At 42.5% G+C, this 72089-nt stretch overlaps 1 protein-coding gene and 1 long non-coding RNA gene across 3 annotated transcripts; one reads left to right on the top strand and one right to left on the bottom strand.

The window, feature by feature from the left end:
- Positions 1-11515: 11515 nt before the first annotated feature.
- On the bottom strand, positions 11516-40903 carry midn (midnolin). Of its 2 annotated transcripts, XM_067968346.1 has the most exons (9): positions 40676-40903; positions 38514-39072; positions 38160-38247; positions 37985-38047; positions 35576-35632; positions 24811-25197; positions 23114-23231; positions 22388-22672; positions 11516-14659 (listed from the first exon to the last, which is right to left on the bottom strand). In XM_067968346.1, the coding sequence occupies exons 2-9, from the start codon at positions 38723-38725 to the stop codon at positions 14397-14399; spliced, it is 1473 nt and encodes a 490-aa protein (XP_067824447.1). In that variant the 5' UTR covers positions 38726-39072; positions 40676-40903; the 3' UTR covers positions 11516-14396. The 2 variants fall into 2 exon arrangements, with proteins under 2 accessions (XP_067824447.1, XP_067824448.1); XM_067968347.1 differs by lacking the exon at positions 35576-35632 and having other exon boundaries at positions 40676-40893.
- On the top strand, positions 35595-71614 carry LOC137299536 (uncharacterized). The gene is made up of 3 exons (XR_010957915.1): positions 35595-35830; positions 53272-53432; positions 69062-71614. It is a non-coding gene; the product is annotated as an uncharacterized lncRNA (long non-coding RNA).
- The last annotated feature ends 475 nt before the right edge of the window (positions 71615-72089 follow it).

Here is a 72089-nt window from a genome sequence, read left to right as displayed (position 1 = left end):
ACAGCCACAATCAATCCTGTGCTCACTTGACTAAAACAAATGTAAGGAATCTTACAACACCAGGTTATAGTCCAACAATTTTATTTTAAAATCACAAGCTTTCGGAGATTATCCCCTTCGTCAGGTGAATCTGACGAAGGAGATAATCTCCGAAAGCTTGTGATTTTAAAATAAAATTGTTGGACTATAACCTGGTGTTGTAAGATTCCTTACATTTGTCCACCCCAGTCCATCACCGGCATCTCCACATCTTGACTAAAACACACACACACACACACCTTTCACAAGGGGTCACTGATTAGCAAACAGGAGTGAAAACTCAGGTTGTTTTCCTTTTCCCTCCCCAGGTTGTGAGACACAGGGCCAAATTGTATTACACATAAAGATTAATTTTTAAACCAAAATGCAGGGTATAGTAGTGTAGTGATTATAGTATGGGACTAGTAACCAACTGGTTATGAGTTCAAATTCCATCTTGGCAAGTTGTGAAATGTCAGATAACAGCTGAATATCTCATTTGCATCAGTGGGGTTCACAGATTTATGACAGAGGCAGTGTCCTATCAGGCAATTCTTAGGAAGCCTTGGTTCTTGGAAGAGCTGGTTTCAGATTTAGCTGCGGAGGTGCTATATTGGCTGCTGTGGCAAGTTGCTCTTGCACAAGACCCTCTATCTGATGCAATGACAACTTTTGCAATGGGAGAAGATTTCCACTGGCCAGTAAGTGTTAGTAACATCGTAAACATGGCTTTGCTTGAAATAAAGAACACATGAATCCTTGTGATTACGTTTATGACATCACTAACATATAGATACCAGAGGAAATCTTCCAGCATGGTTTAGACATTCTTATTTTATTTTTGTTTAAACTAAGCTAAAAATAAGAGATTTATAGAGCAAGATATGATTGGCACAGCAATTGTTTCATTTTCCTTGTGTAAATAAGCTAGAAACGTTGCAAACTATATTTGTACAGTGCCTCTGGACCACCTCTTTTCTCTAATGGCAGTGGCAAGTGCAATAGTGAGCCTATATTGTCTGGGAGTGAGGAATGGGAAGAGTTTACAAGTGCCTGGGAAGATGCAACTGTAGTGTGTTAAATTTGTAACTGCTGCAGGGTAGCAGGAGAGCTGCCATTTGAAATGAAACTCATATATGACTCCCACAATGGCTCAGAAGGTAAGTACACCACCCAGTGTAGTACTAAGTCATCCAAACTGGGAGGGCCCCAGGTTTGATCTCTGGTCTGAATTATCTGTTCTTTGCCGGGCTGCTAGTGAGGGTAGTACAATTGGGTTTGGTTTTAGGGATGGGAGAAATCAGCCAAGAGTCCCCGCTTTTGATCATTATCCACCAACCCAGCTGGAAAGTTTGAGTCTGAGGTCTCGTCTGTTTGGTTTGATCTTCATGATCAAAAAAAATGCTAGCACTAACAGTCCAGCTCACATGTGAAGATTGGCCACTTGTATCCAAGGGTTATCATTACCATTCCCTAATTCAAATTACTGCCTCCAGAAGGTGGGGTGGGGGAGAAAAAGGTGAATAAATGCACATTTCTGTACTTAACTCACATTTGGTTGGTGATAGAATCATAACAGTGACTCTGCTACCATATAATGTCTGATGCTGTGTTTCGTGTTGTGTATTACTATCTCCTTAATTATTGTTTTTCTCACCAATTTTCTTCCCTCCCCTTCCTCCTCTCTCCCAGGCATTAACCTTTTGCCCCAGTAGGGTCCTGTGAGCATCGCTCACCCTCCGGAACCTCCTTGGTCAAGAGATCATTATCCATGTCAGAGCCTTGACAATGTATGTTGTCGGGTTATTCAACTGTGAGGGTACCTGACATACATGCATGCAGCCGTCAAACAGGGATTGGTGGAGTGGCAGTGGTGAATGGTATCTTTTCCCCCTTCCCTAACCCAAGGGCTCAACAGCCAATTTTAGTGCCCCTACCACCACATTGGCTGAGGTCATCTAATTCAGCATGGACTGGAGACAGGACCAAGAACTTTTCCAGTTTGTATGTTTCATTGACTCCTTGTCTATATCTGCCAAACCATCAAGGGTGTACTCCTTTACTACTTTGTCCAACAATCTCTTCCTGTGAAAGAAAGCTGCCAAGATCATCACACTGCCTCACTTTCCAGGTGACCTAGTTAGGAGGAACAGCAGTTCTTTTGGTGCTTCAACTGTACAATTATACAAAACTTTCATTGGCAAGAGCGTGCACACTGTAAAGCTATAAATTAGGTCATAACGTTCTCTTGCTTTAAATATAACAAAGGTGTTGGAACGTAACCTTGATTTTTTTCCTGTATTGAAAAACGGAATAAAATTGTGTTACACTGTACATGTTCCACTGCAACTTTTTCCTGTTTTCCTTCCATAAGGCAGAGACCTGTGCTGAGATACAGTTCCATAGGCACTGGGCATGTTCCAATACTTCATCCAAGTAGTCCATTCTTCATGCGCTAGCCTAGACAATGTCAACAGGCTATCTTACCACAGGACAAATAAGCCTGAACCGGCCATTACTAGTCAATGCACACACACTTTCCAGAGGGAGACATTAGATAATAATCAGAAGTGGGAACTGCGTCTGATTTCCCCCCTTCCAATTATAGTGTAACAACCACCATCCTGAACAATATTAGCTGATGTATTGCAGACCAAAGATTGAACCTGGGACATTTCTGGTCTGTGTCTCTCAGTACCATACCTGGTGATGGCATTTACCCACTGAGCAATTGGGAAAGCCCTTACAATTGCTTTTCAATGATTATTGAACTTTTATCTTCATTCTTCTACCCCTTCCAATTTTGGAATCCTATATCATCCCTTCTTATCTGCTTATATTCCAGAATACCTCATATCAAAGAGATTGACGCAGTAGGAAAATGGGCTGCTTCACATTTTAGTTGCCAGTACAAATACACCTGTAAGAGCTGTGGGTCCACACAAAGGCAGATACTGGTGAGTTGCAATCCAGGAAATGCTGCTGATAGATTGACTAAAATTGTCCTCCTTGACGGCTCAATGAGTTTATCCAGTGAGTAGCTGAAGCACATAGACCAGCAAGGTCCCAGGTTCAGTGCAAAAACTCAGCTGGAACAATGGAGGGGGGATACATACAGCTTAAGTGCCCTGGTTTAGGGAGGGGGAAATCAGCCAGGGTTCCATTCCCTGGGAGGTATGACATTCCTGCTGTGGCCTTTAAACGGCCTTCTGCCTTTGCAGCTGTGTTTAGCAACAGTGACCATCTGATGTTAGGCATTCCTAATATCTGTCCAAAATGAGATGCTAATGATAGATCATGTGATTATTTGACATCAATTCATCATTAGCATTTCACTTAAGTGCGTCCAATGCATCTGGGCGAATGAATCTACCAGCCGTTTCGACAGAAATTTGGAAAGGATCCAGTATTCCTCCATTACAACAGTGACCACACTTCAAAAGTGCTTCATTGGCTGTAAAGCACTTTGGGACATCCTGAGGTAATGAAAGGCGCTATATAAATGCAAGTCTCTCTTTTCTTTCTTATTATTGGTCCCCACCATATTTTCTGATCCTGCCCAGCCCAATACCACCCAAAATGAGAGGAAGTCAATTCAGAATGTCATGTTTGAGTGTCAGTAGACTATGCAACAATGGCGGTGGACAAGGGCAGATTAGTTTCCCTGAAAGGGGAGTGGTTTGGGATTCTCAGAGAAAAAGGGGGCACCGGTAATACAGCTTTATGGACCCATTGACGGAATCTCCTGAGAAATCTCCCATTTCTCATGTGGCCAGTCCACCCCTGATGGTGGGATCACAGCCAAGCCCAATTCTCACCTGATACCCCCACACCAGCGCTAACATCCGGAAGGAGTTACTGGAGAGTGATCAGGAATGGAAAGTCTGGCAGATTTTTCCCTGAGGCCGTTTGCATCACTGCCCCTACAGAGATCAGGTAACTCTGAACCACCCGAGGATGGAGCCAAACATCTGTCTGGTTTTAAACAGTGGGTCTCCTAACTGAGCTGGTCGGACAAACCTAATGGGATAGAAATTGGTCTTGGGCGGTAGTGCTAAACATGCGGTATCGCTTTGACCGCCCGCTATACTCCCCGCTAGATATTCAGTCCCATTTACTTCAGTAGAACTGAATATCAAACAGGACGTATAACAGGCGGCCGATACAATACCGCACGTTTAGCGTTACTGCCCACAACAAATTTCTACCTTAAAGAATAAGGTAAAATGGCGGCATTCTAAAAAGCCACACAAGCTCCCTTCAGTATCTGACACAGCCAGCTCTAATGGCAAGCAGACTTTATCCACAATAATAAGCAAGAAGAACTGCCCTTCCAGTTCACAGGGATGTCTGGACTTCTTTAAATTCAAAGCGATTATTCTTATCACATCGCTGCCGTGGGTTACATCAGTCCTGTGTAATTCTTTTGACGTCTATGTGCAGCCGTGACTCATAAATCTCAAGCTTGTTAATCCATCTGCCTTAAATTTTAGCACCATGTTGTGAAAAACAAACCTGTATGATGGGATTAAAGGAAGATCAGAAGAAAAGTCAAGGACAAGAAAAGGCCATCCAGCTCACCGAACCTCATCCCAATGGTGTTCCAACTCTCCCAGCCTACCGTCCAACTGTCCTTTGAATGCCCTATAGTCTGCAACTCTACTACTCTGCCTGGCACATTATTTGCTTTTGAAGAAGTTCCTCTAGCACCTGATCTCAATTTATTTTAACTAAAATATATTCATCACCTCTGGTCCTATTACTTAGCTTTATCTGGGATTTATCTTATAGATCATGTACTTCACTGTGTTTAATAAAACATGATGTGGAGATGCCGGTGATGGACTGGGGTTGACAATTGTAAACAATTTTACAACACCAAGTTATAGTCCAGCAATTTTATTTTAAATTCACAAGCTTTCGGAGGCTTCCCCCTTCCTCAGATTTCACATCGTTCACCTGAGGAACTTGGTGTTGTAAAATTGTTTACAATTTAATAAAACAGCTATTGTTATGATACTAAAGAAAGAACTTGTATTTATATATTGCTTTTCACATTCTCAAGATGTGCCAAAGTGCTTCCCAACTGGCGAATTACTATTTTTTTAAGTGTATTAAAAGAGAGGATATGATACAGGGCTGTGTGAAATATGAGGTTTTTTTTCACCAGTGGACTGACGATAAAATATGCTACACACATCACAGCTGTACGATTCTATTCACCATGCTGTAATGTACTTAAAAAATATCCACACTCCCATTGTCCACACTCTCAATTGTCCACCTGAATTTTCACAGCAGTTAGATAGGACTATCAGGTGGAATCAAGGCTGCCAGAATTTAGTTTAAACAACAACAACTTTGTACTATTCACTTCCACAACTGCTGGGGTGATCCAACAACAACAGTAACTTACGTTTATATAGTGCCTTTAACGTAGTAAAACGTCCCAAGGTGCTTCACAGGAGCGTTATCAAAAAAAAATTGACACCGAGCCACATAAGGAGATATTAGAAAAAAAGACAATCTTCAGTTTAAAATAAAGCAAGAAAAGTTTATGAAATTCATTCAAAGCACCTGTTGGAAGGGGATTTGGGAATTCTACCAGTTTATATATCCAGCAGAAGTGGTTCCCTCCATCCACTGTATTTTAAAAAAAAATCTAAATCTTTGCTGCTCCCAAATACTTGGCTCAGCACCAGGCAGAGACCCAGGGACCACTGTAAATGGCACAGGTGCCTGTCCCCTTTATGCAAATGACTCTATCCCTGTAATTTGAGACTGGGTCAAAGCAGGAGCAGACTGGTGGCCGGAAGTCCCGCTCCCATCGGATTTTCAGTGGCGGAGGGAGTGAGGGGTTGAGGCATTTCGGGTCCAAGGTGTTCACAGGATATAGGTTCAACTTTATACTGGAACTACTCTTCAGTTACATAACTTAAACCGTAACTCTGATAAGGAGTAAAGAAGTCAAGGCAAACAAATTAAATGAAATAGGTGAGGGCTGAGAGGACTGAGGGGATGTCCCCATGTTTCTGTAAATTACCAGGAGCCCCTGCACTTGACTTTTTAAAAAAAGCCAAGAAAGTTACCAACAAATATTAGGTATTCAGCTGATTTTACCAATTAGATAACATCCCCCCCTCTCACCAAAATCTCCACCTCCAGCACCCATTAATAGGATTATGTTGGCCCAGTGTAAGAACCACTTTACTGTTAAGTAAGGTACAAGTACTATAAAATCTGTGAAGGAAAAATATAGTGAGTCAAAATGTTTCAGAGAGCATATTTCAATTCTGGTTTCATACTAAATTAATCCACAAGTATAGGTCACACATGAAATATATGGGGGAGGATGTAAAATACCAGTCACGTAAAAATGTCACCAAAGTCCTTTAGCCTATACTACCGCGTGACTTATTGATTTACTAATAGTGTGTGATCATTTGGAGAAGGTTTACATCTATCTCTATCCTCATGGGACTCTTCGGGATTTTGTGTTTAATGTGTTAGTGCAGAATGACGGACACTGTTGAGACTTGTATTTTGGCTCAGTTCAGGGTTACATTATTTAGAACAAGGTGACCAGGCTTTTGAACTGAAAAACCAGCCAAGACTGATTGTGTTTGATGACCTTTTAATGACGATGCCTTTCCAAAAACAGCTCTCTCAATCAAATGTTAGGAGGTCACTTAATAACTGATCAGGACTGGGGGACACACCAGTCAAGATATAAACTGGTCAAACTATGACATCTGGTCACCCTAACTTAGAAAGTAAGATACACAAAAAAACAACAAAGAGATCATGATCTGACGCCCTCCCTCTGCCAGTTTATATGCGGAACTGTGGCCATTGGAGTGGAAAATGAGACACGATGCAGTCTGCTGTATCCCCAACCAAGAAGTGACGGGTGACATTTTAATATGTCTGCCCATATATGGACAGGCAAATTGAAAAGACATTCACATGACAGAAATACCTCAGCCAACATATTTTCTGTGATTTGACCCATAGCAATGCCCACTCATCCCTGGCATCCAATGTCGCTATGGCAGTGGAGTGGCATTCTAACTTCTTACAGCTTGAAAACCTGTGCAGTTGATCACCTCAGTTTACCATCAATTTGAAAGAGAGGTGATTCTAATCTTAATCTGTCATATTTCATCACAGATTCTTCAAAAAAAGTTAGTCATTTCATGTTCGATTCTTCTGACCTGGAGTCTGGAATTTCCAAGCAGGTACATCTGTCTTTTAATTGACTTCAGGGGTTTACAATCAGCTACAATTACCTGGATTTACCTATTTAGACCATTTTGCCATGTAAAATCCTTGAGCAATGGCCTTAAAAGGAAAGAGGCATTAGGATCTAAGTATCACAACAGTGCTCCACACACCAGATTATTCATCAGCCATGTCACAGGAGATCGGCTAGTATTAATAAAAACTGTTTTCTGCAATGATAACACTGGTTTTCTTTTTGGGACCTGACAGTCTTTCAGACGTTGGGACAGAGGTCCTCAAGAGTATGTCAATATTAGCAAGAGGGCCTCTATAGTATGTCAATATTTGTAAGGATAACCAAGAGTGTGTCAATATTTGCAGGAGGTCCCTACACAGAAAAGTTTGAAAACCACTGCTCTAACAGGCTGATGAATAGTAATAACCAACGTGACTCATTCATTAAGTTTGGACATAACCGATCAGAAAAATGGAGTGAAATCTGTTATGTCAAATGACCTCCCATTTAGTGCCCCATTCAATTATCTTGTCAGGTTTTGTACTGGTGCCTGAAGGACCTATCAGTTTGCGGTTTATATCAAAATCAGGCAGCAATTACCAGTTTTGAGTTCTAACGAAAGGTCCAAGGTTGAAACGTCAACTCGTTTGTTCTCTTCACAGACGTTGCCTGACTTGCTTAGTGTTTACAGCATTTTCTGTTTCTGTTTCACCAATTACATCATTTAGTGTCCACGCAGTTTCCTAATGTTTATGCTCGTATAGCACTCAGTCATCTATCCGCCCGTATAAAATGGGCATTTGGGGGTGCAAGGATGTGTTGACAAGTCGGAGCCTCATCAGTATATGTGAATCAGGGTCAAATGGTGCAGTTACAACCCTGATGCCATTTTCGTCTCTGCCCGCTGGAATACCACCAGTTCCTGCTCCCACCCACCAAACATAGGTGGTAGAAGTTGGGAGACGACCATGGCCATTGTGAGCATCCATTAAAGGAATACTTAGCTACAGTCAGGGAATGCTAGAAGCATGTTTGGCACTCATTTTTACTGCAGTTGCTTGTGGGTTTTGATCCTTAAAAGGCTTCCATATTTAATCTCCTTACTGCTTTAGTTGCTGCAACAATTTTGCCTGCTGCTCAAAAATGGCGGTTCCTTTCACTCCCAATATTTGCACCCTTCCTCTTTATGGTGCTGCTGTCTGTAGGCCCTTCAAAATCAGCTATCCCGTTGGATTTCCGACCTCCATATCAGTGAGCTGCCTTTCACTTTGGCAACCCACCAAATTGTCAGAAATGAGGCCCAACCACAAAAAAAAGGTTTAGGTTGGAATTGAAAATCATCCCCTTTGTCTCAATATTCAAGCCATTTCAGATCTTCATGTTTAATGATGTAAACTGCTTCTCCATTCTTCTAAATTGACTTTAAATATGTGAAGCTCTCAAATCATTAGGGAAAATTGCATAACCTGTTAGCCGCTTTCTACAGTCGATGTTTAATGGCGTGGCAAGTAGCACATTTGTGAGGCATTTGCCTCTGCATAGATACTCTGGAATTCACCGTGACATTGATCCTTGAAGTTTGCAGTTGGTAATCAGAAACATAGCTGAGAATGTCTGGTGTGAAGGGATTTATCTGGCAAGGAGCTCCATGACAGCTGTTACATAAGCATTTGTCAGTTTTGGTTTTTAATTGCAAAATTTAGTAATTGGCACGGAAAGAAATGATCACAAGGCTATCAAAAAATTAGCCCATTACTTAGAGGCAGACGGGAGAAGTGAGTAAATACTATTGGTTCCACTTCCATTTCAGTCAATTTTTTTTCTGAATCTAGAAAATATCCCAACGCAGCTACATTCAATTAATCTCTTCTACCATTGTTATTCCTTTTTTTATTCATTCTTGGGATATGGGCATCACTAGCAAGGCCAGCATTTATTGCCCATCCCTATTTGCCCTTGAGAAGGTGGTGGACCTTCTTCTTGAACCACTGCGGTCCACGTGGTGAAGGTAATTTCACAGTGCTGTTAGGTAGGGGGTTCCAGGATTTTGACCCAGCGACGGTGAAGGAACAACGATATATGTCCAAGTCAGGATGGTGTGTGACTTGGAGGTGTTTATGTTTGTATCCCGAGGGTCTCCTCATTACAAGACTCAGGCTTAGAGACCACAAAATGGTTCAGCTGGTTAAGCCAATGAGTAGATTTGATCACTCGTGTGTTGATTTCAGCTGGGATGGTGGCAGCACAATTGGATACTCAGCAACTCTGGGCGAGGGAAGGTTCCCATTCCTATTGCCTGTCCAGCAACCCATATTGGCAGTGCATACATATGGATGTCAGGTCAGGTCAAAATCTGGCTCAGCTCTGATCAAACATCTGCTGACACTCACCTGGCTTGCACATTAAGATTGTCCACATGAACAAGTACTGGAGAGTGCCAGCATCCTTGGAACCATATTCTAACAAAGTATCAACGCCTTCGGATGGGGAAGTGGCAGAAAAAGGCAGCAAAGGAAGACTGAAGTTTGGTAGCTCCCAATGGCTCAGTGGGTAATACGCCATGTATTTTAACTCGTGGGCCTCATTTAAATGTTGCCAGTCCAGGAAGGAAGTGGGCACGGAGCGACTGCCAGTAGGGGAAGATCAGGCAGCCATGGGTTGTCCGCTGGCTTCCAGGTAAGTAGTACTTCTGCCTCCCGGCTCCGACAAAGCAAGAGTGATTATACTTCAAAAGTATTTCATTGGCTGTAAAGGACATGAAAGGTGATGCATAAACACAATTTTTTTTAACACACCTATTATAGACATTATGCATTAATAAAGTAACATAGATATAGTAATGTAGGTAGCATCAATTTAGATCTTACTAAACTGTTTAGCTTTCAATCGTTACTTTCCAAGGATTGTGACTGTAAGATCAGTCATAGCATTCATTGCTCGAGTAATCTGGGGTCTGGAGCATAGTTGTGATAGTTGGCCACTAACGTGTCCTGCACCTTTAAAGTCCAAATAGGCAAATTGAAATTATTGTCGCTACTTATAAACTGATCAATGAGAGGCCAGTTGTAACTGCTTGTAAATTTTTGGCCCCAGTACAACAACTGGAGTTCTGTTTTCTTAAGATTGTTTTGCGTCTCTAGCAAAGTACGGCATATGGTGTGAGACAGATGCCTGCTTGATGCAAAGGGAACAAAATTCCAATGGCCCACTTTGTGAGGTGGAGCGTGATGCGTAGCCATCCAAGTTGAAGGCTCCCGACCCCATTCCAAATTGCAGGAACGGGATTATTAGCATGTTTGGGGGCAGGTGGCCAGTATCAGAGGTGCCCATCGATCTGCCTGCTAGGTAAAGCAGCACCTAGCCTGCCCCAAGGCCCTTCTAGTACCAGATTGTGCCCCCAGGCCCTTCCCGGGCTAAAGAGAAGCCGACACTGAAAGATCTTCAGTTCCAATGGGAGCCATAAGTCTAGCAGCATAAGGCGATCAATTCCTTTACTTCAGGCAAGCTCTGGGGAATGAATTCCACTGAGGTGTTTCTTTACATGAGCAGAATTCCCAGGATGTGTCCCTAGACACATCCTGCTTGATGTGGAGATGTCAGGTTGAACATCTGCCCATGGTCCTGCTAGTGTTAAATAATTGGACCAAAACACAGAGCAAACTCTTGGCTCAATCTGGTTTGCCCCATTTTCTGGTGCCCAGTCCATTTCCACTACTAAGGTGTAGGTGTGTGCCAGGTTAAGCCTGTGAGGTGTAATGATTCTGCATTCTTGAGATCAATGGTTTTGTCAAAGGTTAGCCTGGCGTTCCTTTTGTTAAGTGTTTGAGATCACAAAGTCTAATTGTCAAGTAAACGGAGGCGGAGATAAATCAAAGCTTAAATTGTCAGGGAATTTTGTGGAATGGAAAGTGCTCCTCACTTCGTGTGAAACTGAGCCATATAGACCAGGAAGATCCCACGTTTGTGCTCATGTTATCCGGTCTCAGCCACTACAGGGCAAAAAACACATAGCCAGGATTCTCCTTTCTGTTTGCCATCCAATGACTCTTATTGGAAAGTATGTATGTATAAATATCAGCTGAGGAGATTAGGCTGGGCTTTGATGCACTACACAATGCAATAATCTTCCTATGCTATTTCGGCTTATAATGAAGAAAGGCTATTTGGATGGCCACGTGGTGGTGTGGGTCTTCGGGCAGAGGAAAAAAATGGAGAACAAAGAATGTGCAATAAAAAAAATACACAAAACAAGGAACAAGACATTGTTTATCACCAACATTTGGTCTTTTATTATTATTATTTATACCTGCGGAGTCGCTTTTTTTTCCAATGCTATACAAAAACCTAATACAAGTTTGTACATGTTCAGATTACCACATAACAACCAATTACTGTATGTCCCACAAACCATTGTCAAGTCCTAATGATACATGCATGTAAGTTTATCTACATACCAATACATTATAATTTACTGTTTTCTGCTTCATTCCAATGCTTAGGATGACAGTGCGTCAACCCTCTTGTCTTGCCAAGTGTGTAAGGGCAGAGGTAAATGCAAAATCCCAAGTGACAATAAGAGTTTGGTTACATTTAACCAGCCCTCCCCAAATTCCCCCAACTACAAGGCCCGTTCCAAGTCACAATGAAATGTATTGCTTAGAATAATGGAAACTGGTACAGATTCCATGGAGGAGATTGCATCAACCCTGGCCGTGTTCAAGCTGTGACGTCTTTTTCCCCAAACTTTCAAATGCACAAATAAATACCTAGTTCACAGTCACCATTTTGGTTTATAAATTAATACAGTCACATTTGTGCTACACCAGCCTAGCTAGAACATTGCATTTTTCTTTTAATTGGCTACAAGAATACAGAATATTTAAATGAGGTGTTCATACATTTAATTCCCACCAACAAATTGGTGAATTAATGCTTCTTTACGTTTTTCTTTTAAAACCAGGATAGGGGCACAACGGATAGCACACAGTACAAAGTCAGTTAAATATATATATGTATATATATAAAAAACCTACAGTAATACGAGCAGGAAGATCACAAACAGAAGTGGGACGTTACAACGTGTGCCTAATCACAACGGTACAGGACATGACAGGGGTCCAGATGGCACACCTTGGCACACTACAATGGCCTTGTAGGATCTTAGTTGCACAGGTTAATGGAGGCACAGCCCATGACATCTGGATGAAAGAACGGAGTTAGCTTGGAGAAGAGAGTGTTCTGACATTTTTTTGTACAGTAGCGAGCATAAACAGGTTTCAATTCTACGACAAAGACAGGGAATGCAGCAACAATAGGAAGACACAGGGAAAAAAAATAAGTTGGGGGGAGGCAGTGCTGGCCTTTCCATAGACTAAGTAAGAGCACAGGTGGAAGAGGAGGGGGGAATTCTCCCAGCTGATAGGCCAAGGACACAGAAATAGACTTGGGAACAAAAAGGCACTTGTGTTACTGACACTGGTGAGGAAGAGATTGGGTTGTGTAATATTGTAACATCACAGTATTGCAATGGTAGGACCTTGGGTACCTCATATACTGATTACGTTGCAGTTGTGGTTACATTGCCAGATAAGCATTGAACCAATTCTTTCAAAACTTTTAGAAACACACCCCACACACTCTGCATTTTGCACTGTGTTTAGCAATTGCCACATATTTAAAATTCATTTCAAACTGGGCTCCACTAAGGATCACTAAGCTAACCCTCGCAGTTTGAGGATATCGAGTTGTTCGGTGACACCAACCAATATCTTTAAGTACTGAATTTATAAAGAGTATACAGGTTTATGCAGCAAATGTTGATTAACCCCCACCCAGCCTCCACCCACCCACACACACCAAAATCTAAATGTCATTTTTAAAAATTTTTGGTGGGGAAACTCTGCCTATATCCTTGGAAAATTAAAAATTGTACCATCGGACTAAATAGTTAACACTTATATAGTGTAGAACAAACAAGTAGGAAGTTTTGTGCCAACCTCAAAGTCTGCATTATAAGAATTACCTTCGCTCCCAGGCCTAGTTCAATGCCCATGCCTGGACTGCACTGGAAACAGAACCAACATGGCTTCCGTCTAAGGTAAGCCAAGATGTGGTATGCAAAATGCAATAATAGAGATAACTTGAATGACGGATCTTTTGCAACATATCTACAGTCTACACTAGCTAGTACTGTACCACAAGTGTACCTCTAAATTATCTGGCTCAGTTGTGTAGGACAAATTACAAAAAAGGCGTTAATTTGGCCTTACCATGTATAGATTTCCGCCCCCCCCACCCCCCCCCCCCACTAAAACAGTAGGGTAAAAATGACTGAATTTAATGTCACACTTTCCCCAGAACAGTTCTACTTGTGCCAACAATTTAAACCTTTCCCATTCGACACTGGGCATCATATGATGCAGAGCAAAAACCACTATTCTTGTCTCCACAATCTAGAGCTTCACCAGGGCTGACAGACGCTTGTCGCCATGGACACATGCAGTCACCATTGGACAAACTTGCTTGAATGAAAGCTACCTGTTGTCACGCTGTTAAAAATTGTGCAAAATTTCAGTAACTGAATGCTTTGAGAGTGTCGGTGAACAATGCTACATACAGTATTTTTTTTTTTTTTAAAAAGACTTCATTTTCTTCTCGTCCGATAAAAGTGTAGTACCCCCCATTGCCCTTTAATGAAGCAAAGGAGACTTTATGCAATTGCAGCTCTCCTGAAGAACAGTGCAACCATGGCAACAAGCAGCTTCATTGTGCAGCTTTTATCACCAAGAGGAAAGGCATGCTCATGTCCGGACACGCCAAGTCTTCTCCAATCTCCGTCACGATCGACCATTTTGTAAGGCAGCCATTTGTTGTTACTGTAGACATGTCAACTGCTGTTTGTTAGATCCACTTAATCATGTGACTTCTTTCCATCTTGAACTACAGACAGCATTCTTTTTTTTTGTGGGAATTAAAAGTTTTTCAGATGTACAGTCCTGACTTCAGGAGACCTTGCTTGCTTTCTCTCTCTCCCCTCATCTTTCATATACTCCATCTGCAACCTCTGGAAGCTTGCTCAGAGTACATTTGGTCGCTGAAATCAAAAGTGAAGTCCTACTTTTACCCCCCTCGCTAGGTAGGTCTATGCCACGACAAATTCAGACTTCATATCAGCTTTGACTTCAGGCTTCCACACAGAGTCCTCAAAGTCCAAGTCTAGGCTGCCGTCACTAGATATGCTGCTGTTGCTATTTGTCCGGCTGGACTTGCGGTTGGGCAGCCACTGGTATGGTGCTCTGGCATCTCGCCTGGCCTTCCTGCGCATCCTCTTCTGCTGCATCAAGAGCTGCAGACGCTCCACTTTGCAGCGGGTAGCACGGTTTTCAGTCTGTCGCAGTCGATCACCTACAATGAAAGGAAAGGAAGGTTAGAAAAATTCACATTTTCACACATTGATAAAATGGATGTCCTCTCACTGTATACAAATGAATGGGAACATCTCACCATACCAGTGAGTTCCATTATATTCAAATCGATTGAGACTGGTTTTTTTCCCCATATGGTTGGTCTAGTAAATGGAGGGTGGTTTGGTTTGGATACAACACTTAACATGTTTCAATCTTAATTGTTGTAAAGTGGATCAGCCCCGACACTGACTAATACCTATATCGGCTTGGATACCACTATTACCTACAATAAAGTTCTAGAGGACAAAGTTGCTGTACTTGATTTTTAAATCATTATCACATCAACTGTATATCCTGGACCATTACAAAAATCGGATTGGTTTTTATATTTTGGTTAGTAGTTCACAGTGCAGAACCTTTGTGAGTTCATGAATCTGCTGGCTGTTGCCTTCAATTCTTTATTTATTGGGTTGTGTTTCCAATATTGGTCTTTAATCCCAGTGGATATTTTGGGCCTAACTAGCCTGGAAATGGTTAAAAAGCTAGTCTGTAAATGAGGTTGCATTAGTCACTGCAGACCAAGTCCTTTCAAAGCTCCAGCTACACCCCACTGAATGGAATTAATAATGCTAGTACATTAGAGCAGATCAACCCTGCATTAGAAACTCATGGGAATTGTATTGATTAAACATCAGTGCTCGTGCATTCATTCATTACCATGGGAACAGAGAGGTAAAGGTTATCCCTATGGCACCTATAGATCTTTCTTTGACAGAATACATAAGCTAATGGAAATTCAAAGAACCAACCATCTTGGACCCCATTGTCTCAACTGTACTTGACCTGCTTTTAGTTTGTGTGGAGATGTGAAGACGAAGGATCCATAAACACACTAATGGCCATTTCCAATTGGTTAATTTTTGCAAGTGTGCAAATGGTGTACTATGGAAACAACGGAGGAAGTCAACTGCATATCTGGGAATGGGGGGCTTCAAATGCACCAATTTTCAATTACCTTTGAGGGCAAGGAATAGATTAAGAAGATGGCATTTTTGCACTTGGAAAAGCTTTTACAAATGCAACGGCCCTCTTCATGAAATTACTTTCATTTAGAGTTATAACTCTGGCCTCGCCCAATGGCTCAGCTGGTTTATTCAATCTGTCGCTCTACCACACAGGCCAGGAAGATCCCAAGTGTAATTCCCAATCGGTATTGAGTTAGCTGATCTCAGCTGAGACAGCTGTTGGAGTGCTACAATCAGCTGCAGTACCCGAGTAAGAAAAGGGAAGATCAACCAGTGTTTCCGCTCTTGAACAAGATCCAGTGACTCCTGCTAAAAGGCGGCATTTATGGATGTCAAGTGAGGCCAGAATTGAGCCCCGCTGTGATGCAACCTATGGTTAAATAGCCTGCCGAGACATTTGGTCAAGACTCAAACTTGTATACTAGCCAGTTGGGCGAGATACTGAAAGAGGACCATCGCTCGTGGAATCATGTCCTAACAAGGAGATAAGAGCTACTTTCCTATTGCAGGCTGGGTCTCAGGAGAGACACCGAGGTGTGCCACTTTCTCGCATTTATGTTTAAACAGTGCAGCTAGTCTTAAATGTGAACTGGAGACAAAAGTATATTGCGCACGCGCAGACTGGCTATGACTGTTTGGCCATCGAGTATGCATGATGTACTGGTGTCGTGATGTTAATTCATGGAGTCACTGTGATGAAACGCCACGCACATCTACAAGCCGAGGACTACAGGGAGCTTGCTGCTGCTGGAACAGGATGTTTACTGAGCCCAGGAAGTCCAGCGGCAATTGGAAAGATCCAGCACTACAACAGGTCTTCCTCGCCAATGTTCTTATAAAAAAAAATCTGATGAGCTTAGCTTGCAGTTGCCACTAGCTGCACAAAACCTGCCGTTGTGAGCCAGCAGCAAAAGGATATAAAAGCAGCTAAGCCCTTGCATAGGAGAGGGAAAAAAAATTGGCAAAATTCTTATGTCTCCTACCGTTCAGTATTTATATTATCTTGCAAGTCCCTTTTAGTGCTTGCACGATGCTCATTTTAAAACTGTTATTCAAATTTTAACAGATTACCCTAAATGCCATTTGGGCAGAAAAGGATTCCAAAGATTAAATTTGAGTAGCTTATGAAAACATTCATTCCCCTTTGTATTGGAGCCCATACTATAAACAAGCTTTTGTTACTCCTATTCAGGGCTATACTTTAGACTCTCACTGTGGGTAAGTCCTTGTTGAAGTTTTTAAAATAAAGAGGAAGCCATTTAATGTTGCAAGCTTTGTCTTATTGTTGTTACTGTGGCAACTGTGTCATCATCTATTATTTTCCTTTCTTGTCCGTGTTTACACAAGGCCCAGTTTACCTCACCAAATGGCTATTCTTCATGCTTGAGCCTATTGACAGTGAGTGTTAGTAGGTTAAATTGGCCATGGCTCAGAGGAAAGAAAGAAATATAAATGCAAGTTCTAGCACCTTCTCACATCCTCAAAGTACTTGGCAACCAGTGGATTTTCTTTGAAGCGCGGTCACTATTGTTGTGGGGGCAAATGCGGCAACCAATTTGTGCACAGCAAGATCCAAACAACAGCAAATGAGTGATCAGATTATATGATTTTTTTTGGTGGTGTTGGTTAATGGAGGAATGTTGGCCAATTCACCAGATGAGCTCCCTGCTGTTCACGAGATTTTTTCATCCACATGACCAGGCAGATGGGATTTTGGTTTAACGTCCAAAATACAGTTTGTGCTCAAGCAAGAAATAACCCAGGGTTTTCTGTGTGGACTGGCAGTTACGCTGTAACTGTGGGTAATAGTTATCTTGTGTTGTTATCTGAGCCATATATAGACCAGGGTCAACCTCTGGTCTGTACTGTATTGGCTAATCTCAGCCATGATAATGAGGATTTTTCTGAGCCATTGGGACAGTTGCCTCAGAGACAGCTTTAAAAAAAAAACAAAATGTGTTCTTCAGACAAACATCTAAATAGCGGCGCTTCGGACACTGAATCACTACTATACCTTCCATCGTAGGCTACGAGGACCCTTTTTATTCTTAATTATACATTTATGGCAGTTTCCTTACAGTTGCAAACCACTACAGCTGCTGCAGATCCCATCAGAGCAGAAAGCATCAATTAAACCCCAGTGTTTACATTCAGCTGTTGCTAAAAAAGCGATTTCCTGTTTGGCTGCCGCAGGTTTAAAAATACCTGGCAGCGTCTGATAATGCGCAATCGAGCCAACACCTGACAACAAAATAAAGTCCTCCTACCCATCAGGAATCCAAGGAGGGCTGATTTGGATCATTTTCAGCATTCGCATGTGTAAAAGAAATGGGTCTGAGCTCTGTGAAATTAAGGGCACTTTGCCTAATGTGCATGGCCATGAATATATGAATGGTGGTGGGAGGGGAAAGGGAAGGAAGTTGTTACCTGCGTTTATGTATTTATTACACTTTTGTCCTCTGCCAAGTACATTTGTGCTCAAGCAAGAAATAACCCAGGGTTTTCTGTGTGGACTGGCAGTTACGCTGTAACTGGTTGAAGCTAACTGGTTTCAACAATGGACACAGTGCTATTCTTTGGAACAGAAACATGAAGTGGAAACCACAAGGTATAGCACAGCTAAACCTTACAAAGTGGCTGTGCTCTCCTACGTCTTCCTGTCCCAACTGCCCTCCACCGCCTCCTCCTCCCCCACTTCCCTTCCCCCTTCCCCCCCCACCCCACCCTGTCTGTGCAAACCATCTTCCTTCAACACAAATGCTACTGCCTGCTGTGTGGGCGGATAGTATGCAAATACTGAGAAGCTATTCCCTGCAGGCTCCCCACATCTGCCAAAACAAAAGTGAAGAAAACGCTTCATTGTTCCTCTTAGTTTATGGTTCCCATCTAGACGATACCTCAGTGCGCACACAGAAAGATTCTACGCTGGTGTGAGAAATGCAAATCAGGGCCTAAATTGGTTGCATTTCAAAATACAAGTAACTACTTTTCTGCTGTGCGCATTTTAGGCAAATTATCACGGTAAGAAATTTAACAATTTCTTTGTAAAGGAGCCACTTTCTCTTCCTTATTCTATTATTGCAGCTTTGCAAATGTGCGCAAAGATAAAGAAGTATTTGCACTTTCCAAAAACAACTATCAGCTCTCAACAGTGCAGTACCCATAGTTTTTGAGGCATTCAACTGCTTAATAACCATGCCATTTGTTAAAGACATGTTGGTGAAGCCTTCCCCCAAACTTTGTGAAATTTCCATAAAGAAACTGACTAACATGTTAAGAAACTGACTAGCATTGGCATAATAGAGCTGCATGGCTGAAGGATGCATATTTGTTTCAGTATCTTAAATATGTGAGCAGAGCCTCAGTTCTCACATCAACCTGGGTCTGACTCCATAGCATGGGCACACTGTTCCTCAACATTACATAGTATGAATTACTGCCATCTGTTATGTTCAAGATACAAACATAGCCTCAAGGTCTCCTATCACAGGCAGTTGCTGCAAATGACCTTTCACGAGGTACAAGCTGGGCTCTTTGTTTTTTCCTGGGGTTGAAAGGCCCCACTGTTCTTGTAGCTGCAAGTTCTGTTACCAAGTGCAGTAACAAAGGTCAGAAAGGATCTCCGGTTATTGAAGCTGATTCATTTATGTGCTGTAAGGGTGTGGACTCTGGCACCATTGTAATCCATTTCAATAACCTTCCTCATATAGCTCGCATCTCCCCAACCGTCCAAAAACAGAGCAAACACCAAAGGGCTTTTGTCCTGCTGAAGAACGTAGGTTGAAAAAAAAAACAAGGTTCATTGTACAGGACACTAACATGATTGAAAAGCATAAAAGAGAAGTTAAATCAGGAAGTAGTGATTAGGTCACACGTTAGCTTGTTTCTTTCTTTTAAAAAGCCCAAAGATTGGGGAAATCAAGACTAAGGAAGGTAAAATGTTTCAGAGTTTTGAGATCAAAGAATGAGCTAAAGAGTAAAAGACTGTGGAGTAGTCTTCAATTCAACATAGTTAGAATGTAGGGTGCAGGAAGTACATGTTGGAATTCAGTTGATCACAGCAGTTTTGCTAAAATATAGCAAGACAAGACAGGCTGCAAAGAGAGAGGGGGAGTTCGAGGCTGGAGAGTAGATCCCCAGATCAGATGATAAGCTTTTACTTGTATCCAGTCCAAGAGTGTAAGAGAGATCCTGCAAGACCCTCCCCACATACACCAGCAGTGTTCAATTCTTGGACAAACTTGAGCTTTCTAGAGTGATGAGTTGCTGAGAGGAAAATGTGTTGGGTACAAAAGAAAAAAAACAACTTTTTGGAGGTAGCTTTAGCAATGATGGAAATATGAGATTTCCATTTGAGATCAGAGGAGATGGAGAAGCCAAGAACATTGGTAGATGCAGAAGGACTAAAAGGTGGAGCAATCAAAATTAAGAAATGGCATCATGCAAGGGCCACCAGCTGTACCATATGCAAACGATTCGCGCAAAATACAAAGCTTAAGACTTAGCATTAATAGAAAGTGGGGAGGAGGCGAAAGCATGACCTTATTTTAGATTTAGGGCACAGTGGAGAATATCCAGTGAATACTCTTTGATACCAAGAAACAATTAGGCTCAGAATTCTTTCTATAAATATAGGGAAAAAAACTGCGTGGTTGTGACTATGCTGCTACTTCGACTGTAAAAGCGTCATTGTAAAATCATTCAAGAGGGTTTAAATTATTCATGGCTGTATGTGTTGCAGTCAATGGCCTTTCCTGCAATTTCCTCATTCCGTTCCAAGCTGCTGACCTCTTCTACTACAATGTCAGCTATTTCCACATTTGTCTGAATAGAGTGCCTTGTTTGGGTCTTTAAATAGTAAAAACATATTACAAAAGACTCCATGCTTTCTACAAGGAAGAAAAAAAAAATCCAACAAATTCTCTTTCATAAATTTTTCTGTATTTACTACCCGTGGTATCACACTGAATGATATACTTTCAGCATGAAGTCACCGAGACACATTAAGAGACCCTCCTCTCACTTCATGTGACAGATGTTCCAAGAAAGCTGATAATTATAGCCGTGCATCCTAGGAGCCTTCAGAAGTTGCTGAAGCTTGAAAAAAAAAAAGCAGCCCAGGTACAGGACAAGCGTGATATATGGCCAGACTTGTGCTGCTGCTGCATTCCCGTGGTACCCATCCTTGCTAATTCCTCCGGCTCCCAGGCGACGCTTGTTCTATCTGGTTTGACTTTATCAACAGCTGCTGTATCACGAGAAAAGCACATGCTACCACTACCGGGCTAGCATTCTCTGCCTAAAGCAGCCTCTAGTAAGAATACACTGGGAAAAAAAAACTGTCAAGCACAGAACATTTAAATGAACATCCAGCTCTAAAGTGTATAAAACAGTGTTCAAGCCAGTATGACATTTAATGAGACTGTCAGCATTCTGTTCCAACATGTTCCCTCTCTCATCAACAATTTTTTCCCCCTCCTCCAATTTTCTCCTGTTATCTCTCCTCACTGAAGCTGCTGATTCATGCTGGGGGATTGTTTCTCCAATACCTTCATCAGCTACTTACGTGCTCATCAAGCTCAAGTCTTTAGAGTAGATACTGGCAGCTATTTGACCAGGAGGGCAAGGTGCTTTTCTCAATAGACATAGACTTCCAGCAGGAGCAGTGGGACACCAGTCAGAAACAGATACCCTGGCCAACTGGTCTACTTCATAGGCCAGGGATGCTAAGAGCATCAAACTAAGCACAGAACACAGACTGAAACGCAAATCTCACCCTATATGGCGCAATAGCCTATGGGGAGCTCCTCACAGCCACTCCTAAAGTATGTTTGTTTGCCACACAATGCATCATGTTGCGCAAACTATATTTACATTTCCGGGGAAAAGTTGTTAACAAGATTTTGACTACAATTATATTTATTTTCTTTATAAAAGGATTCTTTTACACTCCTCCCAATGGCTTAGTACATTTATCCGGTGAGTAGCTGAACCGTACAGACCAGGAGGTCTCAAGTTCTCAGTCTAAACTGAGTAAGCGGACCTCGGCTGAGGCAGTGGCAAGAATGCTATACTCGGCCTTGGCACCTCTCGCTTACAGAGGAGGGGAAAAGACACCCAGGGTTCCCACATGTGGTTGCACACCAAATACCAATGTGTTTGTACATCGGCCGAGGACAGAATGGAGCTGTGATACCTCCCACAGTCTAATAGCCTAACGCTCACAGTTAAGGCTCACACATTGGATAATGGCCACGTGTGCAAAGTACTAGTGCCTGTCAAGCCGTAACTCAACAAGAAGTCAATGCTTTGAGGAGGGAGAGAGGGGGGCAACTTGGAAAGAAATAAAATCTTTCAGCATTAAAACAGAAATATTCACTTAGAAAAATGAAGTGAAATCCGCTGAGCTCAGTAAATGCTGTGAGCAAATTGGCTGCCGTGATTCCTACATTACAACAGTGATTACACTTCAAAAGTACTTAATTGTCTGTAAAACGATTAGGATATCCTGAGGTCGTGAAAGGCACAATATAAATGCAAATCTTTCTTTCAAATTAAAATTTAATGTGATTTTCATAAGTTTATTCCAACCAGAAAAATTGAGTTAATGGGGGTGTATAGAAAGATTTAATGCATAGGATCCTGATCGGAGATGAATTGCACACCACCTTCAGATTCCTTGCGATTTGCTGATAACTCACCACTTGACTTGCACATCCTGATCTGGCTCTGACACTGAACGAGGGAATGCAGTGGTTGCTGCATTGTGTCTTCAGAGGTAGTTTTGTTTGAGCAGCCTGGGGAAGGTGGCGAAGGAGACGGCGTGTTGGGGGCGCACTGCGTCTGACAACGCAGCTGCGTGAGAGACTGTGGCATCCCCTGGTAGTGACGGGTCGCGCTCAGCAGATCGTTCAGGATCTGCAGGATTGTGGTGATGTCGCGTCGGGGCCTTCCAGTGCTGTCCTGGCAGTTTGGATGCAAAGTGCCTGTTTTAGGAAGGAAGAAAAGAAAAATTAAGGACCAATACTACTAACAGGGATAGTTAAAAGCCGCAATTGTGCCACAACCCAGCAGGTGGTGAAACCAGAGCACTTCCTCCTGTTGCTGCCATGTGACCAATTCAATCATTTTAACTGCCACAAGCACAAGACATGGAGGATCTGGAGAGTTTGCTCCTAATACTCCATGTGTGAAAAAGAAACAACAAAGGCCCTTTTATGACAGGAGAAAAAAAGCTGCAAAAGCGCCTGATGTAGGAAGAAGAAATTGAAACAAAAATTAAAGAGCTAATTCCAACAGGAATAGTTAAAGCCACAACTTTTCCTTATACCAAACTTCTAGTTATGTTTCAAATTTGGTACGGTTACCAATTTAATATATCTTCGCAGCTAAAAGAATGTGAACAAAACTTATGTACTTTGAATTACCTGAGAAGGTTCCTGAGAAAACCCCAGGGGCATGGTTGACAAAGCTCTCGATGATCGCACCTGGTTTTCGAGACTTGCTCGAAGCAGTTGGACTACTGCTTTTTGTACTGCAGTCCCCCTATAAAAGTAATTGTTCAATGTCACTACTGACAGTAAAAAAATTAAATTCAAAACCTACAAATACATATTCAGAACTCATTGTTTTTGGCTTTCAATTTCTTCATCTTCTGCTCCTCCTCCACTGTGTTACAAACCATTGACTACAGTTATATGAAGTCTGCTGAACTATCTGCCACATTTACAAAACAATACTCTGAAAATGAATGATAAACTGAAAGCAGTTATTCATGGATCAGTCTTAGTAACAAGGAGCAAAGCAGCATGAACCAATTTTCTGTTTACAAGCACCAACATCTGTTTGTTCTTCAGCCCCTGCATCCTTCTAAGCCAACAGATAGAACTCCTTTTGTGGGTTCCACTGTCCGTTACTGATATGCTGTCCCTAATGGAATGCAAAACAGGAAGCTGGAAGAACACAAGACTTACAGATAAGCTGAGCGATGGTATGTGTCCCTTCTTCCTCCAGAGGGGAACATTTCCTGCCCAGGCTACAATATGGCCAATTGTATTGCCCTACCTAATCTGGCGCCTTCTCCTCTCAACAGTTTCGAACTGTCTCAAGTATACGATGGTTAATTGGGCCGATTAGCAGGGCAGGCCAGCACTAATGCAAAACTATACATCACCAGTTAAGGCAACTCAGTTCTCTCATGGACCCATCTGAGCTGGTCATTACAGCTAATCAGGGACAGCTCAGCTCTATAATAAATTATCTTAATTTCAACTCAGTTAATGATTTTGGCAGGCGCAGCATAAAGGCAGCTGACTATTCCCAAAAGATATCACAGCCAAGAACCTGGCTATCTGCAAGAGGTATTAATAAAACATTTTGTCATTCCTTTCACATTTGAAACAAAAGGAAACCTAGTAGAGTGGTTGCTTATATTTTTTTTAAATCAGGCCCTTAAAGTGCATAAAGTGTACTATTGATCATAACAGTAGAGCTGAACAGGTCCTACATATTAATACCAACCAATTATTTGCTGCAGAATCTCACCAACAAATGAAAGAAACATTGCTGTACAATTCAGGGGGGACATAATATTTTTAAGGCACGAGTAACAATGTTGCTGGTTTTCCTCCAGGAACTGTGATTTTATCTGTTGAAGTGACATGTTTTTTTTTTGAGAACAATTAGGCAATTCCCCCAAACACTGTCCTCCAACTTCCACATCCCCAATCTCTCCTGAAAGTACTGATTCATGCTGAGATGCAGTTCCATGGATGTCAATCACCCACTTGATAACTCAGCCATTTGCCCACTTGTCAGGTGTGGGTGTCAGCAGCCTACTAACCACAGGGGGCATCACAGTTGAGCCTGATCCTGTCATCACCAATATCCACACATGACCTTCCTGCAGGATTTACTGGGCAGCAATGAGGACTGGGAACTAGTATCCCCTTCTCTGGCCTAGGGCCGCTAAAGCTAATTTTAGCACCCATAATGGCATCCCAGCTGAGATAAACTATTATTCAAATTTTGGTTGAATCACTATAATTGTTAACCAAGTATCATTTAGTTTGACATGTCCTATGAGCAGCGTAGAGCCTCCATGGTCCAGGTGAGTTTATCATACCTCAGTGCAAGACGAAGAAGCGATATTGTGGCTGGCTGTTGACGTACTGGCCCCGTGTGATCGGAACGATCCAGCAGTGACTGAAGGTGGGCGAGCTGTGCTAAAGCAGGTGGTGGCTGCCGCAGGGGCGGGGCTTGCCATGGCTTGCTGGCAGGCCGATATGTGGTTACAGTTTGAGGCTCCTACAGTTTGCCTGTGAAGTCCTTGAGTGTTAGTAAAGCTGGGCGCTGCCGCCCCTCCGCTGCTCTCCCGACTGGCTATCACATGCCTGTGCTGTAGCTGGCTGCCAGCCTGCTGGGCTGCCAACTGGAGCTGAACAAACATCATATGATCTCCAACCCGCAGGGCAAGTGTCAAAGGTGACCGTCCTGACAGAAAGTCATTGACCTGAAATGAAACAGAATGAAGCATGTTCAAAACTTTGATGTTACTTAAGACACATTAACCCTTTCAGATATGAGAATAAATGTGTTGAGCTTAACACAGAACTCAGCTGAAGACTTTGATTCAATTACATGACTTTCATCAGAAGACCCAAATTTGAATGAGCTTATATGCCCCATGTGAAATTATGTTTAACTGAATTATTTAGCAGAGTTGGGTTTTTTTTAAATGAAACTCTTCTCTGTGCAGATGCCATATGAAAATAAAAATTTGCACAAATTCACAATAGAAAAGAAAGCGGGTACATTAAAGTATAGTGTCGATGGTACAGCAGTATAAAACATCAGAACAACATTAATATAAGTGCCAGATTAACAGAGGAATCCTACTGAAAAGATTCTGAAGGCTACCTTAAAATAGCAAATTTTGACTTAGCTGGTGAAGCAATCAACAGCATTCAATGTTCATTGTAGAAAATTAATATTTTGCATCGGTTTTACGTAACAAAGATGACAAGTTAAACTGTAAATATTTATGTGCTCTCTTTCCACTTTCAATTTCTACCAGAGTTCATTGAAAACTCTAGACTCGACACACATCTATTTAATATCCAAGGTGCTCTTCCAATACTTAGTTCCCAGCACTATTTTAATCATTTAATCTACATGGTGGAAACGCATTTCAAATGGAGATGGCCTCACTCACTGATAGCAGAATTAGCTGCATTTTGTCACTGCTTGCTACCATTGAACAAAATATACAGAAATATCAACTTGGAGGATTTTTTTTAAAAATTAGAATTCTTGATTGTTTTTCCACATAACAAAACACTCCCTTTGAAACACGTGACCCTCCCTCCCGGGTATTCTCTGCTCCTGTCCTGAAGGTGGCGACTTGATTCTGGGTTGTAGGTTCATGGGCACCAGAACCTCACCATTTTTAAATGTCTCGACAGGCCGCTCAACCATAGGGTGAGGGGGTCACGACTGAACTAGATCCTGTCCTCGACTGATGTCCACAATGGAAGCTTCCCGTAGGGGTCACTGGGATTGTGATCAGGAACAAGAATCATGTGGATTTTTGCTGTCCCTAGCACAGGAGTGCTGAGGTCAACTTTGACACATCTATTGCCACCCTGGCCAAGATCAACTAACTCAGAGCCTAAAACAGATTATTATTGGAAAAAATATTTTTTCCAATTAGATACGATAGTTCATTGTATCAAGTGTAGTTCATTGTATCAAGTGTTATTTTTAAGATCAAAGCCTCCTTCTCTACCAACATTAACTGGTAACAGAGAGTGCTGGGGATCATTTATCTTCATTTAATTTTCCGCTTGAGGGAAGCAGGTACACTGTTTTTCGTCCTACAAAGGCTTTGTGTTCTTCAGCTCTGTCCAATATTTATGACAGTAATGAATTCTGTATACTTTAACGTCAAAATCACCTGCGCGCTGCTGCCTAGCCTTTGCAGCCGATACTCCAGGGAGTTAATAGGCGTATATTGCTGATTTATACATCTGCGACTCTTGTCTATTTAAATTACCCAATGCTTGGCTGCAGTGAGCTTGCAGCAGCTCAACGCTGCATCACTGAGATTCAGATGCTGAGCGCGTTATGCTTTTATATCCAGTCGTGGCTCCATTTATTTACACCAGCTGTGTATATTTACTTTTCTCACTTGCACGTTTGGAATCCGTCATGTGCAGTCGAGAACTGAGGGCAAAAAGCGAATGTTGGGGAATGCAAATTGGAAAAGGCAGACTGGACTGTGCCTGCTTCAATACAGTCTGCACACAGAGGCGTTGAGAAGAACCAACAACCAGACTCAGGAGATAATGACGAATGACTTTCTGTGCACACAAAGTTCTTGTGGTTCTTCATTGTGACCGCATACACCTCCAAGAGCCCTCAACCCTCAGACCCCTTCAAAAGCACAAGCTACAAGTCTTCTATAAATTGCACTGTGTACAGTCCGTTCAACAGCTGCACTTCTGTATGACCGTAGTTTAAGCTTCGATAATAACTACCAAGCTGGCAGGGAATCTAAAGAATTCCGCTGTCTGATGGCAATTCATCTCCATCTCCCGAGCCCAGGCACCTGATTGTTAGGGAAACCAGATGGCTAAAAGATAGGAAATATAATCCGCTTCTGCCAGAGCAACCTTTCAACGTCTGTCACAGTCATTCGAGAAGACGAGGCCCATCACAGGTGCACACTGCCAACCTCCACAGAGGTGAGACAAGGTTTCAAAGCAACCTTGTGGCACATTCCTTACATCTTTTGTGGCCGGAGACTGATGTGAATTGAAGACCTGTTTTCAAAATTTGGAAATAAAACAATAATCTCTTGAAGATGTTGGTCTGCATCCAAAAGCTATTCTGAAAATACTGATTTTCTCAGAGGAGACGAAGTTGTAGAAATGGATACTGGAGATTGAATCTTTCTTCAGAAAGATGTCTTCTAAACAGTCTAAAAAAGCAAGCCTAATTGCTCTGAGCTTGGCATTCTAATATTTCAGTCTATATTACTTTTGGTTTTGGGTCCATCTTTTCCCACTTATTTTGAATAAAACAACAATATTTTATGCACTATATCCCTTTGATGGAAAAATGAATGATGTGGTAAAACAATTAAATTAGGCCTAGATATTAATACGAGACTCACATTACTCTACCATTTGGCAACCCACTTGTACCTACAATCCTACTGTGATTGCCTATATTACCTTTCCACAGAAACGTGCTACAACAAGCAATGGGGGAAGAGAAAATATAGTCTTATGTATCTCCAAGCAGACTGCGTGTCACAAACACACACACTGCCTAACCATATACGGCGATGGATTCAACCTCCTCCTCAATGAACCTGAACAGCCCTGAAGCAGCTCAGCCATTCACTGATTCTGCTTCACTTCTGGCTGCTGTGGCCTCTGCTTCAAAAGCAGTCGGAGGTGACACCCACCAGTCATTCAGATCTTGATATATGCAATGTTGCAGACAATCCTTTTTAAAAAGACAGGCCCTATGTGCACACACTCAAGGCTGAGCTAGACTTAGCTCTCTTCACTAAAATTATATACCGTTAATTATTAGAATCTATTTCCATTTGGGAACATACACAACAAAGCTGCATATAATGCAAAAAATAAAGTTTAATTTTGTACGATGGGAACAGGGCTGTTTATTTACACACACCTGCTAGGTTCTGTGAAATGAACAATTGCTTAAACTGTTAATAGTGAAAATGAGGATACAAGTTGGAATGCCACACAATCCAATGAAAATTCTATTCTCACACATTTCACCTAACTGCACAGGTTTTTTTTTTACAATTATGCTTCGGGATTATACAGTTTCAGTGAAAGCAACAAATTAAGAGTCTTTCTCAAACTGTGCTAATTTAACATAGTTCAGGCTGCGGTAGACATCCTACACACAAATTTTCACTCCCAGGTCTTTATCCCACCAAAATACACTAGTAATTCAAATTATGTGTACATGTACACAGTAAACTTCGACCTAACTATAGTGAGAATTCGATAAAATGCTGCTTTAATAAAGATTGAAGCAAACTTCAGTCTAGTCCATCCTCCCCTTTTGCTTTCTTTCATGCAGTACATGTTCAATCACAGCAATACATTGTTTTCTAGCAATGCAAAGGAGAAATAATTTATCAAAATGCAATTATAGACTGGGTCTAATGACAAAAGCAATTGATAATTGTTTTTAAACTGCCCCTCTTAAATACTGGTGTGTATGTGGTTATTTTTAACTATTACCATGTGATTAATAAATCATAAAAATATATATGTACAAAGGCTAACTAATATTCCAGTTTTATCAATGTCAAAACATTAATGTCTTTTGGTGGGTTCCCTTCAAAAATGGAAAAAGCAAAAAATTTAAATCTACAAGCGACATTTTTCTGATACATAACCATAGTGTTAAATTCACGAGATCAGAGCAAACCTCCCATTTGCTGCTTTTACTAAAACTGCAAACCCCCAAAGGGTAAAATCTGACATTTCTGAATTGCATAAAAGCACTTCATAATATGGGAAGATCCCAGTTCAGCCCCTGGCCTGTGCTGTGATCCAATCTCAGCCTGGACAATTGGCTTCAGCATTCCAAGCTAGAACGATTATTATGCAGTGACTGAATGTGTATAGAAGGGAAAACTGGATCTGGCTTGGTGGTAATGCTTCCGATATTGAAATCAGTCAGTGACATTCAAGAGTCTTGGCTCACCCATGAAGAATGGCCAATGCCATCAGTGGAACCATAACCTAGTGTGATTCAATGCTTTCAAGAAATGGTAACTAAGAAAGCAACAGCAACAACATGCATTCATATAGCGCCTTTAACATAGTAAAACGTCCCAAGGAGCATTATCAAACAAAATTTGACACCAAGCCACATAAGGAGATATTAGGACAGGCGACCAAAAGGTTGGTCAAAGAGGCAGGTTTTAAGGAGTGTCTTAAAAGGAGAAGAGGTGGAGAGGTTTAGGGAATTCCAGAACTTAGGGGGTAGGCAGCTGAAGGCATGGCCGCCAATGGTGGAGCAATGAAAATCAGGGATGCACAAAAGGCCAGAATTGGAGAAGCGCAGAGATCTCGGATTGTGCGGTTGGAGGAGGTTACAGAGATGGGGTGGACGAGGCCATGGAGGGATTTGAAAACAAGGATGAGAATTTTTAAAATCAGCAGGAAAACTAGAAAGATGAAAAAAAAATGAATCTAAAATCCCATCTGATGTCTGCACTGGCTTTAAATTTCAAAAAGCAACATGAAACCGACAGCTATGGTTTAAAAGGTTAAGAATGACAACCCAAGTAAGAGAATTGAATGCCCCTTGTATTTGGGTTTAGTGGAATGGGGAACGCCATTTTGAAGTGTCAGCCCATGAGACAATGAATGGGTAGTTAAACCCCTGCAGATAAGTCCAGTGAAAGTGAGAAATTAGATGAGGTGGGGGTGGGGTTCATCATTACAGGCATAGTTAGGGGCCTGGGGACAGAACACAAAGAGTGCTTGCTTTTACTCCAACCAACAGATAAGTTGATGAGTGTCTCTCCCCACCACCCCCCCATAACAAAACTCAAACCCTCCCCCTTCAGGATCATAAAACAATGACGTACTCAGTGATGTGTCAAAGGGGATGGATGAGGAAACTAGGAGTACCTTTAATTAAAAAAAGTATAGAAAATGTGCATTGCTTTAATGCACAAAAATGAGTCAGGTTATGATAAATTGTAACACCAAATTTAGATTAGGTGTTTGATATAAACAAAAGAAAATTATAAGGTAATGTTAATGGAAGTACTTGTGCCTGGCCTGAGCGTCATCAGGAAGTGTTAAAGTTTCATTGCATTGAAACTGTTTAAACTGATTCACCACCTACTGACGCCCTTGCGCAATGACACCATCACTCTGGAATATCAGAAATAGAAATCACGTTAGTCAAACTGAACAAATATTACACTGTTCTCTATCTGCCAGATCCAAAACTGAAAAAAACTTTTGGGGAAGCAAGGAAAAACAATTCAAATGATATTTTGTTGCCGTGCTAGTACATGACATCTACTCATTATTTCAAATGCAGATACCTGGGCACCTTTTTCTTCTTAAATCCAAAGGTTATATTTTAAAGCCCATTATTTGCATGAAACACACTATATACAATCTAGAAACGGCTAAATGGGAGATTTGTCGGCATCACAACCAAAGAAAACACTACCCTTGTGTTTAGAGGTTAACTTTCCTCCTATTTTAGGAACAAAGAGTAAAACTAAAGCCTTCTCTTTCTGCGCTGCTAAAACAAGCAAGTGTAAATGTCTCCATTCAGAATATTTAATTCCACTTCCAGGTTTGTGATGAGCTGCAGAACCCAAGTGGCCTGACCTTAACTAAACATGCAGGGTACAAAGATGTGCTACAACCTCATCGCTCATCCAGTCCCTGCAAATCAAATCATAAATCTCATCCCATCTGCTCTATGGAAAGGCCTGTGGAATTTGTAGCTCTCTGCCTCCTTCTCTCCCCTTCCCCCCATCTCTCAGTAGGGGGAAAAGCCTACTTAGGATTCTAAGCATGCTGCTAAACTTAAGTACCCTGGAACGTATTGATTAAGTAATGTACCAGAGCTATACAAATCCCAGACCAGTATAATGCAAGCTGATAAGGAACGCAGCCTAACCTCCCCCCTGCATCACTGAAAGCCATCTTGGCTTTTTCAACCTACCAGCTGCCAAAGACTAACTGAAGTCTCTTTGAAATTTAAGATACAGACTTTGACCCTCCTGTGTCTTTCCTTTTTTTAAAAAAAAAGGCAAGCAGTAACTAACACACACACACACAAAATGCGCCATATGTAACTGCAGTCACGTTGCAGCCATTAGCTACCAGGTTAGTTAAGCCAACAATCAGCTTTTAATTGGTAGCAGGCCCACACTAAAGCTTCTTTTCCTCATTCAAGCACATAGCCAGCAGTGAAAGCTCAACTGCTGATGGGAGCAAAATCTTTTTGACAATAGATTGCTAGCGTAGATCTTTTGCGCTGGTGTCATTCTAACTGTGTGCAAATATTTTGCTGAAGATATACTGGTATGCACAATCACGACCAATATTTCTATTCATACCAATATCAACTATGGGAGCGAATCTGTGAATGAACAGGAAGGTTTGTTGTAAAGTAGCAAAACGCAGTTGCCACAGTAGTCATAAACTGCACATTTAAAACATAGCTTTTCTGTGTTCAGTGCATTTTCTATTGTGAGACCACCACTGCAATCCAGGTTTCATCTTATTTTGACTGTAAATTGCTCCAGTAGTAATCAAATTGAAAAAAAAGCTGAAAAGCATATATTTGCAGTCACAAAGTGACAAGTCTGCTAAACTACAGCCTTCTGAAAATTCACTGCTGACAGACCCATTTATAGAGGTCCCACAGTTCACAGAAACTCATTTGCAGCCACTGTATTGCAGCATTCATCTGTATGCAACTACTCAACACACAGACCATCTCAACTCTAAATATTAGTTATTTTTCTTTAATATGCACTTAATTTACAAACACTATTTGTCTTTTTCCAGCATGCAAAACATTAGCCAACAAGAAGTTACATGCCATAAACTAGTATTTGCATTGTAACAACATGTTAAAATAAAGAACTACGTCATACTTGTATGTATTTATACAGCATAATCAAAAAATTAAAAAAGGAGCTGTTTTCCTAATCTGAAGGGAGCAGAAAGCTGCTCTCATTTCAAAATATTTTCTTGGAATTCAAATACTGAGCCCACTCATTGTTTCCAGCCGCATTAAAATAAAAACCACAACCACAGGCCAGCGCTAATTGGATCTCTAAGGTGGTCCCCTGCAATCTAATCAGTCACGACTCAACCCACTTCACTCACAAAAGAGGCGCAGTATCAAACTTTCAGGCGTCACGACTGCAGATTCTCCATCCGCCTCAGATGTAAACCCATCAGGCATGTAGACTCGCCCCCGCATGACAACAAAAGAATTTCACATGCACCTCTCTCACAACCATATATAGGTACCTTAAGAGGTCTAAAAATGTACTGCTACAAAAGCCCTTCAGCAGCACAGATACAATGCCACCATTTCAATGGCTCCTGGAAGAGCCTTAAAAGAATGAATGGGCTTTTTGGTTTGCTTGATAATTCAATTAAAATTTATAGCATCCATCATGCATTAAAATGCATGGTTTATGTGTGCAATTGAGTGCAAGGTGGAGTGAATAATATCAAAAGAACAAAAGACACTCAAAATTTAGATCCATTCTATAGAACACACTAATTAGCAATTGAACCAAATGACCTAGCCTTAACGGGAGGATCAGAAGCAAAATAAGGATCCTGCATAAAGATTAACAGTGTATGACAGTAAGTCCTCATTTCTGCTGTGCTCTTTTCAGTTTGACACAATTTAAACTAGGTCAGGGCTTCAGTATTCAGTTTAAAGTCTCCTCTGTATTCAAACATCGTACAAAGAAACATCACTGAATTCCCTCAGTTTTTGTTACTGCTTTTCCAACAATGACCATTTTAGATATATGAAAATCAGCATAGTGTGTGTGTGTATTTTTCTCTTTTAACGTTGCATCCCAGCGAGCAATTTAAAATGCACCATCTCTTTTTAAATGCCATGATTCAGTTGAGTGCTCTATTCCCTGGCCATCATTAGCTGAAGAAAGAAAAGAACTGCAGCCCACGTACCAGCACAAACTCATTTTTCATTCATACTTCTACTTGCATTGGCTGCTAAAAATAATCTTCACGGTGGACACAAAGAGGGAAGGCAAAATAAAAACTCTGTTATTCGAAAAGGCCACAGAGACTGGATATCAAATCATATCCTTGAGTCTAATTAAATGAATGTAGTGTGCAGAATAGATCCTCCTACGGGTAGGCGCATTCCTTGATTAAGCTCTATACTTGGTAACGTCTTAACCTGACCTTCTATTTAAAGGGAATCATCTCTAATACTAATCACAACATGGTCAGCCAGTGCCAGAGATGAGCGTCACACCAAATTTATTGCATATACAATAACAATTTGCATTTATATAGCTCCTTTAACGTAGTAAAATGTCCCAAGGTGCTTCACTGGAACGTTTTCAAACAAAATTTGACACCAAGCCACACAGGACAAATGATCAAAAGCTTGGTCAAAGAGGTAGGTCTTAAGCAACATCTTAAAGGAGGAGAGAGAGATAGAGAAGATTAGGGAGGGAATTCCAGAGCTTAGGGCCTAGGCAGCTGAAGGCACGGCCGCCAACGGTGGAATGATGAAAATCGAGGGTGCGGAACTGATCTTGGAGGGTTGGAGGAAGTTACAGAGATAGGGAGGGGCAGTCCCACCCAGCTAAACAATGCAGGAAAGGTGTTGGGGGAGGATGGTGTGATCAACAGTGTCAAATTCATATAGATATGAATACAATGTCCAAAGAACAGTACTATCTACTTTCATTTCTAAACAGATTGTACAATGCCTTAGTCATGAAGGTACCATACATACAGATCTTTTTTTAAATGTTTTTTTAAAATTAGGTAAGGGCATCAAGGGACATGGTGCTATGGCAGGTAAATGGAGTTAAGTTACAGATCAGCCAGGATCTAACTGATTAGTGGGGCAGACTAGAGGGGCTGGATGGCCTACTCCCATGTACACCTTGCAGTACATGAAAAATTGCCCTAGAACGAGAAACAGATTTTCATTGTGTTTTTAAAACAATTGTTGCTGCTTGAATTTTTTGGTTAAGTAATTTGAGAAATGGATTTTTTAAAAATGCAACATATTTTAAGAATTAGTTTATATCTCAATCAGAAGCATTAATCAGCAATATGGTCAATATGGCTCTGCTCTTTTGTTTATTTACCTGCCCGTCAGGATTTCCCTTCCTTTTTTTTTTAAGTAAACCACTCCCCCCATAGCCTTAAACTAACACACTTTGTGCTGTTCCTTGGTGTACTGGTCCCTGTGCAGTGGAGGCTGCACCAGGCTTGTTTGACCAGCTTTCAAAATAAACCAGCTCTCTGCAGAATAGTCTTTCCAGTCAACTGGAAAACCTGCATTCTACAGGAAGAAAAATAAATGAAAGAATAAACAACTGCTGATAGTGATGGGGGAGGGAGAGGGGTTCTGCTTAGTCAGGCAAGAGATCTGCTCACAATACAGCTTTACAGGATTGGTTTTTATCAGATTTTAAATTAGAAAGAACTCCCCAGACCAGCCATGTGCTAAATTTCAAGGACTAGTTTAATGAACTGGACCTTTGCGCTTACAAAATGAACAAGATTATGTGTAATTGGGTACTTAGCTATATTTTCATATGCTGAGCCATTTATAATAAGATCAGATATTAATGCATACTTTAAAACAATGTCCCCCAGTCAAATGCATTGAAATGTAACAGAATCTGAATGATTGATCACGTAACTTTTTCTTTAACTCAATTGCGCTGATCTCATTTGTAATTTAACTGGATGTCATTTCTTGATTGAGTAAGGACACTCAGGCTCCCATTTGATCAAGGTGCTGTACATGACACATCAAAACAACCTGAATTAAGGTTGAAAATTTTAGGGAATCCTTTCGCCACTCAACAACTGCCTGGATGTGGCTAAGCAGAAACAGTTGTCAACTGTATTTAAAGCTGATTACATTTAAAATATGTCTATTGGCAAATTCTACAACTTGCAATAATACTGGAACAATCCAGTATAATCCCCTTGTATGAGGTTATTATTTTTCCATTCAGTTTTAAAGTAGATGTACTTGCTGTCTTATTCCACATACATGTTTGACAACACAGTGTGTGTTTTGTCAACTGTGACGCAGCTACAACCTACGTCATTGTTATGCCTCTGCTGTTCTGGATTACGAATTTCCAGGACGTCTGCCCTTCCCTAAGGGAAAGAGAGGAGGAGGAGGAATTGTCAGCATGCGATAAAGGAATTCTAGCCGGAATTTAATATTCTTTTGACTCATCGATTCCCATGATACGCAAGAAGATGCCAGATTGACTAGTGGTGGTGCAGCTACTACATACGTAGGAATTTGATTACACGAGGATCAGGATCAAGATGGAATAGAGCCCAGTGAAGGTTTGTACAAAAAAAGTATATCAAAAGGTCACTTTATACTGGCGGCCTTTGAGTGGGTATTATTTATGCAATCGTTAAATCCACGTGGTGCAGTTACCGATAACAGTTTGACTGCGAGAACCGTACTTCCTCCACCCCCACTCCCACCAGCCCGACTTGGCTGATCGATCGCAAAGAATACAGGATTTCCAGTTTAAAAATACATGCTCCCCAGGAAACCAAGGAAGTATGCTTATCTACAGGGCCAGACCATTTCGAGCAAGAGTTTTAGGAGGCACTAAGCTCATTGTACTGGTTACATGAACAATGGAACACCATTTTTTTAAAATAGTAATTTTTCAACTAATACGTCCCAACTCAGAATGACAAAGCTGCTGAAATTGCGTGCAATTTGTGTAAAATACACGTCTGTACATCCAATATGAGTCATATTAATATGTAGGTTAAAGGTGACTGGCAGGATTTAGTTTTTTTTACATTATTAACACTACATATGGGTGATGGGGTTAATCAGCTAGCCCCCGGGACGCTCATTTCACGTATAAATAAAACATTACAATTGATTTCGAGGATGTTGGAAACTCACTGGTGTGTGCCTCAGTCTGATCTGGTAGTACACCAGTTACATTCAAACAAGCCTTAGCAGTTTACAAATCTACAGCTGGCTTCCAAATGTGTTACCATGGACTACTATATATATATATATATATATCTTACAAACCCTAACACAAAACAATTGTGTTAAAACCAAAAGAATGTGCAGCAGATGAAAGACACCGTTTATTTGGATCCTCCGTGTCTCATTAATCTACATGATATGAATTGGCTGCTCAGTTTGAGTTCAGCCAGCATTTATTTTTTTACAATGCACTGTTACGTTAAGATTGCTACCTAACTTAATATTGCGGACCTGGCAGCAGATTCAAACTGTATGGTGTTTGCGGGCTTCGCTTGGCCACTTGGGTTTAGATGCGGCCTTTTACCACCGTGAAACAAAGAACCGGCTTAAGCATTCAGAAATGTCTCAGACGCTTTCTGCTGCTGGCCGGCGAGTTGTCTGGGTTGCATGAAAGTATGCGCTGTACAGCGTCACGATTCCATCAGCATTTGTCCATTTAAACCATACATGACTTCAAAGGAAATGCATGAGCGTCACCCGAGCGAAGCAGGAAGCCTTAAAGGAGCAGCAGCACCTCAAAGTTAAGCGTTGCATTTAGTCCAGTGTTGCCCTGTATTATCAAGTTTAAAAGCTCCGTCACGCTTTAATCAGAATGCTCTTCAAAAGTTATCTGCAGTTAACCATTGAAGCCCGTCAGCATGAAAAAAATGTCATATACAATGGTAGCCGAGACTAGGCGAATTATTTAGCAGTTTTAGCAAGTCTAACTGTGCCTTTATAAAAGGAGATCAGGGAGAACAAAGGTTGTAATTAGGATAAAAATGTACGGAGCCCGTGAATTTAGGAGGTGAAAGGTGAATTCCACGGTTCAGAAAATCTCGTTCAAAAGAGAAGCTTTTCACTATCGGGTCATGCTACAGTAGGAGGTCTGAATGTCGTCACTAGGGGAGGAGTTTGGTCTGAACACTATTCTCTGTGTAGATTAAACACTGAGCTGTCGCCAAGGAACTCCCAAGTGTTGTATGAAACACGCACACCCTGAACAATACAAAGGCACAGAGTCTGGGGCTTCGGAGTTTTTGGAAACCGGCTTTGCAAAACATTAGGCCCGTGGAGCCGAATCCGGCAGGCTTCACACATTTAAATTAGACATTAAAACCTCGATTTATATTAGGGTTACACTACATTAATAGCGTAACTCAGAAAAAATGAACTGTTACTCTACAACAGTAATATTATCTTAATATGCACACAGAATTTTAATTAATGCATATATTTTCTTATAAATGTGAATTGGACTATTATGCACGAATCCACTCCCATATATAGTCTGGCCTCTATGGTCCAAATTAGCACTGCACCAGAAATACTACTCAGGCACCATGGCAAGTTTGCGTTTAATTATTAAACGGATTTTAAAAAAAAGTATATTCATAATTAAATCAATAAAATATCGACAAGTGTATCATGCGTGACAATCAGCTGGTTATCTATCATCGCATTGCATTCACTGTCCTATAGGCTTTAAATCTTACCTGAGTTTCCGTTAAGCTTTCCAAAGCTTGCATTACTGATTGCTCCGGACGCGAAGCTTGAGACTTGAGGAGACAAAAAAAAGGGATTTAATTATAGCACAAATCTCTTCTAAAATGCGACGGTAGACATTGAATGCATCAATATTCTATAAACCAGATCAGAAGTCCATCTTACCATGAGTCCAGCCTCTACAGTAGGGACAAGGGTTAGTTTGCTTCCTTCTGTTATACCGTGATCCTGTAGCTTTCCGGAATTTAGACGCCTAAAAAAGTTGTAAGCACAGGTTACAATCTATAGCTGAGAAATGCAACTCATAGAATGATCCTTTAATTGCATCGGTACAGTAAAATAGCACAAGCTTCACGAATGAGTTCAAAAGTACATACTAATGGAAAGTTTACATAGCTTACTATTATTAACTAACAAAGTAATACTGGATTATGAATGACTACTGCTTGGCGCATAAACTGGTCACAGAAATTGGATTGAGGTTTCGTAGGATTGCTCAGAACAAAGGGGTGTACGTACGTTTCTTTGTGCAAGAGGACTAGACGCTCCTTGGCAACCTTCAAACGCTGTGATAACCTCCGTTTGAGTCCTTCAACTGTCTCGTCTACTGGAACAGAAAGATCATACTGGGCTCCGGTCGTCGTATTGATGACTACACGCATTGAAGGCTCGTTTTGATGGGCCTCGCAAGTTGGGGCTCGGCTGCAGCTCCTGGTGCTTGTATGGTCCATTCGATTACCTTTGATCGGTCTTGAGTCACAAAAGAAAGTCCCTCAGACACTTAAAGGAATCATGCAATATTATGTATACTAAAGAATATGGAAAAATCCCAGCGCTCTCTGCTGAAAGATTAACGGCCAAAGTGTGCGATATATATAATATATATATTTAGGTTTCTCCGTATGAGGTTTCCTTTTGTCTTCGAAAGATCTCTCAGACAAGGGTTAAAAAAGAAAAGCACAAGTGATTTGCCCAGAGCTCTAAGCCGTGCCTCTCTCTCAGCCCTGCCGACTGCCTACGAGCCTGACTCTGGCTGACTCCGCCGCGATCCCCCGGAGAATAATCCTCATAGAACGTCCTGCAACAAAGAAAACACAGCGTCAGCCAATCAGCGTCTCCCCGACGCCTCAACCTTCCCAAAAGTATCCACCTGTTCCCCGGCACCAGCCAATCGGCCGCCACTCCATTGTGACGTCTCACCCGATGCCAGACGCCCACTCGTCAGTTTCAGCCATTCAAAAAAGACTGCGACGCCTGCCACGTGACAATAGCCGAGTTCCTCCTCCCCGCCCCCCCCCAAACACGGTGTACCTGAATTGAAATTCGCAATGAATCGAGAGAAACAAAGGGTCAACCTGATGTTCTGAGAGGTGCAAACGTTTTGTTAAGATTTTTTCTGAACTCCGCAAAAGCTTTTCATAAAGAAGGAGCACTCTATAGGATGGCCACCCCACACACACACACATTCACAGGTGATAGGCTGCAATCAGACACTGACTGTTAAAAATTTTGATTTTGATTTAAATATTTAACCCAAAAATCACAATAACCACGCATTATGCTTGAGAATGAATCAAACGTATTTGCACCAGTCCCCAAACGAATAAGCAAATGCATTTATAGCCCAAATGCTTCAGTAATGAAACTTAAGCTTGCAGTTTTCACATTTACAATGTTTGCAATTAGAAATAAACATATTTTTGTCCCACGATTAGCTATACGATTTCGCAAATGCACAAAAAACTTAAGAACCGACCGCAATATTTTGCAAATCGAAAATGTAGTTGTTCAACATGTTGCCGATGTAAGCCGTTTCAGAGAAAATGCTGAATTTAAATTGTCAAATGCGTTACTTTAATTTAGCGGACTTAGTTTGAAAGCGCTTTATTTAAATACTAACCACTACTGTAGTTAACCAGACAAGCAGAACACTCCCAGTTTAGAGACTCCAGCTCAATGGATAGCACGACAGTCGTTATATTTTGTAATAAAGCAACACTAAGCATTCTAGTAATTATTTCTCGGCGTATCGTAGTTATTAGCTAGCACCATAAATACAACGACGCCGTTTGCATTATCTCTGTAGCACTGGACTGTGGGGGTTGGTATCTAACAGAAACGCCACTAACTCACAATACACGAGCAACAGCGCTACCTTCTGATAATTTGTGGTACCACTTCACCGAAACAAGCGACATTATACTGAAGGACCTAATCAAATGACTGCTTCAAACTTTCTTACAATTCGTGCTGGAAGAAGCAACCGTTTGCGGATCCTGACAAGAGAAAATACGTAGAGTTAAGCTAGTAAAATAGTAAAGTTGGGGTCCATTCACACAATTGCTATTGGTACAGTAAAACAGAGCAACTAGAAGCTAGGGAACAAGATCCTCACAATTTGTATATTAAAACTCAGTAAAATAGTACATACCACATCGTTTTATATATTAAACTAACAGATCGGCTTTTCTGAATACAGAGTTGTTACAGTACCAATAAAATTAGGACCATTTATTCTTGTGCAGTGGAACTGATACACTGTACAATTTGGGGGGGGGGGTTATTGTCGTCAATGGTTGTTTCAGCCTTTACTATTAACTAATTTGCCAGATTAATGTTTTGTGGGACTATGTTCCGTTCATTAGCAATGAAGCTCTTTCCTTGTCAATCTAATTTCTTACCAGGTTTAGTTAAATCGCTCTTATTATTCTTAGCAGTATCCTCACTTCAAAAATAGGTTCCTTTAGTCAGGGGCACAAATTGTAAATCCCTTTAAGGTCGGGTGATCGCTCGCCTCCTGAAGTTGCTGCTTTAAGCCTTTGACTCAGGGCTTGTCTTGGTATTTAAGGAGATAGACGTGACGCCGACGCCCGGGTGTGGTGGGAGTCTGAAATGCAGGAACTGTTTGGGCAGAGATCAGCAGCAAAGGCGGAGCCATAATACCCCGCTGACATCATCAGCAATAGCAACCATCACTGAATCACAGTTTTAGAAATCATTGAGCAAATACATTTTCTCATAGTTCGCGATCCTGCTCGATCAAGCAGAGTCTGAAGCTTTCGGCTTCTTTATATCCACGCAGAGGCAGCTGGCGACGAGCCGGCAAGCGGCTGGTAGCGCCTTAGGCACGCTTCGCACTCTCTTGGTACCGGGCATAGCTACGCGATTACGTGGTTAGGTGGTGTCATAATAAACAGTTTCAAATCAACATCAGTCAGACTTGGGACATTAGTAACGCACTTCTGTACAGCGTTCGACTGCTGTGCACGTCACGGTGTGGACATTTCCCAAAAAAAAGTCGATTCCAATTAAATAGAGTTACTTGGTGTCACATACGTGTTTTGTATTCCTGCCATAATTCTGTCTTTCTGGAAAAAGTATTTAATATTGAATAGACGACTCTGCTTCTGTATTCTACTAGTCAAATATATCCAGCATTCTAAGCTGAATCTAATGCAGAGTTAATCTCACAAGTAAATGTTAACGCTCTACATTATATAGGAGGACAGAACAATAGTGTTTAGCCTTATAGCTTAACAATTACACAAAATAAATATTATTGAACGGTCTCTGATTTGGGTAATTTATTTAAGCAAGGGGCTGCTCTCAAAACAGCACATTAATAATTTGTCTCAGGACTGGTCAAACTAAAGTTCTTCGTGACTCACAGTTACTGTCATTTTAAAGTCAATACTTTGGGGAAGGAATTGAGTGAGGAAGGCGTTCCTGTTACTGGCAGCGATGCCTCACACGAACATATTTTTCACATTATTATAACATAATTCTCCTTTTTATATTAGAGGGCTGCTTTTGGATAGAGTGTGCACGCTATTACGGTGTTATGTCATCCATAAAATCTGTACACTGCATAGATTTTTTAAAAGGTACAAAAGCATACAGGGAGAAGGGGAGGGCTTTAGCCAATGCACAAATACACTTCCCTCGTTCTTTTTGTGGCAGTCCTGCTTTGAGAAAACGAAGATGTTTGAACCAAAAGTAGAAAATAAACAAGATAATCACTCAATTACTCATGAGAGGGTGGTCCAAGAGACATGTTCATGAGATTATCTTTTGGAAAGGCTGATAAATGCTTTTCTCCCCTGGGTAGAAGGTTATCCCTGGGATTGTCTGGCTGTGACAGCAGTGTAGCTGATGAGAGGGTGTCAGCAATGACTTCTTTCCCATTAGGCAGCAATCCTGGGCGTTCCAGCTCGAGTTTTCTGACAACTTGGATGGAAAGGTAAGCTCCTCGTATTGGTTTGTAGGGAACTCCTGTTAGCAGATTGAGAAAGAATCACACTTGAAGCCAAACTCTGGCCATATAAACATGTAACTAGGTACCGAGCGCATAGTGTGCCCAATGGTTCACCAGCCAATAACACTACGGCCAACTCACAGCCAGCTGCCTCTGCAATTCCACTGGCATTGACGTGGACACTGTAGTGTCAGCTCCCCCTCTCAGTGAAATGCAAATCTGGGAAAATGCTGCCCCTCTTCAACAACCTGCTGAGCTAATATATGAAGGAAGAGGCACCAGTATGGGGCTGCAGTTCTTGGGCAAGACAAGATTTGCAAATGTGATTCTCAGCATTTAGAAGGGCTTTTAATTGATGGGGAGTTGGTCAAAGTGTGCATAATTTTTGGGAGGGTCCTGCTGCCACTCAATTCCATGCCCACCGCTCCCACTACTCCTTATTGAAATCCCTTTGGTTCAGTTTCCATCCTGTGTGATTGTGACTGAGGTGCATTATCCTTCCTTGCTGCTTTAGCTCCTGTGTCCATTACCTAAGGAGCCTGACCCCCACCTCTCCCCCTTTTGCTTCTGGTTGGCTGGCCTCTGGTGTTTGACTGCTAAAGGCTGGCTGCTGCCGAGGCGTGGCTGGCTCTTTATGGTTGGCTGGCTTCTGGTAGTTAGCTGGCTACAAGGCTGGCTGACTGTTCCAGGTCCCTGTTTCCTGTTCTGCTACTGGGGGCTCCAGTTCCTGCTCTGCTGCTTCGGTCTTTTCGTTCCCTCTCTTCATCAGCTACTGCAAGTTAATAGGTCAGGTACCCTTCTCTAAACTTGTACTGGCACCTAAGCTAAACTCGCTGGATTTTTTTAAGACAGGAAGTTTTTTTTTATTGGGTGTCCCTGTCTGCCAGTCTTCCTGGACACAGTGATGGTGCAATCCCTGTGTTGATGTACTTTGTACATGGTGCAAGGCCAACACTATGACAACTAGTCTGTGCATGCACAATGCACTTTGTAGCTGGTTCCACAGAAACCGGCTACATTAATTGTAGATAAATACAGAAGAAAGGTGCACTTAAGTCCCGAGACCCAGCCTATGATACAAAAGCAGCATGATATGAAAATTGCTGCTGTCACTCTTACAACATAAATATGCAAAGCCAATTTAGTTCTAGAAACTGGATAAACTTGCTGCAGAACCTATATTCTCTTGCTGAAGAATTTGGTTCGGGTTGGCACAGAAATTGACCTTAAGATGTTGCAGTATTCCAGGGGTCTTGTCTAAATTCTACCATATGATAAAATTATCGGTAAACATGGTTCCAAATTTATGTCCTCAATATCCAGCTTTACCTCTCCATCACTGCCCTGAATTCCATGACTGTTATTCTGCTTTTTTCCCCCCAATGTCAAGTTGTGCATGAGCCAAACCTTAGTTAACGCTAGCAAGATCAGCGTTATTGTGTTCTGCTTCTGCCAGAATCATTCCACCTTAGTCCTTGATTCCACACACCCCCCTTCTCCACTGCTTACTCAGACTGAATTGATGATGCACAATCTTAATGTCCTGTTTGACCCTGAGCTGAGCTTCAAATCCCATCACCAAGACTGCTCATTTCCATCTTTAAAGAATTACTCATCTCCAAATCAACCTCACCTCACTACCTCTGAAAGTCTCATCTACAACTTTGTCATCTCTAGGCTCAACTTCTCCAATGCTTTCTGTGCTGGCCTCCTAATCTCCATTGTACATAAACTCCCACTCATCCAGAATTCTGCTGTCTGCATCCTACCCTGCGCTAAGTCCCGCTCGCCTTGTACCCTGTCCTTGCCATCCTCCACTGGCTCCCCTACTCCCAGCACTGATTTCAAAATCCTCATCCTCTTTTACAAATTCTCCATGGACTGACTGTGCTCTACCTTTTCAACTTCCTTAAATCTTACATCCTTGCTCACATTCTCTGCTCTTCCAACTCCGATCTACAGTATATTTCCCCTTCCTTTGATCTACGCGGCGACAGAGCCTTCAGCCATTTCATGTCTGCACTCTGCAGATCTCCATCGAAACCATTCTACCTTGGTACAGCTGTTTTAAAAAGCCTTCATGAAACTGTCTTCCCTGATGAACCATTTGGCCATCTAATGCTTCTCCCTCGGTCTGTTTGGGCCCAACCTCCATATTAGAAAGCACCTTGGGGTATTTCACTACTTTCGAGGCAAGTTTATTGTTAAAACCATATTATTGGTAAAGTGGGTGAGAGTGAAAAGATTTGGAAGTAATTAAATTGTCTAATGGCTTACGGTGTAAATATACTGCTAACAATTAATGCAGATGACAATAAAAAAAAATTAAAATCAAGAAAATCTCATGAACAATCTTTGAGCTAGTTAGCATTATTCAGGGTGGCAGTAGGGGCACTACAATGCCTACGCTAGGGAGGGCAAAAATGTAGCCAGGTTTCACACTCTTCATCGCTATCCAGTGATCCAATCTGGAAAATGTATGTGTGCAGACGTTGAGTAAAGGCAAGATTGGGTTCATCTCTGATGCCTTCTGTGGTCAAGTAGCATGCTGTCACGCTCTGTCTAGTCTCTAGTGAAGAATGATCACTTGGGTGATTATTTATTGATTCATTGAAGTACACATCACCATTGAATCAGGAAAGGACAGCAGCTCAATTGGAATGGTATTTGAAGTATTTGGGAGGGATACGAAAGAGTTACTGGCATCCATGGAACGGTACCCTGCATGAGTCATTTCTTAAGGAGAGGAGAGAAAATTAGACGGGGAAAAATAAACAATTCTTTTAAATGTTCCCTCCATGTGTACAGCAACAATTTGCATTTCTATAGCACTCGTCACATGCAGGAGGCTGTCTCAAAGCACTTTATAAGATGGTGGACAAAGAGTAGACACCAAGCAAGAGGGGAACAGGGAAAAAGAAGAATCAAAGGGCTGAAAGCAAGGTCAAAGAGAAGGGCCTAAGGAGGCTTTTGAAGACAGTGATGGGGTGACAAGATGAAGGAGAGAATTCCAGAGGAGGAATTGTGGTTGAAGGAACAACCATTGATGGTGGAGTAAAAGGAGTGGGGAATAAGGAATAGGAAAGTTTTGGAAGAGCAGTAAGTACCTGCAAGAGTTCATGATCAGAGGAGATCATTGATGTGGGATGGGCTGAGGGGATGGAGATATTTCAAGGCAAGGATAAAGATCTTAAATTCAATATGCTGGGGCACAAAGAACCAGAGGAGTTTGGAAAGGACAGAGGTGATGAAGGTGTGGGCCTTGGTGCAGATTAGAATGTGGGCTGCAGTATTCTAGATGAGTTGAAGCAGGGAGGCTGGCCAGGAGAGTATTGCAGAGATCAAGCGTCAGGGTATTAAAGCCTGGATATGAGTTTTGGGTGAGTTTTAGCAACAGAGGAGGAGAAGTAGGGACAGTGGTGGATGATTTTATGGAAGTGAAAGTAAGCTGCCTTGGTCATGGTTCTGTTATGAGGAAAAAAGCTGAACTCAAGGTCGAGTAGCACATCAGTTAAACCCGGCGGTGAGTAGGTGTCTGTGGGAACTGAAGATGATGGTTTCAGTTTTGCCAACATTTAGCTGGAGGAAGCTTCAGCTCATCCAAACCTTAATGTCGGATAGTTAGAGAAAGTGACTACAGTGTTGAGGGCAAGGAGAAGGCTGAGAGGTGGAGCTGCTATTTGCATACATGTGGAAGTTGACCTCATGTTGTTGTTGCAGATGATGTTGCTGAGTATAATATATAAATGGTGAAGAGGAGGGTCTAGAGATGGATCCTTGGGGTACAACAGATGTGACTGTGTGCACAGGAGGAGAAGCCATTGAAGACAATATATTGCAAGTGACAAGTAGGAGTGGAACCATGGGAGAACAGTGCTATGGAGTTGGACAGTGCAAGAGAGCTGCTTAAGCAGTGTGATGTGATCAATGATATCAAAGGAAGGAGAGATGTGGAGGAAGATGAGGAGGGATCACGAGATGTGGTCAGTCACACAAGATATTGCTTGTGAGATTATGACCAGTGCGGTCTTAGTGCTTTAGGCAGTGCAAAGCCTGATTGGAAGGTCTCAAACAAGAAATGACGGGCATCCGAGAGAGATGGGAGCATAATTGTGAGGCAATTGTATTCCAGGACTTCAGAAAGAAAGGGAATGTTGGAGATGGGGTGGTACCTGGGGCGAATGGAAGAACTGCTGGTAGTTTTTTTTTAGGTTGGGGTGATGATAGCAGTTTTGAAGAACATAGGGACCATACCAAAGATTAGGGATGAGTAATGATATCAGCAAATATGGGGTTAAAGAAGGGAAGTTGTGTGGTTAGGAGCTGGGGTGAGAGAAATAAAAAGAAAGAACTTACATTTGTATAGCACCTTTCTCAGGATGTCCCAAAGTGCTTCACAGCCAATGAATTACATTTGAAGTGTTGTCGCTGTTGTTAGGTAGGCAAATGTGACGGCCAATTTAAGAAGGGGTTGAGAGAACAGGTTGTGGATTTCATAGACTCGATAATTTTAGTGAGGGCTGCAGGAGTGATGAGTAAGCAATGTGAAGTAAAAGAGGTGGAGAGTCAGTCAGGAGGAAGGCTGGGATCAGGAAAGATAGTCACAAGAGGCTGAGGCAGCAGAATGGATGAGCTTGGTTCTGTAGACAAAGAACTTCATAAGTTCCTCGCATTTGGTGTCTGAAGTGAGGGTACAGTGGTAGTTGTTGGTGGGGGTGGAAGGGGGTGGAATCAGATGTGATGCTTAATTATGGAGGATTTTGCAGCTGTTCCTACTCTTCAAGATGATTTTGGAATGATATGAAGATTTGACTAATGGAAAGGAAGGGATGGTATGGTCAAGCCATATTTGACAATAACAACTTGCATTTAAATAGTGCCTTTAATGTAGTAAAATGTCCCAAGGTGCTTCACAGGAGCGTTATCAAACAAAATTTGACACTGAGCCACATAAGGAGATATTGAGCCAGGTGGCCAAAAGCTTGGTCAAAGATAGGTTTTAAGGAGCGTCTTAAAGGAGGAGAGAGAGAGGTCGAGATGTGGAGAGGATTAGAGAGGAAATTTCAGAGCTTAGGGCCTAGGCAGCTGACGGCACGGCCACCAATGGTGGGGCGATGAAAATCAGCAATGCGCAAGAGGCCAGAATTGGAGGAGTGCAGAGATCTAGGAGGGTTGTAGGGCTGAAGGAGGTTACCGAGATAGGGAGGAGCAAGGCCATGGATGGATTTGAAAATAAGGATGACAGTTTTAAAATCGAATCATTGCCGGACAGGACAACCAGGTCAGTTGCTCAATAAGAGCACTTAAGACTTGAGACTACAGAGCTGGCTGTTGTCCTGGGGAGCAGCAGGGGTGGGAAAGCATCTATGATCCTAAGGGGGGGAAAAAGTTTTGGGGGAAGTGGTGAGACTCTTTTGCAGGCAAGTAATGGAGGCTTTGATGTCATTACAGATGAAAGGGCAGAATCAGGGCAGGTTTGAATGTGAGAAGCCAATAAGGTAAAATCGATGCAATAATAAATATTTTTTCTTCTACCATGTTTTTATTACCGCAAATGATGCTTTATCCATGAAATATAAACAGATAATTTGATTTATTATTTCTTAACTGATCTAATATTACAGTAGCTTCATTATAAAGCAGTTTAACTATGCCAATCAACAAAGTGATTAAAATAGTTTTACTTAAAAGTTTTACCTTCTGATGATACAAATAGAATATGTAATGAACACGGGTGCAAAATCCATTTATAGTAGTCGATCTCCATGACACTGCACACAGGGAGTTAAGAGCAAGTGTAGTCTTCAGGTGAAAAGGGGTTAAAGGGTGGGGATGCAAACATAATTCAGTTTAATTCATTTTAAAGTCTGTCTTTATGTTTTTATAAATTCCTATTTTAAATTCTTATGCCCATATTCATAATGGAAACTGCCTTAATAAACTTATTGCACTGTTATTACACCATCCTGCCATTGCTGGTGCTGTAGCTCCTCCACTGGTGACTACAGTGTGGCAGGTTTACATAGGCAGTTTCCATTATAAATGTGGGCATTTGAATTTATAATGGAAAAAGTTGACAGGAATTGCGCACGGGTGTAAGATTTTTAATTTATTAATAATTCAATTTCACTGATAGGGTTGGTACCTGTTCAGGTTTCAGTTGCACAGTCCATTTTTTGAGCAGGTTGCTGGTTCTGTTTTTTATTTATTGTCAATGTAAAAAGGGCAGGGTTAATTTTCTGCTTGGTTCTCAGTGGATCTTTATCATCCAGTATTGTAGGGTTTACATTAAAATATCAAAACCGAAGTGATGTGAACCATTCCCAGAGAATCAGCAGAGAAATAAAGTTCACTGTAGCCAACGAGGAAAGGCTTGCACTGCAATAAATGTTACCCTTGTACCAATCGAACGTTGATTCTGCATAGCAGTTGAAATAATTTGCTTTGATACAATTTTTAAACAGCTCTTTTCCTAAGCCTAGTCACCCTCTCTCTAGTTTTGGACTTGGTAAAAGGTGATACTCTATCCACCGCTAAGGATCATTTACACCATTCTCTTCTGTCTTTCTCGATTATGAGTTATGAGGTTGCCCTCATCAGTGAAATACAATATATTACACATTTTATGATTGCGCATCTTCTACTCATATTTTTTGATGTATCATAGTTTTAATTGCAAAATATACTGAACGTTGGCATTACGGTAAAGATATATTTACACCGAAGAAAAAGCTTTCAAATCAGGTTTTCTAGAGGATAAAAATTAAAATTGCTAGAAATACATAATAGGTGTGGCACTATCTGTAAAGAGAAAAGGCAGGTTAATGTTTTTTGGGTATACACCAGAACATTAACCTGTCTTTACAGATGCTGACTGACCTTTTATGAATTTACAGTACTTTCTGCCTTTAATAAGAAAGTACTTGCATTTATATAATGCCTTTTATATAGCGCACAATTTTAAAGTCCTTTTGGCTTTGGAAAGGCTGAAAACTAAATTTCACTGACTTACAGCGTTTATACAGATTATAAAATAAAGTTAAAGAGTTAAAATCTTGGCAACCTTTGGAAAGGCTGAAATAATTTTTGCTCCGCTATGAAGACACCCACATTTAAGTGGCCACATCCCTTTAAGTTCTGGCTGCTGCTTTGAAGTGCTGATAAATGTGTGAATTTCCTCATTCTTTGCCCCCCGCCCCCGCCCCATTTTGGTGAACTCCAAGCACCATGCCCAATATGAGCCTGGATTTCTCACCATGCATAGGTAATGAGGGCCAACCTTGAGAAATCCTTCCATGTTTGGGCCAGCAGAAAGGCAGCGAGCACTGGGAGAAGATTGGCATGATATCTATGGCTAAAGATGGAAGGTGTTATTGCACACTTTTGGAACCTGAGTGGTGCAGTATGACGTCTAGAGCCAGAAATATGCAACCAGTATTAGTTTTATTACACACTTGGGCTAGATCCAATTGAAACAAAGAAAAGCTTTAGCTCATTTTGGCGAGCATTCCGGCAGGCTTCAGATTCTGCTTTGCCATGTCAGTGGGCAACAGTCTCTACTGTATGCTGCTTTTATTGCGTACTCATGTCACTGACAGATGACTGTGCCTCACTGGCGTTAATTAGTGTAGATCTATGTTCTATGACGTGACTGCTTTTCAGCTCATTAATTTTAACTGAAGCATTTAATGCGTGTTATATTTGATATTACATTAAAAAAAAGACCATACAAAGGGATGGTATCTTAGTTAGCTGAGGCATCTTTTATACTTTTGGTAAACACTGCCTGAAACTGGAAATGAGATATCAAACTGCTAGGTTGTTTCTCTATTTTTTCCTTATTTTAAATCAGCAAATGATTTTGTTAAAATGGTGCAAACACAAGTTTGACGCAAATGTGATACCCAGCGTACTAAAAATAGCACACAGAGGAATTTCAAGCATGGTGTTCATAAATAAATTATTATTACTACGTCAGAATAAAACTATTGACCTTCACGTTACAAGAGAGAAAATAAACCAATCTAAAACACATTAGATGCTTTTGTACATCGCAGTATTTCCCAACCACTGTGAAATTCAAAGGGAGGAAGTGTTATTTTCAACCAAAAATAACAGTTTCCTCATTTTGACATACAGACACTTATGGGATTTTATGCATAATATTTTTACTTGTGACATAAAAGTCCATGCAGGACGTGGGATAGATGAGTATAACAAAATTCACTTGGGCACCTACAAGAATGAAGGAAAGTCCCAAGTCACTAGACACAGGTCACCACTGTATGTGTCCTAAAATAGACCTAAGTTATACTTAAGTTATGATGGTGGTGATACAATGGCCTAGAAATTCTGCCATGTAGCGCTCGTTTTTTGGACGATAAACTGCCCCTAAGACTCCAAAGTGGCGGGCAGGAAGCACGTACTTATTATGAGCCTCTGCCCTTCCAGATCCTGGCCTCTGCCCTGCCCAATCCCCGCTCTCTACCCTCCCCGATCCCCGCTCTCTACCCTCCCCGATACCAGTCACTGAACCTCCCTGAACATGACCGCTGCCATTCCCGATCTCTGCCCTCTCCAATCTCTACCCTCCCCGATCCCAGCCTCTTCTCTCCTCGATCACAGCCTCGGCCCTCCCTGATCCCAGTCTTTGCCCTCCTTGATAACAGTCTCTGCCCTCCCCAATCCCAGCTTCTTCCCTCTTCGATCACAGCCCCTGCCCTCCCCGATTCCGATCTCTGCCCTCTTCGATAACAGTTTCTGCCCTCCCCGATCCCAGGTCTCCACCCTCCCCGATCCCAGTCTTTGCTCTCTCTCTCGGTCACTACTACCCTCTCAACCCCAAAGGCCCCTTCCCGGTCCCCTTTGACCACTTACCTGTGATGTCAGCAGCGACCTGATCTTCAATTCCTCTTCGCCAGCAAGCTTCCTGAGTACACCTGAGAACGTAGTGGATCTTTTTAAAAAACCTGATTAATTTCAAGGCCACTTGATAAATTTTATATATATCCTTACCTAAGAAAGGATATACTTGTCATAGAGGGAGTGCAACAAAGGTTCACCAGACGGATTCTTGGGATGGCGGGATTGTCGTATGAGAAGAGATTGAGTAGACTAGGCTTGCTTTCTCAAGAGTTTAGAAGAATGAGAGGTGATCTTATTGAAACATACAAAATTCTTACAGGGCTCGACAGGGCAGATGCAAGGAGGATGTTTCCCCTGGCTGGAGAATCTAGAACCAGGGTTCACAGTCTCAGAATAAAAGGACTGGGAAGAGGAGAAATTTCTTCACTCAAAAGGTGGTGAATCTTTGGAATTCTCTACCCCAGAGGGCTGTGGAGGCTCAGTCATTGAATTTTTAAAAATTCCTTCATGGGATGTGGGCGTCGCTGGCGAGGCCAGCATTTATTGCCCATCCCTAATTGCCCTTGAGAAGGTGGTGGTGAGCCTACATTCAAAACAGAGATCGATAGATTTCTAGATATTAAAGACATCAAGGGATATGGGGATGGTGCAGGAAAATGGCATTGAGGTAGAAGATCAGCCATGATTTTGTTGAATGGCAAAGCAGGCTCGAGGAGCCGGATGGCCTACTCCTGCTATCTATTTCTTATGTTCTTATGTTCTTATAAGTTATATATACATATATATAAAGACAGAAAGGCACTTTTCAGTTAATTAATTGTCTAAATGATCATCATAAACAACAATAACATCCTGCATTTATATAGCGCCTTTAATGTAGTAAAACGTCCCAAGGCGCTTCACAGGCGCGATTTTCAAACAAAATTTGACACTGAGCCACATAAGGAGATATTAGGACAAGTGACCAAAGGCTTGGTCAAAGGGATAGGTTTTAAAGAGCGTCCTAAAGGAGGAGAGGCAGAGAGGCTTAGGGAGTGAATTCCAGAACTTAGCACCTAGGCAGCTGAAGGCACGGCCGCCAATGGTGGAGTGGTTAAAATCGGGGATATACAAGAGGCAAGAATTGGAGGAGCTCAGAGATCTCGGAGGGTTGTAGGACTGGAAGAGGTTGCAGAGATAGGGAGGGGTGAGGCCATGGAGGGATTTGAAAACAAGGATGAGAATTTTAAAATCGAGGTGTTCCCAGACCAGGAGCCAGTGTAGGTCATGTAATGTATATTTAAAAATTTTCCCTTTCTCAACTCTTCTAATCTCTAATGTAAATAAACAAAATCATTCAGATGTCATGAATAAGGGGCTACACTCAGAAAAGTACCTTTTAGCTCCAGGGCATTAGATTAATGGTGTTTTCAACTGCCAATTGATCAGGATTTTGTTGTGGTCATCATAGGTTCTTCAATAATTGTTATATTTGTCAGTGACAAGCACAAATCTGACACTAAAAACATTCTACACCCACCAACTCACCACTGAAACTGATGCACAACCACTGACCCCAAAATAGTCTATGTTACTTTCAGTATCTTAAAGTTCCAATGTGAAGCATATGACCAAAAGGTACAGCAGGGGCTTTTTAAAAAATTCATTATTGAACTTAATGTGTGTGAAACACAACTTCCATATTTTTGCTGAAATTCAATATCAAATAGTGACAGAAAAAATTTAAGTAATTTATTATAAACTCGGAAACCACCTTTTTAAGAAAAGAAATCGATTGAGGGAAACAATGTTGAACATAGGGAGATAGAAATTGCTAGACGAAAGAGACCCAAGGTCCATCCAGTTCGCCTTCTACCGTCCTGTTCGTCGTATGATAAAATGATAATGGAGTTGTTGACTAATCATAGCAATCAATCTCTATCAATTACTCGACAACAGACCCAGACATGATGCAAGGAAAACCCCCAGCGGTGGAGAGCTTTGGGAACTGTAGGAACATTCAGTGGAAAGGTGTAAGATGATAAAATTAAATTCCTGGAGGGACAAGGTACAATTCCTGCCAGAAATGGAAGAATTCCACTATACAAATGAGTAATATTTGAGAGGTATTGAATATTGTTCACTAAAACCAGTACTAATCCTGCCTTTACACTGTAGCTTCCAGTGAAGTGCAAACAGCATTTGAACACAGACAAGAGCAAGGAACTACAATCACACACCTGCTCACATCTTTGTAAAGTTGGAGGGGGATCTCAGAAGTTTATATACATCTGCTGAATCAAATGCTTGGATAACTGCTTACCAACTTTCTGCTGCAGGTGAGCTTTTAACTAAATGACAGCTGACAGTACAGCCAACTCTTTTTAATTGGTAAAAGTAGAATATCGATGTAGGTGGCCCTTCTGAGTTTAATTTAATTTCAAAGCTTATATAGTTGGTGAGCTTAATACCAGTGGCAATTGTATCCTAGCCAGTGTAAAGGTAAAGCCATTCGATGCCATCAATAACAGGAGGTCATCTCTTGCTTATCTCAATGCTCTCCCACAATACCAATGTTGCACTGCGTTTTTCAGCGCCAGCCCACTGAAAAGACCCAGGTGAAAGGTTTAATGTAACACAATATAAAATGTTTCCATTCATTATAAATGGGGCTCTTTATTTCACTTTTCCCCCCTCCAATGTTATCCCCTCTTCCACTAAAGATGACTCATGTTGGAGTCCAACACACCCTTTGTGTGCAAACCTAAACAGCAGCGTGGAATTTCCTGGATTGCACTCGTGTAGAAATAACGCTGAAATTTCCGTCATTTTCTGTGCTCATCTTGCCGACGGGAACTTATGGCAAAATTTCCTTCGGCAAGCTCATTTGCCTACACCAGAACATAAAAACCAGCGTAAAAGCAAACGTAAATGCAGAGCCCCAACAGGGATAATAGCGAGTGGGCTGCTGCCTTCTACCATGGGACCTCACTCTCAGAGCCTTTTGCTTCTCTTCCATTATTACGCAGAACAGGGGGTATGCCCATTGGGAAGGCCATTCCAGCAGCTTAGTCCTTCTGAACGAGTGGGAGAAGGGGGTGGGGATCCGAAACATTTTGGGTGCAGTGAGACTGACAGCACTTTGGTTATGTATAGTGCAGGTCTCAGTAAGAACATTTCCTTTCCTAAAATCGCGAAAAAGTTTGCAATCGATCTTCAGAAATCTCAGTTATGCCAATATCAGGCGACTTTGGCTACATTTTTGGGCGTGAATCTATGCCAGTGGTTTATTCACGTTAATCCAGGAAACTGGTGCGAGCTGATCTCTTGCATGTAAATCAGCGGCGGAGGATTTGGGCAGATGTATCTCAGAAGTGTGCAAATGATCAAGGAAATTAGCGTGGTACGATGTTTTTGGCGCAAATCCGGCCTAAACCAGTTACCCGCAAGTGTTCTCGGGAAAAGACAGTGCAACTGAAACTTTCCAGGAAATCCTGGACCTGCATGTCAGCTGCCTACAGCCTGCTCAACTGTGCGAGCATACGAAGCTGAGTCCAATCCTGTCCACACCTGTTGTGACTCACGTTCACTTTCCAGTAGGAGTCGAGTGATCAGGATTAGGAATTTTTTCCAGTTGTTGTACCCCTACTACCACCATGGCTAAGATCAGTTAACTCAGCACAAGCACTGAATCAAGGGCTTTTCAGTTCCACGGGGCCGATTTTCGGATGGCGGAGTGGTTGCGTTGCGGAGGGGGGTGGCTTGTAAAACCATAGAAATCCGGAGCGGGTTCGTATCCCGGCTCCAACCTGCTGACTTCCAGGTTCCCCACTGACGCGTTCGGATGTGCGCGCGCCTCCCGAATGCGGGAGTCCCACCGGCAATTAAAGCCGGCGGGATGCTGATTTACATACTTGTACACATAGTTGAAGTACTTGAGATACCTGATTGAGCAGACATTTTGGCAGGGGTGCAATTTCGAGGGATCCTAAGCATGTTTCCCGTGCTGTGGGAAACACTCCCTGTTGCAACAGACGTGTTTCAGCCAGCAGCCAGTGGGAGATGCAAAGGATTATTTGACAGGTGGGGAGAAAATCTTATTTATTGCAGCAGGGCACTCTGTCACTTCAGACAAAGTTTTGGCTGCAAGACCTTTGTGTTTCCACTCAGAATTCTTACTTTCCACCCAAAACTCTACCTACTTTGCGGACCCCCTCAAACTCACACCGTCAGGATGGGAGGCGCCATGGTTGCATTCATCACTTCATCTGAGGACGAGCAACGTCACCAGATCACCAGCCTCGGCAGACACGGCGTCCACCTCCGCCATGTAGAGCTCCACAACTCAGTGCTGTGCCACAAGCACCTGCACAACAGCAGGGAGGGCAACAATAGAGAGAGCAATGTCGCAGGAGGCACTACCTTCGCCACAGGGTCTACAGACCGAGGCTCAGCTTCCTGGACCTCTCGGAGGAGCAGAGCATACGGAGGCTCAGAGTCAGTCGCAGGTAGTCGCAGACATCTGCAGCCTCCTTCATGCCGAGCTGCTCCTGGCTGGGCCGAGCAGCATCTCCTCACCTGTCGCTCTCAAAGTCACCACTGCCCCTCAACTTCTTCGCCTCCGGATCACTCCAGGGTGCCACCGGGGACATCGCTGGGGTCTCTCAGTCGTCTGCACACAAGTGCATAAGGCAGGTCACAGACGGCTTATTTCGCAGGGCCTCACACTACGTCAATTTCCCATGGACGACCTCAGCCAAACAGAGAGGGCAGTGAAATTCCACGCTGTGGCTGGCTTCCCACTGGTGCAGGGTGTAATTGATTGCACCCATCTCGCAATACGAGCACCTCCACACGAGCCAGGACTGTTCATCGACAGGAAAGGCTATCACTCCATCAACACTCAGCTCATTTGTGACCACCGAAAGAGTTTCCGTCACGTGTGTGCCAGATACCTTGGCAGCTGCCACGATTCCTTCATCCTCTGGGAGTCCAACATCCCGCCCCTCTTCCACGCGCCAAACACCCGCAAGGGCTGGCTCCTCGAGGACAAGGGATACCCCCTGCACACGTGGCTCAACCCCACCACCGAGCAACAGCGTCGATATAACGACAGCCACGTCGCTACCAGGTCTACAATTGAGCATGCTATAGGGCTGCTCAAGATGCGCTTCAGGTGCCTTAATCGTTCTGGGGGAGTGCTTCAATACATGCCAGACAGTGTGGGATGCATTATAGTCGTGTGTTGTGCCCTGCACAACATGGCACAACAAAGAGGGGTGTCGCTTGAGGAGACCCCATCCACATCTGCCACCCACATTGAGGAGGAGGAGGAGGAGGAGGAGGAGGAGGAGCAACCCATGGGCAGAACAGCGGCTCACCTGGCTACTCGTGAGGCCAGGGAGTCACTGATATGTGAATGGTTCTCCTAACATCAGACAGTGTGAAGACTCCAGTCCTCACCAACTGGATTGAGCAGCGGCCACACCAGTGGCCCCACCCCCTGCATAAAACAGTCTTGCAATTACACATACGCCCACTGTAGTGACCCAATGGGTGGCATCAAGTGTGGGCGTTCATGGTGAACCTCACGAAAGGGCCTTATTACAGAAGCCAGTCAAGAATGGCCAATTGTAAACAATTTTACAACACCAAGTTATAGTCCAGCAATTTTATTTTAAATTCACAAGCTTTCGGAGACTTCCTCCTTCCTCAGGTAAATGTTCAGGAGCTCCTTGAAGCCTACGCATTTATACATATAGAACATATTGTTCTATATGTATAAATGCGTAGGCTTCAAGGAGCTCCTGAACATTTACCTGAGGAAGGAGGAAGTCTCCGAAAGCTTGTGAATTTAAAATAAAATTGCTGGACTATAACTTGGTGTTGTAAAATTGTTTACAATTGTCAACCCCAGTCCATCACCGGCATCTCCACATCAAGAATGGCCAAGACATGGCAGTAGTGGTGACAATAATAATATTTAATGTGCGTTTCACAAAAAGCAAATATAAATAAAAAATATGACCAACCGTCAAACACCCTTGTGCATCCCCTTTGTGCTTACAAAACTTTCACCTTTTGCTTCCGACTACTTCTACGTGGTGCATCCCCTGTGGCTGCAGCAGAGGTAGTGGCAGGTTGCTTTTGTTCATGCCCTGACTGATTAGATGCTGTGGGCCTGTGCCCTTTGGGTTTCGGTGCCTGTTACGGCCCTTCCAAAGACTGCCCCACCTCCACCTGGAGAGGAGGCAGCAATGCGGATACTGGTTGAGAGGGGGCAATGGGTGAGACGGGGGTTGGGAGCACTTTGAGTGGCGTCCACACTTCCATGTCCCCTTTCGCCATCATCCCTCCCCTGGGCCAGGCCCACACCACTCCCACCACTCTGCTGGATGACAGTTTGGAGGACATGTGTGAAGCCTTGTAAGGCCAATGCTAGAGTATCTGCCTGCCTGTTTAGGGCGGCAGAATGTTGTTCACCCTGAGTCCGAAGGGCTGTTGTCAGGGCCTGAATGGACTCATTTGTGAGCCGTGCTTGAAGCTCCATGGAAGCTAGCCTTCCCTCCATCGCAGACATTCTCACACTTACCCGCGACACTATCTCAGAGATGCCCTCATGTCCCTGTGACAGTATCTCAGAGATGTCCTCCCTTACCTGTGCCACCATTCCACTCATGCAGGAGTTGGACTCCTCCATCCTCTGCGCGATTGTGGAGAGTGCATGTGGCACCTGTTCCAGCACCTCGCAAATGTGCTGTTGCCCCTCGATCATTCTCCTTTTAATGGATGGCCCCCAGAGTTCAGCATCTGTGTCCAGCTGAGCAAAGCCTGGAGAGGAGTGCTCCCACCAACACGGACTCCCCACAGCTGCCCCTGCCACCAGTGTCTGCTCATGCTCACATGTGTGATCCCAACTAACTGCGGACGGGGTCCCACCAAGGTGTGTGTATCTATGCTGGTGGATGTCTCACTCAGATGTGATGGTGCCCCCTCAGAGGCTGGCAGGTCCTCTGAGGAATCGCCCTCCGCCGTCACGGCAGTCACTAAAGGCCCTGTAAGAGAACAGAAGACAATATTAAGCATAATGACAGATGTTGAGCTGCTGAAGATGACAAGGCATGTTAACATCAATTGATGTTATGTGTGCAGAAATTTAAAGTTCTGTCACCAGACGTTTGTCGGGTGCCAGTCTCGACGTTCCCGATGGACAGGCACTCGAGGGTGCGGCTCAGCTCCAGCACCTCCTGCTCCGCGTCTGTGAGCATGACTACCTGTTGTGGCCCCCCTCCGGTCCTCGCGCTCTCCCGTGCATTCTGCACTCTTTTCTCCTATAAGGGGAGAAAGTGGAGACGTGTGAGTGAGTGATGGTGACGTGGCCAACTGCTGAATGCATTGGTTTGGGTGCGGCTGACCGTGAAAGAGATGCATCAGAGGGTGAGTATGAGACAGAGCCATGACATTGTGTGAGGATTGGGTTGAGTGGTAGTGGTGGGGTGACTAATGGGGAGGTGAGGAAGTGCAGGTAAGTTGAGGATGAGCTTTGAGTGAGTGTGAGGAGTGATGTGATAGAGTAGTGTTGCCAGTGCAGAATGAGTTGGGGGGTGGGGGCGGTGATGTGGAAGATGGAATGTAGGAGAATGAGTAAGTGCACTCACTTTGGCTGACCTGGTTAGGTCATTGAAGCGCTTCCTGCACAGCATCCAGGTGCGGGAGATGTTGCTGCTGCTGGTGACCTCCTCTGCCACCTTGAGCCAGGCCTTCTTGGTGGCAAAGGCAGGCCACTTCCTCCCGTCGGCCGGGTAGAACACATCCCTCCTCCTCCTCATCCCATCCAGTAGCACCTGGAGTGAGGCATCACTGAATCTAGGAGCAGCCTTTCCCCTGGGCTGCTCCATTGTGCTATTTGGGTGTTTGCTCCAGGAGCAGCCATTGAAGGACTGCCCCTTTAAATAGAGCTCCTCCAGCTGACAGCCTGTAATGCGGGTGCGCAGTCCGCCCAGGTGCGCAGGTTTCAGACGCCAAACCTGGAAGCCACGTTAAGTGGCTCCAATTTACCTGCGATCACGTGGGGAACGGACGGATTTTATTGGGCGGGTTATCCACGCGCCCAGCCGCCCCCCCCCCCCCCCCCGCCCCCCCCCCCCCCCCCCCCGCTGCCATTCCGCCACCCCGCTAATATCGGGGCCCATATGTCTCAGTGCCAACCGTGCCATTGGGGGAACTACAAATGTAATGACAAAGGACTATCACCTGAGCGTGCTAAATGTTCAGATGCTAATGTTTTCACTGTAATTTTAAGGCCGAAGAATTGCTTCATATAAGTAAGAATTTGACTTAAATCCATCCCTTGGTCAAAAATCAAGGGCGTGAACTGAATCTGTGTGGGGAGGGAGAGGGAAATAAATGGGTTTCAGAAATGTGACAGTTCATATTACTACAAACTGGATAATTTAGAGTTTTATGAAATTTTTGTAACTTAATAAGTGGATGGTATTGTTTATAGTTGATTTTTTAAAATCACATGACGAGTGGGTATCTCACCGTTTATAAAGTGCCATCAGTCAGACCACATCTGTGGTTTGAGAAAAAGTACATATGACTATCGCTACCAGTATCTTATGGTGACAGTTTTATTTCCTCCCCCAATGTTTTTACCAAGGCAGCAACTGAAGTTCAGTTCCACAAACAATAATGGCGCTCCATTCTTCACGTGTGTGAATGGGCATTCAGGGTTGCTAGGCACGCTGGAGAAGGTGGAATTGAATTTAAAGAGCTTAGCATTAATGTTGACAGAACTGGTTTCTTTATTTCCCCATCTGCCTTTGTGCTATTTGCTATGGGGCTGCCATTTCCTCCTCCCCAACCATTTCAGACAAGAAACAATGGGTTTCCAATTGGGAACTCTGCTACATATTTGCTTTTTGGAAGAGGGAAAGGAGGAAAAGAGGGATGCCAGTCTAGTCAGGCAGCAGCAGTGATGGGTGCCACCTACCTGCCAGTACCCCAACACCACAATATACAGACAAAGGAGCACATATCTGCATTTGTCAGCCAACCAGTGCCACCAGAGGCTTCACTTTACCTAAGAAGCCATTACTGAGTTATGCCACATGCAGCAAGTGGACATATAACTCACCTCCACTTGCTGCCAGTGACTGTTAAGGTCACAACTGCCCTTAATGTTTATGCCCTGGAGTCGTTCCAGGATGTCACTAGGTATCACTAATATTAGCCAATAAGCTGTGCACTGATGCATTAAGCAAATCACAGATGGATTGTTTACTAGAGCTAGTAATTTCATTGCCTTCCCCCTGACCAATCATTGGCAGCATGATAGGGCACTGTAAGTTTAAAGAGCGGCAGGATCTCAAAGGTCCAAGGAGTCATAGATTGCACCCACATGACCCTATATGCTCCATTAATCATAGGAAAGGATTCCACTCTCAATGTGTAGCTGGGAGTTGCCACATGCCTTCCTTTTAAGTCAAGCAACTGTACCAAGACTCTTTGACCCAGAAAAGATAGTCTTGGGGTGGCTCTTGGGAGATCAAGGCAATCCTCTGCAGCTTCAGATCATGACACTGGATACCAGCTGAGCACCGTTATAATGAGGTCAATTCGTGCACCATAGTGCTCATCAAGCACACCATTAGATTTTTAAAGGCTCGCTTCAAGGGACTGGATTGTACTACAATATTGTCCTGCTGGGATCCCAAGGTTGCTGTGTGCTGCGTGCTGCACAATTTTGCCTCATTAATGTTTCTTAGCACAGAGGAAGAAGGCCTCAAGGACAGCAAGGGAATCAGCAAAGGAGTAGCAGCGGTCAAAAGATAACGTGGAGGGCTACTTATTGCCAGTCGGAGACAGTTTTGCCACTCATATAAGAGACTCTTGACTTCCACAGATGATCACTGCATTAACAGTCTCGTTTATATCTTCCCCCTCCCTTTACAAATATGCACGTCATCTATGCACGTCATCTTGTGTACCCGATGAAAACAACTTCTAAATCTTTGCAAGCACAATGTTTACAATGACAACAATTTTAGCGTAACAATAATTTTAAAGAGGAACCATGTTATGTGTAGGCTTAGTGTTTCTTACCACAGTGCTTTCCCTTGGTGCAAGTGTATGAAGCATATGCTTCTCCTCAGTGCAATCTCACTGGTAGATGGGAGGTGGCTGGTACTATGTTGCAATAAGAACCACCTGGGACTGAGGTAGTCCCCAACTCTTGGAAGCTAAATCCTGAGATGGGAAGGCTGCTGGCTATGCCTCATGCTGTGGCATAGGCAGACTAGTCCTACGTCCTTTCTGCCACATGTGCAGGCCTTGAAGGGGGCTGGTGGGAATACCCGCATATTCTGCCACGCTGAGAGCTGGCACCATCATCCGAGCCCATTCTTGCCATGCCACTAGTACTGGGCACTGGCTCAGCATAGCCATTGATCTGCAGGAAACTAAAGACGAGATAAGTGAAGCCCTGTATAATGCTTGTCTGCAACCCAAACCTAATCATTTGGAGGCCAGGAGAAACAGTCCTCTCCAATCTGGCACCCCAGACCTTTATGGCAGGAGTCTAAGCATCCATGGAAGAAACAGACTTCCCTTGGGGCCGCTGACATGGGGGTCTCTGCTGTAGATGTTCCTGAATCTGTCATTTACTCCGTGGTAGAGTGAAGAGTTTCACATTTGTCCACCGATGTCCTGCACACGCTGCTAGTGTATTCCTCTAACTTAGATAGCATTAGCCCACACTCTCCTCGATGGCCCTCAAATGTTACGCTAAAATTGTTGTCATTGTAAACATTGTTCTTGCAAAGATTTAGAAGTTGTTTTCATCAGGTACACAAGATGATGTGCATAGATGACACACCAATGTTTGATGCTCTGCAAGCACTGTTCTTCTTAAAGCAGGACCCATGAGACCCAGATTGTCATGTTCTTCAGCTGAGGGATTACACAACTTCATGGTCTAAACAATGATGTTTCGCTATTCATGTCACCAGCAGCTGCTGTTGCTCACTCGTGTGTCATCCAGTGCTTTCCTTTCCAGCTCAACTCTCTAATTCCCACCATGGTGGATGTCTCTGAATTAGTGTTTGGGAAGGATACAGCAGGTGACAGTCAGTATGTGGTGTAAAGTGCTGGGAGGGCCGGATGTACTGGAAACTGCATGTTCTTCCTCAGTCACACGTTGAGGAGAAAAGAGAAAGAGAGGTTACAATAGTTTCCTGATGTAATTTACAGTAGGAGTAATTTAAAATAAAATTGCTGGACTATAACTTGGTGTTGTAAAATTGTTTACAATTGTCAACCCCAGTCCATCACCGGCATCTCCACATCATTGTAGGAGTGACAGAAGAGTTTCATGATGTGGTTTGCAAGCAGTTAATGTGGCATACAATAGAATGAGAAGGAAGAGAAGTAGGCGTCGATCACAAGTACACAGCTGCACATCGTCTCCTAATTTCCTATCTCTGCCAGACCCAATGACCTCCTTCCTCAGAATTTGAAGCACTTCTTCCTGATAGAGGATGAGCGGTTTGGGGGTGGGGAGGGGGCAGCATCTGTCGCAGCTCTTTATCAAGTATTATGGGTTGCTTTTCCTTGACGAAGAACACAGAAGTGAGAATTACCTTTCGTTGCCATAATATGCAGTAAAACCCAGATATCATCATGCAGCCCACAATGAGTGTGATGACATGTGCATTCTACAAGTGATTATATTCCATGCAAGCTTTTTGTCGAGTGAAAACATGTAAGGATATGAGTGAAGGAATACTTTGAAGTGAATGCAGAGGGTTAAGGGCACTGCTTATAGCATTGATGGTAAGCAGTTCATAGTATCATAGTAGTATCATAGAGGGTACAGCACAGGAGGAGGCCATTTGGCCCATCGTGCCTGTGCTGGCTCTTTGAAAGAGCTATCCAATTAGTCTTATGCCCCTGCTCTTTCCCCATAGCCCTGTAAATTTTTTCCCTTCATGTATTTATCCAATTCCCTTTTGAAAGTTACTATTGAATCTGCTTCCACCAGGCAGTGCATTCCAGATCATTATAACTCACTGCGTAAAAAAATGTTTCCTCATGTCGCCTCTGGTTCTTTTGCTGATCACCTTAAATCTGTGTCCTCTGGTTACCGACCCATCTGCCTCTGGAAACTCTTTCTCCTTATTTACTCTGTTAAATCCGTTCATGACTTTGAACAGCTCTATCAAATCTCCCCTTAACCTCTGTTCTAAGGAAAACAACCCCAGCTTCTCCAGTCTCTCCACATAACTGAAGTCTCTTATCCTTGGTACCATTCAGTAAATCTCTTCTGCACCCTCTCTAATGCCTTGATATCCTTCCTAAAGTGTGGTGCCCAGAATTGAACGCAATACTCCAGCTGAGGCCTGACCAGTGTTTTATAAAGGTTTAGCATAACTTCCTTGCTTTTGTACTCTATGCCTCTACTAATAAAAAAAATGGGATTCTGGGCTTTAACAGCTGTCTCAACTTGTCCTGCCACCTTCAAAGATTCGTGTATGTGCACCCCCAGGTCTCTCTGTTCCTGCACCCCCTTTAAAATTGTACCCTTTAGTTTATATTGCCTCTCCTCATTCTTCCTGCTAAAATGTATCACTTCACACCCCTCTGCGTTAAATTTCATCTGCCATGTGTCTGCCCATTTCACCAGTCTGTCTATGTTCGCTTGAATTCTGACATCCACATTGTTTAATACAGACCTGAGTTTCATATCATCTGCAAACTTTGAAATTTTACCCTCTTCATCCAAGTCTAGGTCATTAATATATATCAAAAAGAGCAGTGGTCCTAATACTGACCCCTGGGGAACATCACTGTATATTTCCTTCCTGACTGCAAAACAACCGTTCACCACTACTCTCTGCTTTCTGTCCCCTAACCAATTTTGTATCCACGCTGTCACTGTCCCTTTAATCCCATGGGCTTTAATTTTGCTAACAAGTCTATTATGTAGTACTTTATCAAATGCCTATTTGTTGGTTATAAAAGTCCATATACACAACATCAGCCGTGCTACCCTCATCAACCCTCTCTGTTACTTCATCAAAGAACTCAAGCAAGTTGGTCAAACACGATTTTCCTTTAACAAATCCGTGCTGACTTTAATTTATTAGCCCATACTTTTCCAATTGCCAATTAATTTTGTCCTGGACTATTGTCTCGAGAAGTCTCCCCACCACCGACGGTAGGCTGCCTGGCCTGTAATTACCAGCTTTATCCCTCTCCCCTTTTTTGAACAGGGGTGTAACATTTACAATCCTCTAGTCCTCCGGCACCATCCCCATATCTAAGGAGGATTGGAAGATTGTGGCCAGAGGCCTCCACAATTTCCACCCTCACTTCCCTCAGTAATCTAGGATGCATCCCATCTGGACCAAGTGACTTTTCTACTTTGAGTACTACCAATCTTCTAAGTACCTCCGCTTTATCTATTTTTATCCTATCCAATATCATTACTACCGCCTCCTTTACTGCTACAATCTTTAGTGAAGATGGCTGCAAAGTATTCATTTGGTAGCTCAGCCATGCCCTCTGCCTCTGTAAGAAGATCTCCTTTTTTGTCCCTAATCGGACCCACCCTTCCTTTGACTACCCTTTTACTATTTATATGTTTATACAAGACTTTTGGGTTCCCTTTTATGTTAGTCGCTAATCTATCCTCATATTCTCTCTTTGTCCCTCTTATTCCCTCTTTTAGACCTCGTCTGTACTTTCTATATTCAGCCTGGTTCTCTACTATGTTATGAACCTTACATTTGTCGTAAGCTTCCCTTTTCTGTTTCATTTTAGTCTCTATATCTTTAACCATCCAGGGAGCTCTAGCTTTGGATGCCCTTCCTTTCCCCTCGAAGGGATGTTTCTACTCTGTACCTGAACCAACTCCTCCTTGAAGGCCTCCCATTGATCAATTACTGTTTTGCCTACCAATTTTTGATTCCAATCCACCTGGGCAAGATCCCTTTTTAACTCAGTAAAAGCACTCTAATGCAGTGTGAGTGGAGCTTATTATAAATGACAGACATGCTCAATACAGTGCATTCATGGAAGGTGAGCTTGGCTTTTCATGCTTTGCCTGACCTGGTGAGGTCACTAAATTTTTTTCTGCACTATCTGGTCCCGTGGTGGGTGTTCAAATTGACACGGCCTGCCCTGATCATCTCCTCCTATTCCCCCTGGGCAACTCTCCAAGGGTCCTGTGTCCCCCCACCCCCACCACGCTTAGCAATGTCCCCCTCTCCTGTCTCACTTCCTGCAACAGCATTTTCACTACTGCACCTGTGAACCTGGGGGCTCTCTACCATTCTTCAGACCTGAATTTATCTGAACTTTGCTACAGTGAAAACAATTGCAATGATGCCTGCCCCTTTAAGCTGCTGCAGGCCTTTAAAAGCCAAATCTTCCAAACAGAAATGTTTCCGATACCTGGAGCTCACCCACAATATTATAATGAAGCTGACCCCAGAAGTGATGGCAGGGTCAGAGCTCATGATGTCAACCAAATGCAAATCACATTCTGCTCCAGTGTTCACCCAATCTGAAAATCCAGGCTTGAGTGTCAACAGGTTTTCACACCTTAGGATGAACTTAATCCCATCCTCAATCGATCCGCAGAAATATCCTTCCAGCAAGGGTCACTGAGTAACAACTGGAAATGGGAACCATGAGCAAATTTTCCCTTCCCTTCCCTAGGCAAAGCTAAGTCCAATTTGTGTCCCAGCGCTGCCAACTCAGGCATAAACAAGCGATTTTACCTGGGACCTTCCTGGCCTGTGAGAATCAATACTGCAACACATAGTTTCTTTGCCCACAAAGCCATCTGGGAAGACTGGAGCGCAGGGGCTCATTTATGAGTGACAGTTTTATTTTTATCTGTGCAAAATTTTCCTCAGGGAAATGTCCATGATTAATCTTCATAAGCTTCATAACCAATTCACTACTGCCTGCTACCCTCTAGGTTGACACTTCATTGTATAGAAGGAATATAAATACAGCTCTCACACCATAAACATTCTAGAACAAGAAAACCTGTTACTGACTAACCACTGTAGCTCGAAATCTGCACCTTATCCTAGCTGGACAGACCAGAATGCAGTATCTTCTGATACACACAGTGCTAACAACATTTCTGTAAAGGTTAGCTCTCTATTCTATAATGTTACTGATGAGCACTGCTCTGGTTATGGGTCATTTAAAAAAGAGAATCACTACTGATACGTATAAACTGATCAAAAACGGTTCATGAGTTTTTCATGGATATAGAGGACACTGAACACGTAATTAAGTGGGATTTTACGCCTACTCAATGTAAGGACTCACACTAGGACATAGTTCCTGAACCTATATTTTTCTAAAAACAAAATGAACTTGTTGCTTACCTTTGTTTCTCCCCCCTCTTGGTTCCCATCATTCATTTTGAAAGTGGAATTAATTTTTCTTTTTAAATGGCCGTTTCATTGGCTGAAAATAATTTTTTATGGTCATCTTCTTATCTAGTCGAAAGTGCAGCATGTTGTGATCGACCTAGTTGCATCAGAGCTGGATCAAGGCCAATTTCTGAGAGGTGAAAATGTGGGTGAAAGGTGAAAATGAAGGAGTTTTGCCAAAGAAGTTTATTAATTGACAAACTCTGGAGCTCGACTGTACTGCAGATGAGTAAAGGCTGTAAAAATGTTACTTTTCGTACTGTGGCCTATTTGATGTGGGAGGTCACTGATACCATTGAAAATAATAGGACTGTCATGTAAGTGTTTCTGGTTCATTTCCCTTTGCACCCTTGGCACAAAATTTTGCTTTCCAACATACCTGTTCTAAAAGTGTATCAAAATGGGCCACTTTTCAATTTCTGTTGGCCCACTACAAATGACTGGCTAACTGGCACATTGGCAACATCCCTCGTAAGCCAGGTGCTATGTGACAGGGACATCGCGTGCCCGTCTTTCGGGTTAGACGTTAAACCGAGGCCTCGTCTGCCCTCTCAGGTGGATGTAAAAAATCCCATGGCACTATTTTGAAGAAGAGCAGGTGAGTTCTCCCCGTTGTCCTAGCCAACATTTATTCCACAACCAAAACCTAAAACAGATGATCTGGTCATTTATCTCATTGCTGTTTGTAGGAATTAATGGTGTGCAAATTGGCTGCCGTGTTGCCTACATTACCACAATGCCTATACCTCAAAAGTACTTCATTCGCTTTAAAGCGCTTTGGGACATCCTGAGGTCGTGAAAGGCGCTATATCAATGCAAATTCTTTCTTTTTTCTTTTTTAATCCACCTCCCTCTGGAAGCTCACAAAGTTATAACGATGCAGCTAAATAGATCCCAACAGTCAGCAACATTAACCTTTCCCCCAACCACAGCAGTGCAAGAATAACTGTTGCATTGCTGTTAAAATGCAGGTGATGCTGCATTGTTAGATGCAATTCTTTATAAAGACGGCGTAGATCGTTTGTAAATCAGTTCCAGGCAAAGCTATGAAATACGGTCTAACCCATTTAAAAGATATAAACAAAGCCAATTTAATTTGATAGCTAACAGACATCACATTGTGAAAATCCTAAACCATCTGTCCATTGCAGAAATTGGCATGCCTTAATTTCACCTTTTCAGATTAAGCAATTAACACCACACTGGGGCTTTTGTTTGGAGACCTAGGTGATTAATGGGGGCACGATAAAGTGCTGAAAATCATCACAGATCTGGGGTACACTAGAGCTAGAAATAACCATTTATTAACAAACTCATATTTTCTATCATGAAGTAAATGCTGGAGGTGCTCATAATCTCACTGTTAATAGACAAGCCTGTGTCAATGAGACAACTTTTTCCTCCCTAAAATAAACTTTATTCATAAACAAAGCAAAATATATACAAACGTGATTCAAAAGGCATTCTGTACATTGTGAAGGTTATAATCACTGTTCAAAGGCACTTTGCGGTACATCTTCCGGGTAGTGTTGGCATCAATACATTCAAACATGACACTTTGATGGGATGCTACATTTATACTGAGATACTGTTAGTGTTGGCACTAATGCATTCATTTCTATCCACGACATTGCACTTGAACGAATGCTAGCTACATTTATGTTGAGTTATACAGTTCCAATTAGTTTTGGCACTAATACACTCATTTCTGTTCAAAACATTTGGAAGGTGCAACATATACATTGGAGGTACATAGTTTCCCTTTGTCTATGAGACAAATGAAATATGTGACCATGGGCAGTAGTTTATTAATACCCCCTCTATTGTAATCAGTTTCTCCTTCCTGTTGGTGAAACTACCCTGCGAATTGGCAGTGAGTTGTTTCACAAACAGACAAGGATAAAAACAATCTATCTCCCTCTTGAAGGCATCAAGCTTATAATGATAGAAAAACTAAATTATGGCTGAATCTCCTGGCTTTTAAATTTAACAGGTGAGGTGAGTTTCATTCAGCATGAAGTGTTTTGCTTCACTATGCTTACAGTTGCTGCTCTCTCTCTGAAAATGGCATCTTTATATCATATATATTATGTTAAAAATGTTGATATTTTACCTCAGAATGTGAGATTTTTCACCGTTACAATCAAATAAGAATGACTGCGTGTGACTTTGACGCTGAGTGAGCGTACCAGGCAATTTATATTCTCTGTGTATGCACTGTGTAATGGTGGCTGGTTGTACTGGGAATTTTCCTAGGCACTAAGCTCTGGAATTCCCTCTCTAAACCTCACTGCCTCTCTCCCTCTCTCTCCTCCTTTAAGACGCTCCTTAAAACCTACCTCTTTGACCAAGCTTTTGGTCACTTGTCCTAATATCTCCTTACGTGGCTCAGTGTCAAACTTTGTTTGATAATCGCTCCTGTGAAGCAGCTTGGGACATTTTACCAAGTTAAAGGTACTATATAAATGCAAGTTGTTGTATTTCCAGCATTTCCTCTTTTTTAATTTCAGACCGTGATCGAACCTGGGATCTTTCTTGGTCTGTATGGCCCAGTAGCAGACCACATCGTGGATATACCCACTGCAGCTGAACTTTATCATCGACTCCAAGTGGGGAAAATTTCAGCCGATGACTCCTGGCTGTCTGCTGTGGTCTGCTTCAAAACCATTCTAAAGAATTGGGGGCTGCAAGGGGGGAATTTAGGGCCATTCTGCACGGATGAACTAGGACCAAATGGCCTTCTTTACCCGTAATTATTTTGTGAACTTGTAATGAAAGTGAAGTGCGTTTTTTGTAGGGTTACTTTTTCATGTCTTTTCAAACCATACGTACTTATTTTTAGGAAGCAAATTCACTCAGTAAATTTGACAGAATTAAATAGAGAGTGTGTAACTTCCCTTTTAATTATTAGTCATCGGAGTTATTGAAGGTAAAAGAATAAAAATACCCATACCTATAATGTCATACAAATAATGAACTCAAAGGTGTGTGTATTCATCTCAGTTTTCCCCTCTGTTTTCTAACCTCCTCTCCTGACTGTTGCAGGGGAACAGTTCTACAGGTGCCAGCAGCACTCAGGTGACAAGAGATTTAATCAAAGATATTCTGTGCACGTGTGGACATTGGACAGGAACAAGATTAGCTGCGATGGCCCCCATGGTCAAATAGCCAACCAAGATTCACTGCCCAGGAGTCTTTGGATACTGGAGGGCCCATGTAACTGTACCCCAGCACGGGTCACCAAATTCAGGAAAGGAGGTAAAGGGGGAAAACAGGAGGAATGAAAAAGAAATCGAATAAAAGTAAAGTCCAACTACTTTGCACAAGCCTACAGCTCACAGCAAAATACAACATTTAAAAATTCCAATCTTAAATATAATTTAAATAACCATATTTGGTCACACAATACGCATTCAGCGACAGCAGCCTGTCTTCTTTTGTCGTTGAGTGACCAAGGTGAAGGCCCAGGGATTTCAGTGCAGGTTCAGATGCCACCAAGGTTGAAGTGAGTAAAAGGGAAGGTGAAGTAAATCAGGAAGTAGTGGCTAGGTGACGGCAAGCTTGAGGTTTTTAAAAGGCTGAAGATTGTAGGAGGATAGAACGACTGAGGAGGGAATGGAGTTCCAGAGTTTCGAGTTCCTCAGAAAATAAGACTGTTACAGACATTAAGCAAAAGAGAAAGCAAGGCCACCCTTGTCTGACGTGTTTATCCAAATAGGCAAATGGTTGTAGACCTTTCTTTGAAGCCACTTCCTGCCGATGGCCGCTCACATAGAGCTTGAAAGGAATCGGCTGGCTTTGACTTGGGAAGTTATTTCCATGGTGACGGCCATTGTTTACTTCCTGTTAAGCAGACTTTCCAAACCCTCCTGCCTCACCAGCCTTAATCATGGATGCATTCCAAATGTTATGGCACTGTTGTGCACAGCAATGTTGAGTCTGGCTGCAGCACAAACAGTGATTTGCTGTGGAGGTGGAGTGCCAGGAAATAAAAGAGACTTTTAAAGAGGGTTTTGCTTCTGCCAGTGTTATTTTTGTATTGACCAGCCCTGGAAAGATCAGACAAGAGTCAAAACTAAAAGCTGTGTTGAACTAAAACGTCACGTTCTTTGCTCAATAGAAACATTTGGCAAGAGCAAAAATCAATCTGGTGTCAGAGCTGTAAGAACTGACCTTTTTTGGCATTCTATATTTACCACCCATGAAAATTTCATTCAATTTTCCTCTCAGTCAAACAGTTTCTGAGAATATTCAATAATGGAAAACAGTGAGTCTGTGTTTGCAATTTTCATAGCTTTGGGTGTTTGGCTCCCATCCAGTCTCCTTGAACTCTGTTTGCAGAATTTGCAAAGCCGTTACCATAATTAAAATGTCCGCTTTTCACCTCCTACTATAATGCATTTATCTGGAATGTCATTAAAATTTCAGCGAACCGCCCAACATCTGTTCAGATGTACCCCTGAAGTCATCTTAACGGGAATCTGCTAGTCATGTTGGCAGGATTTATACAGACTGCCTAGGTCAAGTTCTAACATAACTAAAAGCAAATTAATGATGACAAACAACCTTCTTTGCAAGTACATATGAGTCTTCTATGGGATGATTACATAGATTATTTCGGTTACTATGAGGTCATAAGTAGTTCTTCATGTTAAACTAATGGTGGAACAATAGCTCACTCTATTTGATTTGGGAACATGTCAGAGACTAGACAATGAATGTCTATTCTGTCCTCACCAAACTTCCCCACACAGGTGCTAGATACCGATCAGGAAAAGAAGCCCTGGCTGAAGCCCTGAAGGCCGCGGATCAAGTCTGGGCCTGTTCTGATCCGTTTACCTCAAAACCACATGGAGTCAAACTCACTGAGCCCACAAGTCTAGGACCTTGAGATTACAGTATGGAATACCATTTTACGCAGTTAGCATGCTCATCTGAAATTCTCTCTCAACGATAAATGGGTTGACATCATCACTAAAATGGCAGAGAGATGAATTTCAGATGAATGAGTTAAACTTTCACGTGCTGGTATCTCACAGGATATTGTACAATGGATGATGCATTACTGACACTCTGTCACTCCTGCAAATAACTATCCTAACTCAGTTACATCTGGGTTAGTGGTGAAACATGGGGTTACTTGCTCTCGAAAGAACTGGGATAACATAGTTTTGGTGATGTATGGGTTAAATATCTGTACATTTGGAAACCTAGGAATTTTTTAAAAGTTGCATTGTGAGTGTTCCGAAACTCAGAATGCACCATTATTTGAGTTTGACTTTGCTTCTATTAATCTAAAACCCTTCAAATTCCATCCATAAATGAGAGCTATTATGGCTGCTATAGGCACAATTACACATGCACATATGTGCGTGCGTACATGCACAAAGACACACACCCGCGCGTGGGCAGAATCACTGGAGTAAAATGGCATGTCTGGGTTACACATAGATACTATTGTTCTTTATTGGTGCACTGCATAGAGAAAAATGAAACCTTTCAAGGTAATGAAAGACTACCAATCTGAACCTGAATGTA

The sequence above is a fragment of the Heptranchias perlo genome, chromosome 29 (assembly GCF_035084215.1).
Source record: "Heptranchias perlo isolate sHepPer1 chromosome 29, sHepPer1.hap1, whole genome shotgun sequence".
Classification (NCBI taxonomy): Eukaryota; Metazoa; Chordata; class Chondrichthyes; order Hexanchiformes; family Hexanchidae; genus Heptranchias; species Heptranchias perlo.
This window is presented reverse-complemented; position numbering and strand designations above follow the sequence as displayed.

Coding starts and splice junctions, on each gene's coding strand:
- midn (XM_067968346.1), bottom strand. CDS start 38,725: ATGGACCATACAAGCACCAGGAGCTGCAGCCGAGCCCCAACTTGCGAG. Junction 35,633..37,984: donor AAAGCTTAACGGAAACTCAG/GTAAGATTTAAA, acceptor TCTTTCCCTTAG/GGAAGGGCAGACGTCCTGGA. Junction 22,673..23,113: donor TTTCTCAGGAACCTTCTCAG/GTAATTCAAAGT, acceptor TTCCTAAAACAG/GCACTTTGCATCCAAACTGC.